The sequence below is a fragment of the Crassostrea angulata genome, chromosome 2, assembly GCF_025612915.1.
Source record: "Crassostrea angulata isolate pt1a10 chromosome 2, ASM2561291v2, whole genome shotgun sequence".
Lineage (NCBI taxonomy): Eukaryota > Metazoa > Mollusca > Bivalvia > Ostreida > Ostreidae > Magallana > Magallana angulata.
In genome coordinates, this window is record NC_069112.1 from 6,816,233 (window position 1) to 6,888,321 (window position 72,089).

At 36.2% G+C, this 72,089-nt stretch overlaps 5 protein-coding genes and 1 pseudogene across 6 annotated transcripts; 5 read left to right on the forward strand and 1 right to left on the reverse strand.

Annotated features, from left to right (window-relative positions):
- Positions 1 to 293: 293 nt before the first annotated feature.
- Positions 294 to 3,154, forward strand: LOC128174918 (eppin-like). Of its 2 annotated transcripts, XM_052840341.1 has the most exons (6): positions 736 to 768; positions 871 to 1,024; positions 1,255 to 1,399; positions 1,877 to 1,963; positions 2,486 to 2,677; positions 3,090 to 3,154. In XM_052840341.1, the coding sequence occupies exons 2-6, from the start codon at positions 917 to 919 to the stop codon at positions 3,116 to 3,118; spliced, it is 561 nt and encodes a 186-aa protein (XP_052696301.1). In that variant the 5' UTR covers positions 736 to 768; positions 871 to 916; the 3' UTR covers positions 3,119 to 3,154. The 2 variants fall into 2 exon arrangements, with proteins under 2 accessions (XP_052696302.1, XP_052696301.1); XM_052840342.1 differs by lacking the exon at positions 871 to 1,024 and having other exon boundaries at positions 294 to 768.
- Positions 3,155 to 21,008: 17,854 nt separating this feature from the next.
- LOC128174922 (eppin-like) lies at positions 21,009 to 27,966 on the forward strand. The gene is made up of 5 exons (XM_052840346.1): positions 21,009 to 21,082; positions 21,444 to 21,564; positions 26,549 to 26,632; positions 27,117 to 27,302; positions 27,874 to 27,966. Exons 1-5 carry the CDS (start codon positions 21,044 to 21,046, stop codon positions 27,906 to 27,908), a joined length of 465 nt encoding a protein of 154 aa, XP_052696306.1. The 5' UTR covers positions 21,009 to 21,043; the 3' UTR covers positions 27,909 to 27,966.
- Positions 27,967 to 39,487: 11,521 nt separating this feature from the next.
- Positions 39,488 to 42,033, forward strand: LOC128172059 (uncharacterized). The gene is made up of 3 exons (XM_052837831.1): positions 39,488 to 39,494; positions 40,459 to 40,545; positions 40,986 to 42,033. The coding sequence occupies exons 1-3, from the start codon at positions 39,488 to 39,490 to the stop codon at positions 41,630 to 41,632; spliced, it is 741 nt and encodes a 246-aa protein (XP_052693791.1). The 3' UTR covers positions 41,633 to 42,033.
- Positions 42,034 to 42,925: 892 nt separating this feature from the next.
- On the reverse strand, positions 42,926 to 44,605 carry LOC128174927 (putative nuclease HARBI1). The gene is made up of 2 exons (XM_052840351.1): positions 44,397 to 44,605; positions 42,926 to 43,940 (listed from the first exon to the last, which is right to left on the reverse strand). Exons 1-2 carry the CDS (start codon positions 44,513 to 44,515, stop codon positions 43,049 to 43,051), a joined length of 1,011 nt encoding a protein of 336 aa, XP_052696311.1. The 5' UTR covers positions 44,516 to 44,605; the 3' UTR covers positions 42,926 to 43,048.
- Positions 44,606 to 64,675: 20,070 nt separating this feature from the next.
- LOC128172061 (uncharacterized) lies at positions 64,676 to 67,378 on the forward strand. The gene has a single exon (XM_052837833.1). The coding sequence runs from the start codon at positions 64,676 to 64,678 to the stop codon at positions 67,376 to 67,378; it is 2,703 nt and encodes a 900-aa protein (XP_052693793.1).
- Positions 67,379 to 67,420: 42 nt separating this feature from the next.
- On the forward strand, positions 67,421 to 70,584 carry LOC128172062 (uncharacterized; annotated as a pseudogene).
- Positions 70,585 to 72,089: the final 1,505 nt, after the last annotated feature.

Below are 72,089 nucleotides of genomic sequence, written 5' to 3' on the forward strand. Positions count from 1 at the left end.
TTTTCAAAATTCAAAAAAAGTACAATAACACTATTTTTTGCAAATACGGATACAGCCAATCCTCGAATAAAACATGACTTCATTGTGAAATCACTAATAAGAACAGAAAAAGTGAGAGAAATACAGTTCGTAAATGTGAAAACCTTTTTTTTTTAAAGTAATAGTAAAGTGTAAACTTTTTCAGAAAAAAAATTAAAGCACACATGTTTTAGATCATGTTCAGACAAAGTAAGGCTGACAAATGGACCCGGCGAATATGATAAAAATTCAAAACTGCACATCGGGATATGAAAATGTTGCTAGCTTTTATACCTATATAGTTGCATACATTGCGATCTCTTTTGACAGGTATATTTAACATTTCTTGTATTGCAAATAGTCTTCCAATATATATATTATTACCCATGACTTATCTTGCTTAATACGCAAATTCTGAAAATTTTAAAATGGAAAAAAACCTAGTCATAAAACTAGGCTGTGAGCCCGTTTCATCGGTCACAATGTTCCAAAGATTAACTTCAATAATTTGTGTAGTAAAAAACAATCGTGACAGCTATACAGGTAAGGTTATGATTTTAATTGCTATTTTATGGTGTTGTGGTAAAGAACGTTTTGTATGCAGGTAAATAACGCAATGCCTCCGGCCAAAAAAAAAAATGTAAACAATGCGGTCATCACGTAAGGCGAGGAACGTCGATAAAAATCCTAAACGTAGTATATCCTCTACTACAGAACATAACGCTTCTACACACCTATATGTATGTCAACGTTAGTGCGTCATTTAAATATTATAATTCTGGAATCATGGGGGGATACCATTTTTGAAAAATTTGTGTTTATATTAATCGTGCGATACGCAAAATGTTTCAGAATAGGCGCTGTTATTAATTGCAGTTGAGACATGTTGGTATAAAGGATGGGAGTTAATATGTATATATATAGCACCGGGAGAAACAGACACTGTAGTCATAAAAAAGGTAGTAAGATGGACTTCAAACTATTAGTAGTGTTTTTCTTTGTCAATGTAAGTATTATTTTCTATCTTACAGATTTTAATAACATTTGTTTTGTGTTTTAAAGAATCGTACCGGTATATTTTTCTTCATGTTATTTGAGTTTCTCTTTCTAATGTAAAATAAAAAAACAATCACAATAATTATCCGTTTGCGCAAAAGCAACTTTTTAATAATATACAAATATTAAAAATAATATAATTAAGTAATTAGACGTTTAAACTAATCCTTGATTAAACAGGCGTGTGCTCAGTATGTTCCCCCGTCACGCCCTAATCGTCCCTGGAGACAGAAGCCAGGCACGTGTCCGGTGTCCACCATTATAACCACGTGTGAATGTAGACCGGAGTTTAACCAATGTAACAATGATAGAGAATGCCCCGGAAGTAAGTCTTTATTAATCATTTGAAATCATGCGCTTAAAAACACTTGTAAAAGATAATGATAATTCAAATGAAATGTTTTTCTTTTAATTTCAATAGATGTAACCGGCAGCTTGTAAAAGTCGCACTATTGAGGCAATCTGTAAAAAAAAATATCTATCAATGTTTGTAAACAATATTTATCAATGTTTACTTGTAAAGTTTTTTAGAAGTACATACAAATTATAACTTTAAAACCATTGATTTTTTGCTTTGTTAAATAATAAAGTTTATGAAAAAAATTCATCTTTGAAACGTTCCACTCTTGAAAATTTCCCATTCAGTTTAATTGTGAATGCTCAAAAAAGATTATAGCCAAAAATTCATCTCAAGTCATATTCATATGTATTGTAATTGACCTTAAAAATGAATGGGAAGATATTTATTAACATGAAAAAAGTTGGATATGCCTATTGACTTAAAGTTATCTGTTTTTTTTAGTCCAAAAGTGCTGTGACCGTGGATGCGGTTGTAGAAGATCTTGTGTAAATCCATTCAACAGTATCCCTGATATAATCCGACCACCAGGTAATCATGTAATACATCTTTGTAGTGTGCATCTTCACCAACAGATAATCTTAGACTGTATTTTACTTGGATATCTTTTGACGCACGGCTATAGCGCAGACAAGACACCCCTTCTCAAACAGAAATTGAACGTTACTAAACTAAACTAACACAGTTTATCAAGACACCCCTTCCCAAACAGAAATTGAAATAGAAAACTAACACAGTTAATTTGCCCATAACATGCATAAGAACCACCCCCTCACCATGTCAATATTAAACCTACACAAGCCCCAACACCCTCCCCCTTCAACTAATTTTTAGTCGTTTTGTGTAATGGCGACTTCTACCTGGCATAAAATATTCAATTTTAAATTACAGCATGCAAACCTGTAGGTAAAGGAACTTACCTTGAAAAAATTATACCACGTGTATTACTGCAATATTTCCTACTCATCACTGGAATACTTAATGATAAATATACACATTGCATCTAAATTATTTCTAAAAGATATATCAATTTACCTACATTTTCATCTACAGGAGGAGGTAGCAGAATCATTTGTAACCAACAAAAAAAGGTGGGACGTTGTAGAGCAGCATTCCGAAGATGGTGGTTCAACCGAAGAACGAATCAGTGCGAGACATTTATCTACGGTGGCTGTGGCGGAAATAAAAATAATTTCGAGACAAGAGATGAATGCGAAAGACAATGTCTACGACGACAAAATACTTGTAAGTTATTTTTCTTAAAAAAGGGGGAGGGGTATTCTAAGTGCAACTTCTAACCAAACAGGTAAAACCTGAGGGGCTAGATGTTTTTTTTCGATGTCTGTCATTCGTTTAGTCTTATTAATATATATCACTTTTTATTAGAGTTTGGTAAATTTATTTAAAAACTTCCAGGTACTTTTAAATTGAGAAAATTTGGATCTACGTGTTTATATCATTTAGAAATAAAGACTGTTCAGAAGTAGTAAAATCTTTTTAATTACTCTTTAATAGAATTTTTTTTAGAGCCAATCAGTACAGAAAGCGACTATTGTTAAAAATTAGGGGTGCCTAAAGGGGATATGCATTGCTTGTTTTATGTGACACTTGTTAAAAAACTTTTTAATGTGTATTGTTTATCTTGTATTTCTTTTAGATCTCCCTGATAGACGACCACGGATATAAATAAAGAAAGGCCCACGGATAAATATATTTATTTGTAAAATTTATCGTTAATATTGTTTATATTGTACCTGTTCATCTTTTCCTCTGATTTGGTCGATTTCTCAAAGCAACGGTGTAATTTTCCTTGAATTAAAACCTGCATGTTTGAAAGTAAAATTCATATCAGTTTAATGTATTCCTGTAAATCTTATTCTTCCAGTATCTGCTTGCATATATATTTTCTCACATTTTTTCTCGCAATTTGGAAAGCATGTCTTTTTTATCCAGAGAGTTATTTTTGTAAGTACAAAAAACGTATAAAATCTTTAGGTTAAATACATTTTGTATGAAAGCACTTGTTAGAAAATACTTTAAAACTTTAAAATAATTTGTCTATACTAAAAAATATTGTTCTAAATATACTACATGTATGATTACAACTCCGAAACATATCGAAGAATTACATCTGGTTTATAAAGTATTGTTACAATTTTCAGCCGCATACATGTAACTGAAAACAAAAAAATAAAGCTCTTAATATACTTCATTTATGATTTGAACTCCGAAACTTTTTGAAGAAGGACAGATGGTTTATAAAGTATGGTAACAATTTTTGGCCGATAACAGAAACAGTTTCTTTTCTATAAACAAGTAGACCATACCAAAGACAAGTGAAAAGCTGTCAGTTTGACAGCAAGCCGGGTTTTATTTTATGTGAACTGTACCCATATTCCATGTCAACCCTGAATTGATAAACACTACTTACCATATCCAGTGATCTTATCATATTCAGTGAAATAGAGTACCTTATATGTGATACTTTGCCAGCTCAAAAGCTGGTCATTTTCTCATAAATCAAAATCCTAGCAATATGCACAACTCTGATATATGTACCTTTGATCTGCAAAAGAACAACTTCCTATCTTGAAAACTGTACGAGGAGTTATCCATACAATAAGGGTACCCTATATGCAATATTTTGCCAAACAATGACAGAGTTCAAAAGCTGGCAATTTTTTCATAAATTAACAGAAATGAAAATCGTAGCAATATGCATACCTCTATAATATGATCTGCAAAAAAAAAAACCCAACTTCCTATCTTGAAACTGTAGGAGGAGTTATCTGTACGATAAGGGTACCCTATATGCAATAATACTTGCAATATGCCGCTTGAGATTATCACTTACCATAACAGCTCAATATTTTGGTAGATTATTCAATTATTTTATAAAATATAGTTAATTAGTTTAAAATATGTCACTTAATGACGTTGGATCAAAAGTCTTAAAGATTTTTTCTAAAGTATTTTTTAAAAATCTACACACATAGCTTTACCAAAATTCAAAACGAAATGTTTGGGTCTATATGCTTTATTTGGCGCTACGGTGTATTTAGAATGACCTTTCTGCACTGAAAGTGCAGATTGCACATAAGACGCTTTTCTCTCTATATTTTATCATCGGAATGAACCATAGCACCAAATACAAATTTACTCTATTTCAAAAAAATAAAATTAAAATGATCATAAAGAAAATGTTACAACTTTATCACCTAATTGATATTTTGACCTTTTTGCACTGATAAAACGCTATTTTTATCCATTACCAATCAACATGTAATGAAATTATTAAACAGGCTCAACATCTTTTTTCAATTTATGATTTAAGAATAATCATAAAATTTCTGAAAATAAAACAAAAGTATGGGTCTTATGTACAATTTGAGATATGGCATGAAATAAGCAGATTTTAGGCTAGAAATTGGGATTCATTTTCCCTTGCCTTTTATGAATAAAGGTTAAGTTTGCCAATATGTGTCGATAGAAATATTGAAAAATTTTAAAATTATGTTTTTCGTTTTAAAATGAAGATATCCTAATGCACAAACTATCTAGAAATTTTACTTGAACTGAAAATAAGAAGGCTACACTGGATGAAATATCTGGTTTCAGCGCTGCGGAAACCCGTTGGAAACTCTGCGGAAACTTAAGGTTACTTTAAGTTTCCGACAGGTTTCAGCACGGAAACTTCAAGTTTCGTTCAGTTTCCGCAGTGCTGAAACTTATGCTGTCCATGAATCCAAATGGTTTCCGCAACGGAAACTTACTGAAACTTAAAGTTTCTGCATAGTTTCAATCTCCATATACATTTGGGATACATATTGTTTACAAATGGTTTCCGTGACGGAAACTTACTGAAACTTGAAGTTTCTGCATAGTTTCAACCTCCATATACAATTGGGAAACATATTGTTTACAAAGGGTTTCCGCAACTGAAACTTATTAAAACTTTTTATATTTTTGCTTTAAAAAAAACTGAGCAAGGTTTCTACTTTATGTAAAAACAAAACAATTTCAAACAGTTCCAAATTTATTTTGTTAAAAAATCTGAAATTGTTTCCAATAATAAATAAAATACAGCCAAAATACAATAATGGAGAAACATCCATATGGCAATTCCCTTATTAGGGACTTTTATTCAAAAAATGATAAAATTGCACAAGAAAAAAAACTCCCATAGAAATCTTTACATTTGTATTTTTTTTTCATCTCGATTAAATGCCTATCAAATCTCCCTTTAAAAATGCAACAAAGATCTTACTTTTTTAAAAATATGAATGCAATTTACAAAATAACTGCACATACATGAATAAACAAAGAAAACTTCACTGTTACATGAACATGATACACTTGTCTCAATTTGTTTTGAACTACAATGAATATGTACACCATAAAATATTTTTGAAAAGTCTAAAGTATCCATCTTTAAAAAAAAAAATACACTACAAGATAGTAGTTGACTATAGAGGTATGACCAAGATTTGATTTGAATATGTATGTCATAAATTCCAAAATGAGGTCAAAGTGACCCACTTACAAGTTGGGATGAACCTTTTCTTTGTTAGTAATATATTCTAATGTTTTACAATAGAACAGGATTTGATATCATTTTTTTGATAATCCATTAAGTCCAAAGTGAACTTTTCATTTCCACCCATGATGTACCAACTGATCAGATTTTAATATCATAAGCCTGTCAGTATTTAATAGATGACCAAGAGGGAGATATGAAAAGCTTGTTGGCCAATAAAAAGCTAACAATGGAGCAGTCTTTCAAATCATGTGCAAAAATATGATGTACACATTTAATAAATTATGCTGGTTGCAACACACTTCATTCCTGATGAATATTCTTCTTTACACACGGTTTACCTTCCTACATTTCACTACTTTACCTACTTTAATATTTTTAAATCCAAGACATGAAGTAAAATATACATTGTTTATATATAACAAGAATTACTACATGTACATGTACTTGCTTTTTGTAGCACGAATGTATATAATACAAAGTATCACACAGATCATTCACCTTACAATTCTCATCAATACCAGCATTTTACTTATGATATAAAAGCTAATTCCAATTATATATTAGTTACATAACACAGATTAAAATAAAACCCACATGGAAACAACTTTCCATCCAAGTAATTTTGTTATATAAAAATTGTAATACATGGGGTATATGTTGTCTTTATATATTTTCATATACGACATAATTGAATATTGTTTGGTGTATTTTATCATTTCTATGACCCATGCATTCATCTCCTTATGCAGTGTTTTTACATTTAAGATTGTTTTTTTAATTTTTCATATATTGCTGCAAATAAAAACTAAGTTATCAATAAATGTTTAAACAAAGAAAATGGGAACAAAAGTTGTTAACACTTATCAACTTGGAGGTGAGAGGATATATGTTACATGGAGTCTAATATTTTATGCAATATTTGCAAAAATAACAAATTCTTTAAGAAAATGAAAGTTAATATCTGCAAGGTCTAATCAATCATTTAATAAGTCAAAACCATGTGATTTTCTAAGATTCTAGCTTACAGACAGACATTTTAATATACTGGTATTTGATCATATAAAAAAGTACTTTTATAGTTTATAGGTTTTTTGAAATGAGAATACTTTACAGTTAAAAAGTCTTGTTCTGCAGAGGTTTAGTCGGGTCGTAGAGATGTGTCCATTCGAATCAATAAGGAGTGTCCTTGGCTGTTGTTGATGTAACCCGAGTCGTAGTTTATGGAAATATGCCTTTTTGGGGGACTTTCGAGCATTGTCCAATACGGTGAAGCACTCATATGATCACATCATGGCTACAGCAGACTTAGTAGTTCTGGACAGTGGTAGCATTAACATTCTTGTTCTTGCGATGAACTTGTTCCTTTCACTGGGCTGTACTTTATGTCATTTAAGTTTCATTTAGATTTTTAAACAATTAACATATGTCATTCAGCCTAACATGTAATAAAAGCATTCTGAATAAAATTCTGAATACAGAGGCTACTATGCAGTTGCCAGTTGCTGTTTAAACTATGTCATATAATGACTACAGTAGTATCTGGTCTAAAATGTTTCATTTTATGTTTGAAGCTATGTTATTTTCATTTTGATTCAATTATTGTTTGTTGACCCCCCCCCCCCCCCCCCCAATCAACCTCTTTTTCAAGAACTTAGACCTGGATTTCCCAAAAATTACTACAGTAAATTATAAACATCCAACACATGTATAAGTTAATGGTGAAAATAATCAATTTCAAAGCAATACCTTGCGTTCACATCGTCCAGCTGGTCAAAACATTCACCCGAATCACCGAACAGAGGATACAACTAATCACCGGAAACATTGACTTTGTATGCTGTCAATGCTGAAAAAGAAAAACGTGAAAGATTTCATTTTCCGGATTTAATTAATAATTTTTTTTCGTTACATTTAGAGTTTGTAAATTGTATAATGTGCGAAAGATTCATTGTTCGTCTTGTTTACCAACCAAGCATTTATATTAGGGACGTTTATATAATTATATATGTGTATACCCTGGATAATCTTGATTATCATGCATATAAAATTGGTTAATGGTTAACCTGGTAAAAACGTATATTTAAAAGAGAAACGGTAATAAAAATTAAAACGCCGAACCAAGTTTTGAAAAAATTACGCCATCTTGATTTGATGGCGCGAGATCTCGTTTACAAATGAAAGATAAATTAGAGCCTTGAAAATGTTATTGGGAGTATCTATATTGTGAATTAAGTTACCTTGACATGAGGTCTTCGTTCCTGCATTATCTCCTTGCTGTAGAGGCTATTAATGCTTCTCAATTCTCCATTTTACAACAGCACCTTCTTGTCCATTTTAACCTTCGCTCGGAATCATAAAGTGCGCCAATACTGACCAATCAGAACCAGCTAAATCTTGGAAAAGTGCATGTTGGGATAGTTTAAAATGAATAATGTTTAATCAAAATTATCATTTTTTACCGAATAGTATACTTTTTACATGTATATTTATTTTAAATAAGAACTGTCGGAGTCAGTATTTCCTGGTTAAATACGACAAAGTATTGGCGTGTGTTTGTTACAATTGTATTTGTAACACGTGATTAACCCAAAATAAATGGCCGACCGTTTGTTTACAAATGTCTAATAAAATTAAACAAGTTTTAATGAGACATATGTATCAGATTTTGTCTTTAACTATATTTTATTTACATGAACTGATGATTTTGCCAAACTAAATATGATAGATCCATATATAGTTTAATTAGTCTTGACTTGTCCAATTTTCACCGCGATTCTAAGCACGGTCATATTCTTTAGTATTCAAAATATAGATGTGTGAAAATATTATGTTCATCACAGAGCAGGTTCTGCATGAACACACAGAAATCACAATTATAATTAGATGCTGATCAATGAACGGGGTCCGGTTAACAGCGTTCACCCGTACGGTGAATTTACAACTACGATGAATTAATGGCAATTATTTTACAGTTACACATGTGCACTGATTGGTCTTGCGATGAACAGTACGTTAAGAATACTTATGAAATTAAAATACAAACGCGTTAAACAAGCCGGGAAGTAAGACGTACACGTCGGACTGATATATAAACAAAATATAATTTTAATTATTTGGTATACTTTCTACATCAAATGTATACGAATGTATAATCAAATTTTGAAAATGGGATTTAAATCACGTGCACCACATGGCTAGTGCTGGATTTGAAACTGATTTTGTAATATAACGTATAACTTCAGTATAATTATAAATAATGCTTATTATATCTTATAACAGAAACATGTGCATGTTTCATAAACATGTATCAATATCTGTGTTTTCAGTACAGAAAGTAAATACAAAGTACAGAAAAGCACGAACGAACCGGGGGGGGGGGGGGGGGGGGGGGGCTTAGTGCAAAGTTAGAATAAACCAATAAGCATATCGCCCCCCCCCCCCACTTTTTCTCGCCGGAAATGTAATTGTTCCTAAATTTACCTTGAAAGATTGAGAAGTTGGAGTAAAAGGCATACTAGCCCCCCCCCCCCCCCCCCCCCCCCCCCCCCCCCCCCCCCCCCCCCCCGACATGGATTAGGAATTTCATGATTTTGGGAAAACAAATTTGGGTAGGGAAATTTATTTTCGGAAGTATATAGTATACGTATACACCCGCCCCCCCCCCCCCCCCCCCCCCCCCCCCCCAGGGATTTGGATTTTCATGATTTTGGGAATTAGGGTTTTTTCCTCAATATTTCTGAGGATTAGTCTAGCCCCCCCCCCCCCCCCCCCCCAATTTTCAATTTGCTTCCGACGCCAGTGAATCATGATACAGTCATACATGCAGTAAAGTCTGGAATGCATGTAAATAATTTAACAGTTATAATATTAGACTCAAACTCCAAGTGGGTTTTACTTGTTATTATCAATTGTAGAATTTAAAAAAAAAAATTCCTGTGTACATGTGTTGGCGTGGTATTAAAAAAGAAATTAATTAGCTCTAAACTTCAGGTTGTACGAATATTTGGTACGATTTGTAAAAATTTACAACGACTTTACCTTAATTTGTTTGCTTAATTAGTTACTGTACCTCAAGGTTCATTCAAATGATAACTAAATGATTTAAGAAGGAGTCTTACAAAATAGGTATATTAATTTATTTTACTAAATAATTATAATTCACTTATCAGTTTTACTAACTCAGGTACACACAAATTGAAAAAAAATTCCCGCCGGGCTCCAGTTATAACCTCACGCTTCGTACTGTGTATATGTTATGTAACAGTCTTTTGTTCACTCCTGACAGAAAAAATCCTGCAATCCACACAGAATATACAGGAAAATCACAGAGGAGGTCACCTGGACAAAGAATGTATACACATGTATACACGTGCCCGAGTACCTAAGATTAATGATTTCATCATATGCATTAAACAAGATCAGACATCAGTTTTTCTTTTCAAATTCAATTCATTACTTAGTAAGGCTCTTAATCGCCTTATTTGCCACATTTGAAGATAGTTACATGTATACATATAGTTTCAGTCACGCTGAAACCTTACGTACTATACATTTTAGATTCATTATCATTAGGCTAGAATTAAACTTAAACCTGTTGAAAATAAATGATATCACTATTAAACTCAAATCAATTTTAGTAATAGTTTCAGCAATGCGTGAATCATTTGGAATCTTAACTTAAAGTTTCAGCATACTGAAACCTAGCGGAAATGTTCTGAAACTGATTGATATTTCCATAATAATTTACACAACTTTTCACATGATTCAAATTTAGTTTCCGCATTGCGGAAACCATCAGGAATCTTAACTTTAAGTTTCAGCATACTGAAACCTAGCGGAAACGTTCTGAAACTGATTGATATTCCAATAATAATTTACACAACTATTCACACGATTCAAATTTAGTTTCCGCATTGCGGAAACCATCAGGAAGTTTCTGCTGACTGAAACCTAACGGATACTTGCTGAATCGATATAATGGTTTCCGCATTGCGGAAACTATACATGAAACTTTAACTTCGTTTTTCAACAATGTTTCCATATAGTTTCAGTTTTGCTGAAACTTGATTTTTCATCCAGTGCTAAAGTGAAGGTACTCAGAAACAACTGAGTTATGAAAAATATTAATTTTCTTCTTAAAAACCTTCCGCCACAAAATATGGTCCCATACTAAACTCTGTAAATACGTAATTTTTCCATTACTATTTTATCAAAAATAGTTTAATTGGTCGTATAAAATTTTTAATTTATGGGTAGGATCAATATTAGCTGCAGGTCTGTAGCTCTCGGTCTGAATAATTCGGGTGGACGACCTGGGAGCTACAGTGCCTCCGATAGTAAAAAACTGCAATTGACGGCGCACAAAAGAGTGTGCTAGTTTTGGACTCATCAGTATTATTTCCGAGCTTATTATGTACGAATATTTGATTCCAAAAAAAAATCTTCGGACATTTTACTACAGACATCGTCACTTTACTTGCCTCTGATATCTTTTAAACACCACCACCAGTTCCGTGAAGTGAAGAGTTAGAGTTGCAGTTTGTTTACATATAAAAATGGCGACTTTCGATCTCGACGTGAATTCAAAAACTTCATTTAAGTAAAAAGACGACATCAGTAGGAAATAATACTGATGAGTCCAAAACTAGCACACTCTTTTGTGCGCCGTAAATTGCAGTTTTTTACTATGGGAGGCACTGTAGCACCCAGGTCGTCCATCCGAATTTTTTAGACCGGAAGCTACAGACGTGCAGCTAAATCACAATATAAAGCATTATCTTCAGAATAGAGGTGACCAAAAATGGCTATTCAGAAACAGAAAAACGAACCTCTTTCAACTGATTATTCCGCGTTAACTATGGTTCTATAGTCGGTCATTAGAGCGGGATTTTATTTCAGTTCAATATAAACTGTCAACTCACACACCCGGTCCATCGGACACATGGAATACTGTCATATGATGTACACTGTAAAAGAATATCATTTGAACAAATAACAGTAAGTTATATATGTTTATAAATCACTGATTTATTTTAGTTTAAAAAATAGAATACCCAACCTTTAAAACTCCTATCAAATCACATGCATACAGTAAAGAGCGGACAAAGGCCATCAAATGATGAATATCTCCATTTAAGGAAGTAAAAGATTGCCACCAAAGTAGTTAAAAATTAAATACTTGGTTCAACAAACAGCGTTGTATTTTTCTAACAGGTATTAAAATTTTTTGATGGGTTAATGTTTGTTTCCATGGTAACGGTGTCCTATAATACCTCTTTTGTAATTACTTCCGGTCATTAAAATACACTACTTGCAACTAGCAATGCTACATACTTTGTAATCATTTGATTTCATGTTTCTTACATGTTGTTGACAATATGTTGAGAAGAAGAAAGATTTATTCCCTCAAAAAATCTGAATCTTAAAATGTGCGACCGAATTTTTTCTGCATGGTTTAGATATGTTGCTTTTTGTGTTGACCTTCAATGCAAAATGGCAACAAGAGGCCCAGTGGGCACATCGCTCACCTGAGTAACAATTGCCTTAATTCTGATCAAATTAGCATTACAGTTTCAAAATATCTTGACAACTGAGTAAAGTAGATCTTGCTAAAAAAAAATTGAAAATCTGCCAATTTTTATCCATCTCTTTTGTTGGTAAACACCAAGTTCCTTTTGTTGTTGTACCTGTAAGAAGATTTTTCTCTATTCCTATATACCCCCCCCCCATTTCGTGGCCCCCATTTTCTCCAGCGAATCATGGTTTCATCAAACTTAAATTTCCATAACCTGTGCTTTTACACTAAGTACTGAGTTTTGGACCGAAACAATTTCCCAGAATATTTTTAATGATTTTCTCTATACATTCCTATGTAAAAATTCAAACCGCCATCACGGCCCGCCCTACCACTAAGGACTGCAAACTTGAATTAACACTATCCGAGGATGCCTCTAATCAAGTTTATGCTTTTCTGGCCAAATAGTCTTTAAAAAAAAGAATCCCCCATTGTGGCCTCACCCTACCCCTGGACTATAATGTAAACAAACTTGAATCTACATTATCTAAGGATCGTTACACGCCAATTTGAGCTTTCTTTGCCAAATAGTTTTTAAAGGAAATTTTTTAAAAGATTTTCTCTTTATATTTCTGAATAAAAATTTATCCCCCAATTGTGGCCCACCCTACCTCGGGGACCATGATTTGAACAAACTTAAATCTACACTATCTGAGGATGCTTCCTCTCAAATTTGATTTTTCCTGGCCTAATAGTTTTGGAGAAGAAGATTTTTAAAGATTTTCTCGATATTTTCCTATGTAAAACTCGATCTCCCCATTGTGGCCCCACCCTACCCCCAGGGACTATGATTTGTACAAACTTGAGTCTACACCATCTGAGGATGTTTCCATTTTAATTTGAGCGTTTCTAGCCTAATAGTTTTTGAGAAGATTTTCTATACATATTCCTATGTAAAACTTGATCCCTCAATTGTGGCCCCATCCTACCCCTGGGGAGCATGATTTGAACAAACTTGAATCTACACTACCTGAGGATTCTTCCATTTTAATTTGAGATTTTCTGGCCTAATAGTTTTGAGAAGAAGATTTTTAAAGATTTTGAAAAATACCGACAAATTTTCAATTAATCTCAATTATCTCCCCTTTAAAGAGGGTGTGGCCCTTCATTTGAACAAACTTGAATGTTTTTCTCCTAGTGGTTCTTTGTGCCAAATTAAGTTGAAATATGCCCAGTGGTTCTTGAGAAGAAGATGAAAATGTGAAAAGTTTACAACAACGACAGACAACGGACAAATCGTGATCAGAAAAGCTCATTGATGTGGAGACGAATGCTGGCGTTTGCAAAAAATGTTACAGATCAGTGGAGTCTATTTTAAAGACGGAAGAAAAAAACCAGGCAAAGATTCCACGAAATTGCAGAAACCACTATGAAATCACACATGCTACAACTGGCTTCACGTAGGAGAAAATCCATAAATAAACGAGTGCTGAGAAGCCCGTCCATGTCATCTTAAAATAAAAACAGGCATTGGTGAACCTATCATATCGAAAACTCCTGCAAATAGCGCCATTTAAGGACCTGACGAATACAACAGAATGGCAGAAAAGTAAGGTAAGTATGCTGTCATACTGTTATTGGATATAGGAAATAATTCGAAATTCCTCTATATCATTTAACAGGTAAATATTGACTTTAAAATATGAAGATAGTGAAGATTTTACGGTTTTAATCTGACATTGGCGTCGGAAGCAAATTGAAAGTGAAGGGCTAGGCTTATCAGGAATGTTCACAAGCAAAAAAACTAAACAAAAAATAACCAGGAATATAGTTGTCCAAAGTGCCTCCTCCCCCTCCCCAGGTTCCGACGTCTCAGTCTGAAAATTATTAAATGTATTGTCACTATTTTAACTAAATACAGATATATCAACTGTGTTTTAATCGATAGGATTCGGTTTTTTATCCACTCTATTTGAAGTTGTATATGTATGACATGTATGATTGACGATTTTTTATGATTTACTTCATTATATTCACAGCTGTCTCTACCAGTCACCTGTCCACCGGAATATAGTGCATCAACCAATATCCCTATTGCACTAAAGGAGAAACAAGGTATGTTGGATTTGTCTAAAATGTAAAAAAAAAAATATGAGTGATCTGGTGTTATCATGTTTCTCATTTCGTTTGTAATAGAGGTATCTTTTCTAAACGTTTGGTGGCCCTGAAAAGGGCCGTTTGTTTGCACTGCTTCAACGTTGCCTATTCTGACAAAGAAGTTGAAGAAGTATGCCTTCAAACTTTGTTATCTCCTGGAGATGCTACTCAAACTGAGAAGTCCACTATTTCTTTCACCAAAAGTTTATTAATAAGCGTGATCGTATAGTTTAATTTACAACAATTAAAAGCAGCCCAAATCAAAGAGTCTGCTCAACCTCATTTCACATGGGTATATATAATATTTTACTTATGATGGACAGTTCTGACTAGTTCGGCCCATTTAAGACGATCATGAGTGAACATTTAGTGTTCAAAATTAAGATTGATATTTTATTTCTAAATAAAGTAACAAAACTGCCAATCAAAGAGTCTGGATGCAGGATTTGAGTCTCCGAGTCCTGGGTCTCAGAGTCCCCCACCTAGTATGAGCCATCACTTACTCATAATACGTTCATTCATACATGGCATAAAAGGTTACAAAGGTTAAAATTATCATTATTAATATCCCAAATTAAAGTTTCATGTTCTATTTTTTTTATTATTATGAGATTTATTTCTCATATTTTAAATAGTTTTAATATATAAATCAGAAACAAGCTGGAAAAATATAACTGTCCGCACAATGTACTGCCTTCAAATTTTCGTTACAATTAAAAATAATTTTATTATACATGTATAATCGCTCGCCCGCTCATACTTTTTTTCATTGGATGTCAGAAATTAAGCTGGTGTGGCCGAAAGTTCTGAAAGTTTTGAGGCTATGTATAACAGTCTACGTGTTACCAAACAGCTACATCTAAATGGAATAACAAAGAAGTACAGTTCTGTTACCAGTAACAAAATGATTGATTGGTAATCATTCGATCAACACAATGTGAAGTTATCACACTAAACCATGGCTCATTGCACACAAGTGTCATACAGTTACCGTAGTTGTTACCCAAACAATAGATTGAAATGCATATTTTGCTTAAAACTGCTCAAGATCAGCATGTTTTGACTGTTTTTGCTCTGTGTTGCTTTTTTAAAGCAACACGGTACATGTACAAATATTGGTTAACAGTTCCTTACAAGTATTTGTCTGTTAAACTAACTAAAAAGCAAAATCTCTAAAAGGTGGCTTAATAAACCCACAGCCTTTCAGGAAGGTAACCATGGTAAATGAAGCTATGTAAAGTTGCTAAATCTGGTGATTTACTGGACCTAATTAAAGCAGTTGTTGATCAAAATTCTAATCTTCTTTGATTAGTGAACAACTATAATTTACAAACTAACAAAAATACACAGGAATTTTTACATTAAAGTTTCATATACTGCAAACACACGTGTGCATTTCATAAATAAAAGAATTCGCACCTGCACACATTACAGGAATACTTGTATACATGTAACATCATATGAAATACCGGCGAACATTTACATACCCTCACGTTTTTCCTACTAATGAGCTGACATGTCCTATTTCCAGTTTTGGCTTGCCATCCTAGGTCTTTCCTCACTTTCGAGATAAGCGCAGGTGACACGTCTAAACCAACACTGTCCTTCAGTTTCTCTCGCATCTCACCACACGTCAGTTCATCGTTTTCCATTTGCCACATCTGAATAGGGTCTTTGTGAATTTCCTTCAGTTTCGTCTGGCCGATCCCGGGCACTCTTGTTTTCCTCACAAGTGTCTGATCGCGATCCCACTTCTTCAGAAACATGTAAATCCCCTGTCTACTCACTTTCACACCGTATCTCAAACAAAGAACACTTCGAATCTTCCCCAGACTTCTTTCTTCTTTCCTAATTGCTAAAATTCTTCTCTTTGTTTCCACTGACAATCGTGCACCTCTCTGTTCCGTCATTTTCAACTTTTTGTAAAATTTAGGATTGATTTCAACGAAACGAAAAACGATTTTTTGTAATTTTTCACGTGTATATGCATCAACAATATAAATGTGATGAATATGTAAATTTACTTTGCTATTTTAAACAAAAATAAAACGGTTTAAAATAAAAAAATATCTCATTTTTTAATTTTGTTTGCCTTTTTGATAAAACAAAAATTTGGAACTTTTCATACAAAGAAGGCGCGTTTCTTCAAATCTCATACCATACCATAGCATAGCATAGCATACCATACCATAGCTATCTCTTTAAAATTTCTCATTGCATAGCATCCAAATCTTATAGCATAGCATACAAATCTCATAGCATAGCATACACATCCCATACCATATCATAGCATAAAATTGTAAAAGATATGCATGAACTGACTGTATATAGAATATACATTACATGACTCAATATAGAGTACCAGAGCTATCGTTGTAGACACAGAATTGCCAAATATGACACTTGTTTTTAAACTCTCAATTTGGATATTATTATGCCCGTATTATTCACCTGGTTTCATAACATCATTTAGGAATAGTACGCAGTGCTACAAGAGTCACAGAGTTCATTCTGTTTGTTATCATTACCACAATTCATTGCGCAGTACCTAGTTATACATAAGTATCATAGTGACCAATATGTAATACTAGCAATTCAAGGTCATAGCATGGCTATCTGTTTACACTCTCCCTACTCCTCTGAACACAGCCCTCACTCGCACATGCCATGCTGAGTTGCAGAGTCCCTGACGTAATAAACAAAACCGTCCGGGTTGGAATACGGATTTCCGAAAAAGCGTGACAGCACAGTATCATTTGCAGGAACTATATTAAAAAAACAATTTAACGACAGAAAAATTGAAGTCATAATTTTTATCATATAGAGGATTAGGTTACCATTAATGTATTTTCCGGATGTTACAGCACACATTTATATACTGAAGGCGTAAAGCGTGCTCCTGCGTATCGAACCAAACCCTGTATGCAGGACATATATTAAGGTGGAAGGCTACATCGTCACAATATGTCTGACATAGGTTTGAAACGCCATTTTGTTCCTGATTGATAGCATTATGTTGTGGTACAAAATAGCTATACACCGTTCAATTGAACTCGTCTAACGAAAGAGATGAGATAAGAATGAAATCACCAAAACGCTTAGAAAATATGTCAATTCCCTTCGTGATTAAAGCTTTCAACTAACATTGATTATCAGCTGTTATGTACAAAAAACGTGAAATCGAAATAATATATTGTTTCCCTGCTAAAGGCAATTCATATTTGTCATGTCATCTGCAACAAACGATCATAAAAATGTGACGGATTATCGATAATGATGAGTAGATATAATATTTTGACTTGTACCCTATATGCATGATTAATATAAAACTAAAGTTTCGTAGTGCCATCTCTTATATTAATTGATCCCAACTTCCCAAATTTAAAGCATTTGCAGTATAAGACTTACATTGAACGTATGAAACTTAACTAATGTATTTTGATTAAAATAGATATAGCTAGGTAGGCTAGCAATAGCAGTGGAAGCCGGATTTGCAAGCAATATGAGGGAAAGACATAATCTTGAAAAAGAGCAATTTATTTACCATACGTACATGTGTATCACTATGGACATCTAATGTATGTATAAATATGCATATGATTGTTTATAATTTGTATTGTATATAACTGTAACTTCCAACATTTTGTTTTAAAGAGTTGAATAGAAAAATAATGCATTCATCAAAAATATAATTTTTCAGATTCAAACATTATCATAAGCACTACTAACCTTATTCCTAAATTTTAGCATATACTTTAACCTTTCTTAAATTTTTCTAAGTGTTTTTTTTTTTTGTAATTGGAAAATTGGTCCCAAGATATTTGAGACCAAGTAAAATCAAGAAAGACAACTCTTAAACAGGATCTTTCAAACCAAGATTTTTGAAATAATTCAATATTTCTTTTAATTTTTCAATTTCATTCAATTTCTTTTTTGTCATCTCATTAACCAACAAATATAGGTCTATTTTCAGATTGCCTTAATTTTTTTTAAAAATTCTAGTTTCATATTTATGTGGATTCCAATAAAAATCATACAAACTTCATTCATGATTATTTTGTTTTTCATTTTCAAACTTTATAACATTTCACTTTCATTGGAGTTTTAAAATAGAAATGTTTAAAAATTTGACATATAAGGGGTTATTTGAAAGCAGACCGATATTTTAATAGTTCTCTTAAAAATAAAGTATTGTACTATGATGTCTATTATTGTTGAATACCGTGCCTATTATTAGTAACAAACGCATGCAACTTATTTGGTGTAGACACCCCCCCCCCCATCAATACACGAGTTTACGATAGAATAATTTTAGTCATAACGTTTATCTTTGAGGTTTTTATTAGCTTACCATTAATGTATCTTCCGGATACAACCGCTACCTTTTATGTCGACAGGTGTCCAATACCACTGAGTAAAAACGCTTGAGCAAAATTAGGCGTACATTTTATTATCATTGATAGTATTTTTCCATTTTATCTGAAAATGTTGGAACTCTGATGTTAAAAAAATGTTTTTGCTCAAATCTCATTGAATACCATAGCCTAGCGTAGGATACCATATTATCAAACACTTCATTTAAATTTCTCATCATTCTATAACATACACATCTGCATTAATATTTCAAAGCATTGTATTAAAATCGCATTCTACAGGGTGGCACAAAATGGTCAAAAATAAGCATGAAATGATAGTAATACACGAATTACAAATATATAAATCTTGCTGTGATGTTTCATAAAGGAAACAGGTTAATTTTGTTTAAAAATATATAAATTAAGGATGTGAACTCTTTTTTACATATCAATCTTGCTGTGATGTTTCATAAAAAGACAAATGGACCTCTTTCTTATTTAAATATATTAATCATTAGTAAATTAGGTCAACAGACATCGTCAAATCAAGAAAGGAAACAGGTTAAGTTTGTGTTAAAAATATACAAGGGTTAATCCAAAAGTAATGTCATACTATGCACCGCGTTTAACACTGGCGCTGTATTTTATAAAATGATGCATCAAAATTTTCCTAATCAAAGTTGTAATTTGAAGTAAAATTTTGATTAAATTTCGTTGAACACTTAACAAGATATTGATGTTTATAGCCTGATATATACGTGACATCGCTGCGTCATGAATTTATGTTTTTTTAGGGTTTGTATTTGTGTGTAAATAACAATTTAAAAATTTGAAAAATATCCAAACAACACAATATTTTGAAACATATATACCATTGACGTTTTCTAACTGTTTGAAAAATTAAAGAACGTTGCCGTCCATTTCGGATATTTACGCAATGCCTTTTGTCTCTAGACCCGGGAATAAAAAGGTTTGACATGCGAATAGTGATACGAAGCATTCATTGCTTTGATGGATAGAAATCACTAGAAGATGGAATTGGTATATCAACCTAAAATTAAACAGGTTCCTATAAATGGTTCTAATATCTGATAAAAGCATATGTCATGATAATAAATAAATTGAATAGACAGAAAATATATGCTCTGAAGGAAACTTAAAACTAGGTTATTACGTCATCAGCTATATCATAAAGCTTCGATCATGACTTTTTGAAGAGGCTTCAAAAAACTGATCGCTAATTAAATAATATCCAATATACTACCCTATCGATAACAAAAAGAGAAATTATTTACTTTCTAAAAAAAAAATTAAAAAAAATGTAAAATAGAGCATCGTGCCCAGTTTTTATAGAGTACAAAATTAGGAAATTCTACCAGAACGCCAAAGATCTGGAGATGACGTCGCTAGCGTGCGACGACTATCCTTGCTCTACAAAATAAATTATCTTCAGAAATATTTATCATAATCCATTAACATTTTCAGATCTGAATTGAAATAGATATCGCAAAGAACAAGTTTTTGTCTCTTCGCGCGGATTTTACCGCATCTGTGACATTACTTTTGGATCAACCCTCGTATTAATTAAGAATGTGTAATCCTTTTTACATATAATCATTACGAATGTTCCAACTTCAAGATCAATGACTTAAAGGGCTTTTATATACCTTAAGTCAATCAGAAGTATTTAAGATTGATGAATCTACCAGTCACGGTCGGTCACTTTTTATATGTAGCTTGACAGTTTGCTGTTTAAAATCAAATTAACTCTTTGTCTGCATTTTTATTTTGTAGACCTTAAGTCTTAAATTGATTGATTTAAGTCTTAAATCAATCGAAAGACAAAAATACCATTTGTATGTAATGACAATAATATAAAGTTTTTTTTGTAATGTTAATTTAATTGATCTTTAAACAACAATCAGATGGTAAAAACCAAATTGCCATACAACATAAAAAATTGCAATGTCTTAATAGATGATAATATTGTGCATTTAAATTACAGTCACTTCAGAACGAAGTAAGAGCAGAACAAAACTGACGAAATGGACCACAGGTTTATCTTTGTGTGTCTCTTCGCTAGTGTAAGTCGGATTTAGTTGCCAATTCAAGGTCTCTTTTAACATTTTATGGACCAATTTTATAAGCTATTTTGAATAGTAAAACAAATTATTCGATTTTTATTAGTAAAAATGGTCAAATAGTCGTGACTTTATTTAGACTTAAAATAAAAATCTCTGTTTCAAAATACAAAGAAATATTCAACATTGCCAGCGTTAACATCTGGAACATTAGTATTTCTCTTCTTAATAATTGTTTATAGCTAAACTTTATATCTTTGAATTTAAAGTTTACAGAATAGCTTATGAATAACAATTTTTCAATTAAAGAAAGTGAAATAAAAATCACGGTGCAAATCATACTGAATAAAATAAACGATTTTAGACATGCGCTCAGTCTGATTCTGGAGAGAAACCAGGCACCTGTCCATCGGCATCTCTTGGAACGAATTGTTTTTGTAGTCCTGGGTATGATGGATGTAACGGTGATTACAGCTGCCCTGGAAGTAAGTACAGATGATTTTAAATTTTTTTCTCTTCAGAGATAATTTTTTTATAAAACATTCTTTACATACTTAAATCTATAACGGTAGAATATGTAGACAACTAACGAAAGGAGATTTTGTAGGTCATCTAAAGCGTTACTGATCAAATAAAATGATCCTGTTTCGATTAAATGATCGTTAAAATAGCGAGACGAAAAAACTATCAAACAGATTTTGCAGCTAAAACTCGTAACAAAGACAGTGAATGTTGGTCGTCGGTCAGGTTTTTGATATCAATAATGTTAATAAATTCTTCAATTAGTATACTGTTGATCACTAAATATTTAATGGGGATTAGGGTACATAATGGAAAAGTTTAATCTTTTCAGCTCGTCTTGCCACTGGAGCTGCAACATAAATTCTAATGTACTGTTGTGGACCAATCTTTATTTAACACGTTTTTTTATAAACACAAAATGCTGCGGTAATCAACACAACTAATTGAAGCTGAAAGCACTGGTTGTCTTAGATACATAAGGTATGTCCGTATGAACGAATCATTGATAGTTCAGTATACATGTTGTTATCATTAAGGGCGAATAACAAAATTATCGTATTAAACAATAACAAATTAATGACTCTGCCTTAGTAGCAATCTTGGTTGTCATTCTCAGAATATCTAAAATGTTTGATTTTATAAAACTATACACTACAAATATACTTTCATTGTAGTTGATGGATATTCTATTCACAGATTGTTTTACCAAATAAATCGTGGCATTTCTAGTAGTTTCTTTTTTAAAATACAAACGCATTTACGTCAAAATAATAGGCAGTTAATTAATGTCATTTTACGAAAATAACTTAATTGATCGAGATGTGGTATGCATGTTCTCTATGTTGTACAAAAAATAGGTTTTTTAACCCCTCTGATATTGACATCTTGATCTTACATTCTAAGAAGAAGAATGATCTTGTTAGGTATCATATTACGACGATAAAATGACAATAACAATCCGTCAACCATCTCAAAAATCCATAAAACAAAATACAAATTCAAAGCAGAGCAACATGGACCTAAAAAAAAAGATAGAGGTATGATCAAGTGTCTAGGAGGATGTAAGCATCCTCTGCTGACCTGTCACACCCGCCGTGTGCTCTTTGTTGTATTCGGAACCCCCCCCCCCCCAAAAAAAAAAGTCCGTACATAATAAGGTGATTAATTATGGTCTAACAATTAGTATGAAAAAGGTCAGTCAGCATGCGACCCAGTGGAAGATTGCATTTTCTGACAAGGTCGTTGTATCGACCATTGAACCTACAAAAAGATACATTGATACAATGTGTCAATATATTTTAAGTTGTGAAAATGGTCTTCCTCCGTCGTCGTGCGTTCAAAATTGTGACAATTTCTACTAACACTAAATAAATGTATAGTAAAAGCTGACATTAATTCATAAATAAGCATTATGTCCCTTTAATTTTTGACTAATGCCGTTTTAGATGCCGATTTCTATTGTTCTGCTCACCGATACACATGCCATGTATAAAGTCAATAATACTTTTCATGCTTCGCCGCGATCTGGTTTTTCATTCACTCGAACGCGTTACATTTGACGAAACGACTTGCAGAAACGCGTTTGAAAGAAAAAAAATATGACAACCACTGCACTGGTAAGGAACACCCAATGAACGATGAATTGAGACAGATTGAATTCTAGGCACATATATTCCAATAATCCGTGATCATTGTAGAACGTTATACTGTGTATTACTTCGTTTTTACCGTGTACGACTTTTTTTTTGTACATACTACATTTTATTTTGTTATTTCGACTTAGTATCCCAAACCGTTTATACGAGTGAGCATCTCGAATGTACGCCGTATTATCTCGTTGTAACGACTTAGTATCTCGTTTTTACGAAATGTTATCTCACACGTGTGACATTATTTCGTTCTAACGACTGAATATTTCGTTACTACAATGTACGACTTATTTCTTTGTATTTACGACATATTATTTCATTATTACAGTGTACGACTCATTATTTGTACGTATGACATGTTATTTTGTTATTACGACTACGTATCTCGTCTATAGTCTGCGATAGGCCCCTAAAACGCACGGCGTGCATGTACGTCTAAGAGGCATACCTCTGTCGAAAGTTGCTTATCGTACCCAAAATCAAACTTGACCTAGATATTATTATGATAAGACTGTTCACTTAATTTCATTTTAATATTTGCATCCTCTACAAAGATAATTAAAGGATACTGCGAATAATTGGAGTTTTTCAAATTCGCACTTTTGTGTTTGGCTAGCTGTGCTGAAACCCTGTACAAAACTGAAGATGTTGGTATAACTGTGTTGATTTCTGCACTTTGGTATCGATTTTATAAACAATATAACATCGGAATATTCGTTATGAAACCTCCGTACGTTATCGAGTTCTTGCTTCGGAATTCCGAAACTCGGTATACACTGAAATACTATGTGCCGGTTTTTATACACATCCTCTTGATTTTTTCATTTGTTTCAGAGTTTTTATTCATGGTTTACTTGAGCGAATAAAGCAAATTGTTTTGAATTCAACTTTTCAGTTCTATGAGTACTGATATTACAATCAACAATGCCAAATACTTTCGAGAATGTTGGGTGGTATTTCAATACAAAGCCGATATGCAGCCTACTGGGGTAACCTTAGCTTCACCCAAGCATAAACGTTAATTGTGAAACTTGTATTAGAACTTCATAGTGCCGCGAAAAAAATATGAACGCATGCATTCACAACAAGAAAATCAAGGGCAGGAACGGCCACAAAGGCGTCGAGTTGACATTTTCTTTTATATAGAATGATATTAATAATTTGAATTTCTGTACTAATATATATAGTCATTTATCAAATAATATTAGAATAAAAAAGGAAATAAATTACGTTTTGTGCTGTTTCAGAAACAATAATCAGTATATTTCGTTATAAATAGTGATACAATAACTCATCATGGTTACAAAAATCGAAGAAATTTCAAAGTTAAAAAAAATTTATTATTTTCTTTCTCCTTTAAAAAGTCTTTGCACATTTCACAGGCTCATAATTTGAATACATTAACAGTGTGTCCCTAATTATAATAATAAAACATACTTTTATTTATTTCAATTCCCGTTTGAAACAAGATTACCTATGCTATGGTTGTTTACAAACACATCCACAACACGTGCTATCTAAAATGCTCGACCAAACCAACTGCATTATCGTGTTTATTAATTGCAACAAAATATCTAAATAAGTTTATCGCTTACAATTATTTTGGAGACCATGCCCGATAACAAATACATTTATATATCAAATTTTATTTCTATCGGGCACAGTCTCTAATCAAAATGTAAGCGATAAACTTAAATAATATTTTAGTGAATGTTTACATTGCACCTTATTGTATTCATCCGCCATTTCTTGATTAAGCTAATTTATACTAATGCAATGAGTTGTCAATAACCACGGAGGCAAAGTTGGTTTTTTTGTACACAATTTAGTTGAATAAAAGGAATACAAATCTTGTAATACGTTTTATACTTCAAGGAACTTATTTTTTATGCGCATTAAAAAGGCGGTGCAGTGCATGAATTTTTGGACGATTGCCAATCCAGACGATCGCTAGAAGGCTGCCGAGCATTAGCTCGACGCCTTAAAAACACAAGCTTTCCAACCGCTCTTCAATACTCAAGGCACGTTACTTCAAATCTTTGCGTCCAATGTAATATGTTCGGGTGAATGAAATACCTAATTCTGGGTAGCATGAATACAACTCTCGGTCTTACAGAATTGGTGTGTAGCGATTAGCAGAACCATAGGCGTCGGAACCGGGGGTGGGGCTAGGGGGTGCTTATACCTAACCATTAGAAACATAGTATGATAGAGGGTTCAGCCACCCCACTTTTTAAGCAGGATAGATTATTGATTATTGTTCCTAAATTTACCTTGAAAGATTGAGAAGTTGGATTCAGAAGCACACTTGCCCCCCCCCCCCCCCCCCCCCCCCCACGGATAAAGAATTTCATGAAAAAATGTAAGTTTTTTTTTCTTTTGGAAGTATACGTATAGGTATACTCCCCCCCCCCCCCCCCTCGGGATCAGGATTTCCATGATTTTGGGAATTACTTTTTTCTCAATATTTCTAAGGATTAGTCTAGCCCCCCCCCCCCCCCCCCCACACACACACACACACACTTTCAATTTGCTTCCGACGCCAGTGAGCAGAACAATAGAAATCGACAGCTTATATAGCTGCAGACGAAGTTAAATTAAAAAAAAATATCCATTATGAATTCATTTCAGTTTAACAATTCTGCAATTTACAGAACTTATTTGTTTCTTTAAAAGGATCAGAGATATGATACAAGTAACGCCCGATATTATTAATGAGCACATACTAACCCCGTTTATTCAATATACAACGAACCTGATAAAGAACCCGACAATAAAAAAATGAATAAAAAAATTAATTTTCTCGAAAATATGTCAACTAGACGCTACAAGATTTAAACTTTAACTGTTGTTTGACATTTTATTACTCTTAAGCATTTTTTTATATTATTCCCCAAACGTATAAAAAGTGCGGAAAACGAAAGTGGGACATACAGACAGACGGACGCAGAGGAAATCTATAGTCCTCTCCGGTACAATTGGTTGGGGACTAAAACTTTCATTTTTTCGTTAAAAAAAACCCACGTGAATATGATTCCATGTATTGCAGTCTTTTATTAAGGACGATTTGTATTTAGATATTTTTCTGGAAAATAGTGGTAACTTAAAATCAACATTTTATATATATCGCTACAATGGTGTCTTTCCTCGTTTGGTATCGGTACGCCCTTCTGGCATAAGCCGATACCAACCTCTTAGACCAATATCAACACAACAGTTTAATACTCTACATACTACAAACTATTAGTTAAGCATTGGTGTTGGTCTTCAATGTATTGTAATGATCTCATTTACTCAGTTCAGAAATGCTTTGACCAGGGTTGTACATGTGGAGAAATGTGTGTATATCCCGTAGAGGCAGACATCTACACATATCGACCAGGTATATATATATATATATATATATTTTCAATTTTAAACTGTTTACATTAATCACACTATTGCTATTGTGTGACGTTTCTCGTGCCGAGCCCCTGCTTTTGGCAAACTTTACTGTTTGTGCACGCATTGCGTCTTGCACTATTTTATTTACTTTACAATAAGAATCTCATCTGTATCTTTTAATTTAAATCATTAATTATACGTAGATATCTTAGAGCGCTACTCTCATCCGTTTGCCTTGAAAATAAAATAATGATTCAAATCACGTTTTTCTTCACATTTATCGGAAGTATTATTCGCCTACTAAAAGTAGAGCTTATTCATGCCGTGCTATTTCGGACATCAACGAAACAGTGCTACATATTATACACATGTAGCGTAATGCTTAGCATTAGTATTGCATTAACGAGCTGACCAATAATATTGCATGCCGATCATTACTTTTAAAGGAATACTTGTTACAACATCGCACGTATATTTTGCAGGACACTCTGACTTTGTATGCTTCCTTCCAAAGGAAGGAGAACGCAGCCCTAATTGTTCCGGATATTTCCCAAGATGGTGGTACAATTGGCGGACTAAACAGTGTGAACAATTTATCTACGGTGGATGCCGCGGAAACGAAAACAACTTCGAGACAATACAAGAGTGTGAAAGACAATGTAAACCATGTAGGTGAAACAATATATATATATATATATATATATATATATATATATATATATATATATATATATATATATATATATATACACACACCCATCGAATGTAAGAAGTAGCATTTTAAAGTAGATATGTCGTTCCAAAATAATTTTTTTCATATGTATTTTATCAGTTACCCTTTAGGACTTAATATAATGAATGTATCAGAAATGGTTGTGATAAAGTGTTATTTATTTGAAACCCCACAAGCGAGCAAGAGCCCTATTGCAAGATGGATCATAATTGGTATTCACGTACTGGTTTACTGGAATTCTGTTTCGTAATACTTATACCTAGTGGATTACGTGACCACCTATAAAGGCCCTTTCATATATGGCCTGTTAGGGGTGTTTTGGTATTGATGGGCAAAGTTGTGATTTTAAAAAAACTGACCCGTCTGCGGAGATGCAATACTATCTCACGTAACCCCCTTAAGTATAAAAATGGTGAAACAGAATTCCAATTAAACTTCAACTTGCAGATAAGTCTCGTTTTATTTTGATTGCCGTCATTGATTAGATATTTTTTGGTATTCTTCAGCAGATATTCCCGACGATAATGAAGATCAAGAATGATGTTCCTCGCCTGTTGAATAAATTGCAATAGAAAATGTTTTGTGTTCTTAATTTTCAACAATTTTTATCCCCTCGCGCAACTAGTTGCGAGAGAGATATAGCATCGCTGCTGTGCGTGTGTGTATGTATATGTGTCTTCTTCGGCTTGGAAGCAAGATTTAAATTAAATCCTCTCATAGATATTTATCAAACTTTTTTTTTTACTTTTTTGTCGTTAAAATAACACAATTTTAAACAGAAATTTTACGTACGACTTGACAATAGCTACTTCCGCTTCACTGCTGTGAAGTTAAAGTGCTTAATCTCACCTAAATAAAACACATCAACACTCATGTTTGACAAACAGACATTATGAATAGATTGAAGCTACTTCCGCTTCACTGCTGTGAAGTTAAAGTAATAGTAGGCGGTTCAAATCAACAACTTGATATTTTTTGGATTGAGATCTAGTACAGCTAAAAAAATGTGGTAACGAAGGGTTAGTACAAATTGGTCTCCTCATTTACATTTACGTAACTTTTTATTCATAAATAATGCATTCCCACACACAATAATTCATTTTGCAAGGGGATGCTCCGCTTGGCGGTGCCCTTGTTATCTCCTCGCGCAACTTGTTGCGAGTGGGATATAGCAGCGCTGCTGTGCGTATGTATGTATGTACGTGTGTGAGTCCATTTCAGCCTTTTTAGCAAAATTTAAAGAAAACCCTCGCATGCATGTGTTTCAAACCCCGTACATTTCATAAGCATGGTTAAAGGACAAACCCTTTTTATTTTCAAGGAATTCCGGCCTATATTTTTTAAGATATCGTTAAAATTACAACACTTAGAAATTTTATGTACGACTTCCGGTTCGTGAAAGTAAACATTTCAAATCAGCAACTTGAAATTTTGTTCGATGTAAGCCCCGTTAAAGTAAGAAGCAAACATTTTTGAGCAATAAATTTCGGGCTATATTCATCGAATTACTTAGAGAAGAACAAGTTCATAATTCAGAAGAGACTTTGACAAATATCGTCAACATGATTAAACGGGAATTCATTTCAAGTTAATCGCTGAAGATATGTTACTCTTTTAAAAATATTGGGGTTTAAATTACAACATGTTTACTCGAATTTTCTCACAGAGCAGACAATATATTGCCATATCCTCGCTACGTTTCCTTTTCAATATAAAACTTAAATTTGCATACACTAATTGTCCACATGCGTAAGGTATGTCACTGGATAAAGAGAATTTATTAAGCTATATTACTACAGTTTAACACGTTTGTCGTGTGTTTTCCTTAGAAATGGGAGCCTTTGTACAACCACGTAAATGCACCCATTCCCCATAGATACACACAGAGCGTGCATGGGGATAGGAATAAACGAAATAATTAAATTGAAATGTTTTTTAACAAGTTAAATATTTGGTCTTTTAAATTACATGTTTATTTTTGAATAATGCATATCATCGCACAATATTTTCATTTTGCGAGGGGATGCTCCGCTTTGCGGTACCCTTGTTAAATTGGTACCGATTTTCTCAGATAAAAACTAGATGTTGACCATTGGTAGCAATACCCGCACCAAGTGCTTGTCCCTAAATAGCACTATCTTGTAACAGATTTTGGTAAAAAAGAAGGCCACACGCAATCTCTGGTAGTTTGTAAAAATCCCAGCAGAGATTTTTCGAGTATAAAAGTAGCTTAGAATGAGGCGAATATCGATAACCGGGTTTTATGAGACTTCCTTTCAGGGAGAAAGTATCAGCTAGTCTAGATTGGGCTATATCGAGATCTGGTGATTTGTAAGCCAATGGCTCACTTTCCTCCTCATCGCTCATGATATCACTTTCAGAGTCTGAACTCTGATCACACATACAGGACTCATTTTGATCATTGTCAGAATCATATTGATTCTCTGACGTTCCATTGCCATGTCGTTACTGTTGGTGATCCACACGTACTACAACCGTTTTGTTCGTTGCATCATGCCTAATATCATATGTAATATCCGAGAACTTTCGATTAACCCTGTAAGGTCCTGTCCTGTCCAACCCTGCGTTCAAAATTGTGACATAATCTCTACTTACACTAAATAAATGTATAGTAAAAGCTGACATTAATTCATAAATAAGCATTATGTCCCTTTAATTTTCGACTAATGCCGTATTAGATGCCGATTTCTATTGTTCTGCTCACCGATACACATGCCATGTATAAAGTCAATAATACTTTTCATGCTTCGCCGCCATCTGGTTTTTCATTCACTCGAACGCGTTACATTTGACGAAACGACTTGCAGAAACGCGTTTGAAAGAAAAAAATATGACAACCACTGCACTGGTAAGGAACACCCAATGAACGATGAATTGAGACAGATTGAATTCTAGGCACATATATTCCAATAATCATAGATCATTGTAGAACGTTATACTGTGTATAACTTCGTTTTTACCGTGTACGACTTTTTTTTTGTACATACTACATTTTATTTTGTTATTTCGACTTAGTATCCCAAACCGTTTATACGAGTGAGCATCTCGAATGTACGCCGTATTATCTCGTTGTAACGACTTAGTATCTCGTTTTTACGAAATGTTATCTCACACGTGTGACATTATTTCGTTATAACGACTGAATATTTCGTTACTACCATGTACGACTTATTTCTTTGTATTTACGACATATTATTTCATTATTACAGTGTACGACTCATTATTTGTACGTATGACATGTTATTTTGTTATTACGACTACGTATCTCGTCTATAGTCTGCGATAGGCCCCTAAAACGCACGGCGTGCATGTACGTCCAAGAGGCATACCTCTGTCGAAAGTTGCTTATCGTACCCAAAATCAAACTTGACCTAGATATTATTATGATAAGACTGTTCACTTAATTTCATTTTAATATTTGCATCCTGTACAAAGATAATAAAAGGATACTGCGAATAATTGGAGTTTTTCAAATTCGTCAAATAGACAATCCCTGCTATTCAATCCGTTTATTTGATGCCTTAAGATTTATTTTTTTTATTGGATTATTTGTTTTGTTAATGTGACATTTATTTTTCTGTCATGTCACCATGTGGCATTTTTTTCTATCGAAAAGATATGCTGTCTAAAAACTGATACATTAAGGGTTTAGGACCAGAAAGAGAACGGTAAGGCTAATTGCACTGGAACTCCGCACTTTTGTGTTTGGCTAGCTGTGCTGAAACCCTGTACAAAACTGAAGATGTTGGTATAACTGTGTTGATTTCTGCACTTTGGTATCGATTTTATAAACAATATAACATCGGAATATTCGTTATGAAACCTCCGTACGTTATCGAGTTGTTGCCTCAGAATTCCGAAACTCGGTATACACTGAAATACTATGTGCCGGTTTTTATACACATCCTCTTGATTTTTTCATTTGTTTCAGAGTTTTTATTCATGGTTTACTTGAGCGAATAAAGCAAATTGTTTTGAATTCAACTTTTCAGTTCTATGAGTACTGATATTACAATCAACAATGCCAAATACTTTCGAGAATGTTGGGTGGTATTTCAATACAAAGCCGATATGCAGCCTACTGGGGTAACCTTAGCTTCACCCAAGCATAAACGTTAATTGTGAAACTTGTATTAGAACTTTATAGTGCCGCGAAAAAAATATGAACGCATGCATTCACAACAAGAAAATCAAAGGCAGGAACGGCCACAAAGGCGTCGAGTTGACATTTTCTTTTATATAGAATGATATTAATAATTTGAATTTCTGTACTAATATATATAGTCATTTATTAAATAATATTAGAATAAAAAAGGAAATAAATTACGTTTTGTGCTGTTTCAAAAACAATAATCAGTATATTTCGTTATAAATAGTGATACAATAACTCATCATGGTTACAAAAATCGAAGAAATTTCAAAGTTAAAAAAATATTATTATTTTCTTTCTCCTTTAAAAAGTCTTTGCACATTTCAGAGGCTCATAATTTGAATACATTAACAGTGTGTCCCTAATTATAATAATAAAACATACTTTTATTTATTTCAATTCCCGTTTGAAACAAGATTACCTATGCTATGGTTGTTTACAAACACATCCACAACACGTGCTATCTAAAATGCTCGACCAAACCAACTGCATTATCGTGTTTATTAATTGCAACAAAATATCTAAATAAGTTTATCGCTTACAATTATTTTGGAGACCATGCCCGATAACAAATACATTTATATATCAAATTTTATTTCTCTCGGGCACAGTCTCTAATCAAAATGTAAGCGATAAACTTAAATAATATTTTAGTGAATGTTTACATTGCACCTTATTGTATTCATCCGCCATTTCTTGATTAAGCTAATTTATACTAATGCAATGAGTTGTCAATAACCACGGAGGCAAAGTTGGTTTTTGTGTACACAATTTAGTTGAATAAAAGGAATAGAAATCTTGTAATACGTTTTATACTTCAAGGAACTTATTTTTTATGCGCATTAAAAAGGCGGTGCAGTGCATGAATTTTTGGACGATTGCCAATCCAGACGATCGCTAGAAGGCTGCCGAGCATTAGTTCGACGCCTTAAAAACACAAGCTTTCCAACCGCTCTTCAATACTCAAGGCACGTTACTTCAAATCTTTTCGTCCAATGTAATATGTTCGGGTGAATGAAATACTTAATTCTGGGTAGCATGAATACAACTCTCGGTCTTACAGAATTGGTGTGTAGCGATTAGCAGAACCATAGACGTCGGAACCGGGGGTGGGGCTAGGGGGTGCTTATACCTTTTTTCGTTAAAAAAAACCCACGTGAATATGATTCCATGTATTGCAGTCTTTTATTAAGGACGATTTGTATTTAGATATTTTTCTGGAAAATAGTGGTAACTTAAAATCAACATTTAATATATATCGCTACAATGGTGTCTTTCCTCGTTTGGTATCGGTACGCCCTTCTGGCATAAGCCGATACCAACCTCTTAGACCAATATCAACACAACAGTTTAATACTCTACATACTACAAACTATTAGTTAAGCATTGGTGTTGGTCTTCAATGTATTGTAATGATCTCATTTACTCAGTTCAGAAATGCTGTGACCAGGGTTGTACATGTGGAGAAATGTGTGTATATCCCGTAGAGGCAGACATCGTCACATATCGACCAGGTATATATATATTTTTTTTTCAATTTTAAACTGTTTACATTAATCACACTATTGCTATTGTGTGACGTTTCTCGTGCCGATCCCCTGCTTTTGGCAAACTTTACTGTTTGTGCACGCATTGCGTCTTGCACTATTTTATTTACTTTACAATAAGAATCTCATCTGTATCTTTAAATTTAAATCATTAATTATACGTAGATATCTTAGAGCGCTACTCTCATCCGTTTGCCTTGAAAATAAAATAATGATTCAAATCACGTTTTTCTTCACATTTATCGGAAGTATTATTCGCCTACTAAAAGTAGAGCTTATTCATGCCGTGCTATTTCGGACATCAACGAAACAGTGCTACATATTATACACATGTAGCGTAATGCTTAGCATTAGCATTGCATTAACGAGCTGACCAATAATATTGCATGCCGATCATTACTTTTAAAGGAATACTTGTACCAACATCGCACGTATATTTTGCAGGACACTCTGACTTTGTATGCTTCCTTCCAAAGGAAGGAGAACGCAGCCCTAATTGTTCCGGATATTTCCCAAGATGGTGGTACAATTGGCGGACTAAACAGTGTGAACAATTTATCTACGGTGGATGCCGCGGAAACGAAAACAACTTCGAGACAATACAAGAGTGTGAAAGACAATGTAAACCATGTAGCTGAAACTATATATATATGTAAGAAGTAGCATTTTAAGGTAGATATGTCGTTCCAAGATAATTTTTTTCATATGTATTTTATCAGTTACCCTTTAGGACTTAATATAATGAATGTATCAGAAATGGTTGTGATAAAGTGTTATTTATTTGAAACCCCACAAGCGAGCAAGAGCCCTATTGCAAGATGGATCATAATTGGTATTCACGTACTGGTTTACTGGAATTCTGTTTCGTAATACTTATACCTAGTGGATTACGTGACCACCTATAAAGGCCCTTTCATATATGGCCTGTTAGGGTGTTTTGATATTGATGGGCAAAGTTGTGATTTTAAAAGAACTGACCCGTCTGCGGAGATACAATACTATCTCACGTAACCCCCTTAAGTATAAAAATGGTGAAACAGAATTCCAATTAAACTTCAACTTGCAGATAAGTCTCGTTTTATTTTGATTGCCGTCATTGATTAGATATTTTTTGGTATTCTTCAGCAGATATTCCCGACGATAATGAAGATCAAGAATGATGTTCCTCGCCTGTTGAATAAATTGCAATAGAAAATGTTTTGTGTTCTTAATTTTCAACAATTTTTATCCCCTCGCGCAACTAGTTGCGAGAGAGATATAGCATCGCTGCTGTGCGTGTGTGTATGTATATGTGTCTTCTTCGGCTTGGAAGCAAGATTTAAATTAAATCCTCTCATAGATATTTATCAAACTTTTTTTTTTACTTTTTTGTCGTTAAAATAACACAATTTTAAACAGAAATTTTACGTACGACTTGACAATAGCTACTTCCGCTTCACTGCTGTGAAGTTAAAGTGCTTAATCTCACCTAAATAAAACACATCAACACTCATGTTTGACAAACAGACATTATGAATAGATTGAAGCTACTTCCGCTTCACTGCTGTGAAGTTAAAGTAATAGTAGGCGGTTCAAATCAACAACTTGATATTTTTTGGATTGAGATCTAGTACAGCTAAAAAAATGTGGTAACGAAGGGTTAGTACAAATTGGTCTCCTCATTTACATTTACGTAACTTTTTATTCATAAATAATGCATTCCCACACACAATAATTCATTTTGCAAGGGGATGCTCCGCTTGGCGGTGCCCTTGTTATCTCCTCGCGCAACTTGTTGCGAGGGGGATATAGCAGCGCTGCTGTGCGTATGTATGTATGTACGTGTGTGAGTCCATTTCAGCCTTTTTAGCAAAATTTAAAGAAAACCCTCGCATGCATGTGTTTCAAACCCCGTACATTTCATAAGCATGGTTAAAGGACAAACCCTTTTTATTTTCAAGGAATTCCGGCCTATATTTTTTAAGATATCGTTAAAATTACAACACTTAGAAATTTTATGTACGACTTCCGGTTCGTGAAAGTAAACATTTCGAATCAACAACTTGAAATTTTGTTCGATGTAAGCCCTGTTAAAGTAAGAAGCAAACATTTTTGAGCAATAAATTTCGGGCTATATTCATCGAATTACTTAGAGAAGAACAGGTTCATAATTCAGAAGAGATTTTGACAAATATCGTCAACATGATTAAACGGGAATTCATTTCAAGTTAATCGCTGAAGATATGTTACTCTTTTTTAAATATTGGGGTAAAAATTACAACATGTTTACTCGAATTTTCTCACAGAGCAGACAATATATTGCCATATCCTCGCTACGTTTCCTTTTCAATATAAAACTTAAATTTGCATACACTAATTGTCCACATGCGTAAGGTATGTCACTGAATAAAGAGAATTTATTAAGCTATATTACTACAGTTTAACACGTTTGTCGTGTGTTTTCCTTAGAAATGGGAGCCTTTGTACAACCACGTAAATGCACCCATTCCCCATAGATACACACAGAGCGTGCATGGGGATAGGAATAAACGAAATAATTAAATTGAAATGTTTTTTAACAAGTTAAATATTTGGTCTTTTAAATTACATGTTTAATTTTGAATAATGCATATCATCGCACAATATTTTCATTTTGCGAGGGGATGCTCCGCTTTGCGGTACCCTTGTTAAATTGGTACCGATTTTCTCAGATAAAAACTAGATGTTGACCATTGGTAGCAATACCCGCACCAAGTGTTTGTCCCTAAAAAGCACTATCTTGTAACAGATTTTGGTAAAAAAGAAGGCCACACGCAATCTCTGGTAGTTTGTAAAAATCCCAGCAGAGATTTTTCGAGTATAAAAGTAGCTTAGAATGAGGCGAATATCGATAACCGGGTTTTATGAGACTTCCTTTCAGGGAGAAAGTATCAGCTAGTCTAGATTGGGCTATATCGAGATCTGGTGATTTGTAAGCCAATGGCTCACTTTCCTCCTCATCGCTCATGATATCACTTTCAGAGTCTGAACTCTGATCACACATACAGGACTCATTTTGATCATTGTCAGAATCATATTGATTCTCTGACGTTCCATTGCCATGTCGTTACTGTTGGTGATCCACATTTGTTCGTTGCATCATGCCTAATATCATATGTAATATCCGAGAACTTTCGATTAACCCTGTAAGGTCCTGTCCTGTCCAACCCTGCGTTCAAAATTGTGACATAATCTCTACTTACACTAAATAAATGTATAGTAAAAGCTGACATTAATTCATAAATAAGCATTATGTCCCTTTAATTTTCGACTAATGCCGTATTAGATGCCAATTTCTATTGTTCTGCTCACCGATACACATGCCATGTATAAAGTCAATAATACTTTTCATGCTTCGCCGCCATCTGGTTTTTCATTCACTCGAACGCGTTACATTTGACGAAACGACTTGCAGAAACGCGTTTGAAAGAAAAAAATATGACAACCACTGCACTGGTAAGGAACACCCAATGAACGATGAATTGAGACAGATTGAATTCTAGGCACATATATTCCAATAATCATAGATCATTGTAGAACGTTATACTGTGTATAACTTCGTTTTTACCGTGTACGACTTATTTTTTTTGTACATACTACATTTTATTTTGTTATTGCGACTTAGTATCCCAGACCGTTTATACGAGTGAGCATCTCAAATGTACGCCATATTATCTCGTTAAAACGACTTAGTATCTCGTTTTTACGAAATGTTATCTCACACGTATGACATTATTTCGTTATAACGACTGAATATTTCGTTACTACAATGTACGACCTATTTCTTTGTATTTACGACTTATTATTTCATTATTACAGTGTATGACTCATTATTTGTACGTATGACATGTAATTTTGTTATTACGACTACGTATCTCGTCTATAGTCTGCGATAGGCCCCTAAAATGGACGGCGTGCATGTACGTCTAAAAGGCATACCTCTGGCGTAAGTTGCTTATCGTACCCAAAATCAACCTTGACCTAGATATTATTATGATAAGACTCTTCACTTAATTAAGGTTTTTCCGTCTTCAGCGGAAGACCTTACTGTTTTTCTACGCGTTCTCATTCTTCTATATTATTATTTTTCTTCTTGGTAGTCACCCTTAATTTCTCAGCCATTTCTCAATCGATTTTAATGATTTTTACAGGGATGATGTCTTAGGTGAATATCTCTTTGCATCTTACTTCCTGTTTGAAAATTCTTTTCCGCTTCTGAATTATCTCCCTTTTTCTTGAATTTTGGAACATGATATTGTTCACGCATCTCCTCAAAAACTGTTATAGTTAGGGACTTGAAATTTATATGCAAGATAGAGTGGTTATGGTAGATTTGCTTGCTTGTTTTAGATTTGACCAGAAGTCATCATCCTTGAAGCACGCCCGGAACTGAAAATGTTGATGTTAATTTTTTTTGACAATTTTTACGAAATTTGAGATTTGATCACGAATATCTTTCTTCTAATCAATATTTTGCTAACACATGTAGAGCATCAAAAATTAATCTATAAAATATCTTTCAACTGACACCAAGCAAAAGGGGCTGACCCCTCATATAATGGGCCAAGAGGGGTCTAAAGTCTCTTATCTCTATCTCTTTAATGAAAATTATTTTGTAATGTATTATAGAAGCAAAAATGTGTATCTTCCAGTTATCTACCTATATTTGTTAAGAGTTTTCTGATATGTTACATAATTTGGATTTAAAAGGGGCTAGAAGTCCAATATTTTGATCATTTATTTCTTAAAAAGGAGAAATATTTTGAAATGCATTATAATATAAAGAGTCGGCCCCTAAAACAATCTTTCCCTAATATCTCATAAACAGTAACAAATTTCTAAACACTTGTTGAGCAAAATGTGTTTAATATTAAGGGACCTTTCATTGATATCAAGAAAAAGGGGCTAGCCCCTCAAATTACATGATAAGAGGGATCTAAATGTTTCAATCAAAGCTCTTATACATATATCAGAAAAAAAAAGGGCGAGAAGTCCAATACATTTAGGATTTATTTGTAAAAGAAAAAGAGGATATAGAAATTGAAGAAAAGAGTCTGTTTAAAATCAAAGGATTTTTCATTCTATTTCCAAATCATGTTTAGCTGGTAAATAGCAAAATAAAGGTCAAGCATGTATCTCAAACTCTAGTGATATTGGGAATTTAGTATTTTCCGTTTAATATAGAAGTCACCGACCACCGCCCCCCCCCCCCCACCCTTCATAAAATCATTTAGTTTTTCTGGCCCGATTTTACTTGATCTTTGATCTCAGACCTTTAATTTCAACTTAGTACCATTCTAGATTACCGCACTAATTACCAGACCAATTCGTTCATTATTAACAGAGTTATGAACTTTTTAGCATTTGAGTTTTAATTTTCGTGTTTGACATGTACTGTAGAAAAAAATTCTAACTCCCGAGCCCTTCACTCAATCCTCATGAAATTTTGTGTAAATGTACCTCGGACCTCATTCTGTTTTTCTGCCAAATTTGCAGCGGGTTGAACAATTAAGAAGAAATTTCCGATATCAAGCCGCGAGTATAGCCTGTGCGGGGACTTAAAATTTACACAGTGCAAGGGATGCAAGCAGCTGCGTAATATTTCTGTTGCATGTATATTTCTTGTTTTCCGTTTAGTCTGTATCTACGATAGCGTGTGAACTACTTATGAATGTTAGAACTGTGGAAATTACTGTCATCAATTTTTTTATGAATAAACTTACGTGTCACTGATTTCGTTATTTCTACATTTATAAGAATTTTATCAATCCTGTTGATATAAAACAGTCAAACATAATAGTAAACGACACAAAAAAATCTCTACTCTGAAATACATGTGTAAAATGCATCAGTCATTGTTTTAGGACTTCCCCTAATTGTCGTTAACCGAATTTGAGATCCACACCTCGAAATTCTACTTTCGATTTATTTACGACGAAAATCAAGCTCGGTCCTTTTCACCCCCCTCCAGACACAAACACGCATCAATATTTCAAATGACCTCGCACTGTTACCAAACCTGAGTAGTGAGACATCTTACACGTTGTTTGTCATCTCATACAAAAATTCAGCTCCTGTCCCGGGCGGAAACGCCCCAAATTCAAAGAGAAAATCTGGAATTATTTCGCGTCAGCCATGTTTTGACGTGAACCTTCGATGATGAAATATAGACTGGCAATGCCTGTCTGATATGTGCGATATATATTTCGTACGATAGAGACAGAGGACCAGTCTACGATGAAATACTAGGCCGGTTCGATTTGCTCTTCTAAATACCGAAGAAGAGTCTTCCGCTTTAAGAAAACGTGTTCGTTTTATCTAAAACTACTTCCGGTAGATCTTCTGCCTCTTCCATCCCGCGAGCAGAAGAGACTGGAAAACAATATGGCGGGTAAGTAAAATTATGGAAAGATTTTCAAAAATGTTTATTATTAGTAGTAGTTAATCGGATAAAATTATCAACAATATGTATAAAATATGCATTAGTAATGTCAAAAAGATAATTAACAGATTAATAAAGTATTTTAAGGTAGCAGTTAACCAGTTAACGTGGTTTATAAAAAGAGTTTCAAGTTATGGCATGAGTGGAAAGTACAGCGAATGCGTGTATCGTTTAAATTATTGCTATGTTAATGCATTTGATTTAATGATTTTATTTTTTATAGATTCACGAATGTCAACGTTACTTTGGGTAACGGAAAACTTGTATCTGTCCAAGTATCGCCAGAGTTGTTTGGGCACTTTACCTCATCAGATTTTTATTCTTTAGCACACAATTAACGTGAACACATTTTTAAACATTACACATGCATGTTTATTATAATACCTTATACCTATAATACTTGTATCTACAGGCACGTAGCATCGTTTTTGAAAGTGGTGGGGGGGGGGGCAGACTCATCCAAAAAATCATGACAAGCAAAAAAAAGGGAATTTTTTAAGTTTCCCAAAATCTTCAAATTCCTAATCCGGGGGGGGGGGGGGGGGGGGGGGGGGGGGGGAGGGCTGGTGTAGTATAGCCTATAACTTCAATTTTACTACTCATTTCCTTATTTTCAAATCAATTTTTTAAATACTCCTAAAAAAGTGGGGGGGGGGGGGGGCAACTCCATGATAATTCAATTCTTTAGTTTATATGTTAATTTTAAAAAAAATTGTTCCTGCGAGAAAAAGTGGAGGGGGGGGGGGCCTGGCCCCCCCTGATGCTACGTGCCTGATCTATTATAGATGTAACGTTAATAAACAATTCTCACACTTAGAACTAATTCTACAAATTAAATAATAATTTAATATTTATTTTTTTATTAAGTTAATTTGCATTCATTTGTTATATAGAATATATATTTTTATAACAGATCCTGCTTTAAAACAGTTGGCTAAACAACTCATCATACAAGCAGCTATGGAGAAAGATAGTGAAGCAGAATGTGAAAAATTGCCAGGTATTTTTTCAGACATTATTTCTCCTTAAGTTTATAAAAAGGCATACTATCCTAATGTCTGTCTCAAGATATTTTTGCCACACATTTTCTAAAATTATTCTATATCAAAATTCTTTAATTTTAATTTTATTTAATATTTTATTTTTAAATACCTTTGGAATCATTCAATAGCATGAAAAATCCAAAGATTTTCCCTTTAAATGCCCCCTCTACCTTGTCAGATTTCAATACACAGCTTCATGTACAAATTAAAGGTCTACAGGGATTTTGAATTGCAAAAGAGATAAAAATACCCTGATCATATATCATTGAAAAATTGTGCAAGGTAGTCCGAGTTAAACTTCCAAATTGAGAAAAGGTGTCAACATTTCCCATTATAAATCTCTGTAACAAATCTGTTTTCAGTTTTTTAACTGATTTTTCTCTTGTCATTTTTGTAGACATTCCAACTGTTCCACAGACCCCAGAGAATTCACCGAAGCCTACACCATCAGGCATTTTTACATATGAACAAACTATCTTTTTAATTTCTGCCTACAAGGAGAGAAAAGAAAAGTTCTTATCACCTACTCACAAGAAAAAAGCACTGTGGCTAGAAATCACAGAAGAGTTAAACAAATGTTTTAAAACTGAGTTCACTGTGGCCCAAGTTGAAGGCAGATGGAAAACACAACTTAGTGCGTACAAGAGGCATCAAACCGACCAGGCTAAGTCAGGGAATGAAAGGAAAGAATTTCTGTATGAAGAGGAATTCCAGGATATCTTCAGTGATCGACATGATATAAATCCAAAGTTTGTGGTTTCATCTTTATCCTCAAGCTCAGATAGTGGAAGTTTCACTCAAGATGAGCCCTGCACAAGCTCAAGTTCTGGTGAGCCAGCAGGTATCACAGATCCCCAGCCCAAAAAGAAAAGGAAAATTTCTTCCAGATCTAATTCTTCTCAAGTTATCCATTTTTTGGAAGATAATGTTGAAAATCAAAATAAAAAAAATGAAGAAAATATGAAAAAAATTGAGAAAATGCATGAGGAGAAAATGAAAATATTTAGTGGTTTCCTCTCAGTTTTTAAGAGTATGAAAGATTAAAATATTCATGTCTTCAAATCTCTGTTTAGCATTGAAATGTAGGTCTATGAATTCTGATGTAATGTTTTGATTTGTTTCTGCTTTATATGGTCTTTTTCCATCATGCTGTTTTCAAATATGGTTTTTTATATTGATTTTCCAAACTTGTTGTAATTTTTAATTGATATTTAGTTATTCACCAGTAACTGACTTTCCATTTCAAGATTTGAAAATTATCTGTAATTTATAGAACTGCTACGTTGGGTGCAACAATTTGATGTGTTTACTATTTTCTTTTACAGGATATGCATATTTATGCCACTTGCCAGAAATAATATGCAAAATATTGACATACATTCCAATTCCAGAGTTGTACCATTCTGTATCTAAAGTTTGCAGTTCCATGAAATGTCTTTTTAAGAGTGGCCTTGTATGGAATTCAATAACTGACTTGAATTTTTTCAATGAAGGAATGAAAGATATATTCACTGTAGAATTTTTGAAACTTTTTGAAAATTGTGTTAACCTTACCATTGATGCAACACTTCTGCAAGATTGTGATTTTTTGGGTAGTTTCAAAAATTTGAAATGTTTGGATATCAGGGGTTCCAAAAACGAAAATATTTGCAATGAAAACATTGTTAAAAATTTATCTAAGTGCAGATCTATGGAGAAACTCTTCATTAGCAGTTTGCCAAACTTGAGTGATGATGGTCTGTTGTCATTATCTAAGGAGATGGGGGGAACACTGAAGTATTTACAAATTCGTAACTCTGCAGAGATCAGGCCAGAAACTTTTCAGGTTTTGATGAAAAATATAAAGTGTATTAAGGCCATCAGTGTGACTCCTTCTGGAGATTATGAAAAGTGGGCAAAAGTTCTAAATGAAAATGCTGTAAGGTGCAGTTTTGGGCATGAAATTCTTGATTTTGGTCCAAAGCGATATCTTGTATATGACAGAATGTTTTACTCTCTGTTGCCCTAAATGATTGTTAAAGATTGTCTGTGGAAGTTGAAGTGTGATTTAACATGCCCTTAAGTGGGCTTTTTCAGTCGCTGTATGTGAATATGTATGCGATATTCTTTATTTTTTAAATGCTAATTAAGCCAATATGTGATTTGTTTTTCCATAATATTGATCTCAGGTGGTTTTTAAAAAATATATTTATGTTTATAAGCATCAAGAAGATGATTGTTTCGAATAATACACTTATTATATGTTTTTTATATAATAAAACAGTTTTTTACATGAATAAGATATGCAGTGCTTTATTTTAAAAGAATACGTACACTTCGGTTTGTTCCATTAATTAATCCAATGGGCGAAAATGATTCAGAAACAATTTCTAACACAACGTTTCTATACCAAAATTTCATTGCCAAACTGATTTCTTTGACATATATATGGTTAATTTTAAGTACCGGTACATGCAGATTTTAGGTGATAGCCAACTGTCGTGTAAGTAATTGTCTCTTTAACTGTCCTTCTGCATCATTTTCAAACATTGGAATAATTAAAGGAACCTGCTGAGGGTCATTGTCAAAATGCTCATCAAGTTCGTCTTGGTTCAGGATACAAATGTTATGTAGGATGCAAGCTGTTATAATAGCCTTGACAACATAAGAAATGTCATTCATTTCAACAAATTGGAGACGCCGAAATCTGCCTTTTAATATGCCGAATGAATTTTCGATGATTACTCTGGTACTTGATAAAATCTGGTTGAACTTAATTTGATCCCTAGTAAGGTTTCCTCTATTTCTGTATGGAGTAATCAGCCACCGCTTGCACGGATATGCCCTATCACCTAACAAATGGCACTGACCACAAAGAATTGGGCCTCTTTGCCTCAATGGAGAATTTTGAAAAACACGAGCATCATGCACTCGTCCTGGCCATCCACAGAAAATGTCTGTAATTCTTTTATCTCCTCTGCACACTGCTTGAAGAATGACAGAGTGAAATTTTTTCCTATTAAAATAATCATTTGAATGTCCACTATGGGGTTTTATGCGTATATGTGTAGAGTCGATTGCTCCAATCACACCAGGGAATTCAGATACATTAAATCGATCTGCAATTGACCGAATTGTTTCTTGTGATCCTATGTACCACAGCATCATCAGTAAATCTTTTTCATGTGAAATTTGAGGTCGTCCAGCAGCTGGTTCTCTTAGTAGTAGTTCTGGAATATGCTGAATATTTTCCAATATAGCTTCGATTGTAGTTTTTGAAACACGAAAGAAGGTCTTGAATGTGTCTAAGGAATATCTTGAAACAACATCTTGCACAAAGCGTTCCACTTTATATCGTTTTCTTTGCTCCTGTCTGAAAACAAAGTTATTAATTAATTAAATTTTAATAAATTCTTGCATATTGATAGATTGTTGAATATCTTCAAATAATATTTGTAGGAATTAGCAGAAATGTAATTTAACATTAGGTGCTAAGATGACAAGCCTTAATAAAGTTATGACATAGAAGTACAGGCATGTAGCATCAGGGGAAATCAGTGAAATTTAAGTTATAGGTAAACTTGCCCCCCCCCCCCCCTCGGATTAGGATTTTAAGATTTTTGGATGACGATGCCCCCCCCCCCGACTTTCAAAAACGATGTACGTGCCTGAATTATTTATAATTCAAATCAGATAAAGATAAGGTGATTCATAATATTGTGTATGTTATCTTATTCCTTGTATTTTTTAAATGTAGACTACCTATGAAAGCATTAGCAATCGCTATAATGTGTGAATAAAAAGCATATAACATTACTAAGTCCCTTACATATCACTGCATGCTGCAAATAGTGTAACAAATGAAAATTCTTCATCTGGCAAGTCAAAGTCTTCATCCTCAGTCAGTATAATTATTGCAGCGCTAACTAAACATCGTTTCGACGCCATATTGAATCAGAAGATCACTGTTCGATTTAGCAAGAGAAACCGGAAGTTGAAAGATGACATTTTCCTCTTCTAGGAGGTGCAAATCGAACCGGCCTACTGTTATGACACATGCAAAGGCTGTGTGTTCGAATCTCGCCGGAGCCAAGATTTGTTCTTTCTCTCTATTTCCTTCTCTCCATTTTTTTTTTGACTTTCTAACTAAGATATTCAAAATAAAGGGGTTGTTGGACTGAAGTACAAGTTGAAAACACTCGTACATTAAGATTTTGACAAAAACATTCTTTAATTATTAGGGTCTTCCGTCTTCAGCGGATGACTCTTCTATTATTCTATTGTTTCTTTTTCACTTTTCTATTATTAAGGTCTTCCGTTTCCAACGGAAGACCTTATTGTCTTTTTTCCCTATTCTTCTATATTATTATTTTTTTTTCTTACAAATTTTGTGCACGCAAGATCTCGAAAACTACTCAATTGATTTTTATGAAACTTGTCGATCTAATAGATGACGATGTGAACCGTATTGCAAATTTTTTTTATTGATGACGTCACTTCAGGTTTTAGATATAGTCGTTTTGTCGATTTTCAGACAGGTATTTTTTTGGCAGTACTCCTTTTAAACTATAGCAGACATATACTTAAAATTTTCAGAGATGGTAGACGGAAGATTGAAATTGTGCATAAAGGTTTAAAATCATTTCGATCGCAAAAAGCGCCGAAGCTCGCCTGGACCCAAAAATTGAGATTAAACAAATATCATAATTTTTTTCTGGTTTTCTTTGTTTATCTCTTTTCTGAATAATATTTTTTTAAAACATATAATGTTAATTTTTTTTTATATTTATAAGACCTTTTATTTGATATCAAGACAAAGGGGCTGGCCCCTCAAATTAGGGGACCAAAGGGCTCTCAAGTCTTTCATCTATAGCCCCTTTACTGAGATATATTTTGTGAAAGATTATAGAAGCAAATATGTTTATCTTACAGTTATGTATCCAAGCAGTGTCATGATTTTATAATGTGTTATGTAATTAAGGTTTTTAAGGGGTCAAAAATCCAAAACTTTGATCACCGATATCTCAGAAAGGAAAAATATATTTTGAAATGCAGTATAGAAGAAAAGATACTCAAAATGATCTACTAAACAATATGGATTCTTCAAAATTTCGTTAAACGACCCCAATAAGGAGATAAGGGATCGGCCCCTAAAACGCTCTATCTGAGATATCTCAAGAATGGTAACAAATTTCTATACACTTGTTGAACAAAATATCTTTAAAAGTAAATGACTTTTCATTTGATACGAGGAAAAAGAGGCTGCCCCTCGAATTAGAGATCTAAATGTTTTCAACCAAAGCTCATACATCTAAAACAAAATAGTATCTGGCCCTTAGAATGTAGACTTTTGTCTTATATGTTAAATCACGTTTAGCCGTTAAATAGCAAAACCAAGGTCGTACATGTATTTCATGTTCTAAAACACACGGAAGACCTCCTCGTTGCTCGCAGCGAGATCGTGTCTAGTTTCATTTTAATATTTGCATCCTCTACAAAGATAATAAAAGGATACTGCGAATAATTGTATTTCAAATTCGTCAAATAGACAATCCATGCTATTCAATCCGTTTATTTGATGCCTTAAGATTTATTTTTTTTATTGGATTAATTGTTTTGTTAATGTGACATTTTTTTTTCTGTCATGTCACCATGTGGCGTTTTTTCCTATCGAAAAGATATGCTGTCTAAAAACTGATACATAAAAGGTTAAGGACCAGAAAGAGAACGGTAAGGCTAATTGCACTGGAACTCCGCACTTTTGTGTTTGGCTAGCTTTGCTGTAACCCTGTACAAAAGTGAAGATGTTGGTAAAACAGTGTTGATTTCTGCACTTTGGTATCGATTTTATAAACAATATAACATCGGAATATTCGTCATGAAACCTCAGTACGTTATCGAGTTGTTGCCTCGGAATTCCGAAACTCGGTATACACTGAAATACTATGTGCTGGTGTTTATACACATCCTCTTGATTTTTTCATTTGTTTCAGAGTTTTTATTCATGGTTTACTTGAGCGAATAAAACAAATTGTTCTGAATTCAACTTTTCAGTTCTATGAGTATTGATATTACAATTAACAATGCCAAATACTTTCGAGAATGTTGGGTGGTATTTCAATACAAAGCCGATATGCAGCCTACTGGGGTAACCTTAGCTTCACCCAAGCATAAACGTTAATTGTGAAACTTGTATTAGAACTTTATAGTGCCCAGAAAAAAAATATGAACGCATGCATTCACAACAAGAACAAAACAAGCTTTCCAACCGCTCTTCAATACTCAAGGCACGTTACTTCAAATCTTTTCGTCCAATGTAATATCTTCGGGTGAATGAAATACCTAATTCTGGGTAGCATGAATACAACTCTCGGTCTTATAGAATTGGTGTGCAGCGATTAGAAGAATAATAGAAGAACAATAGAAATTGACAGCTTATATAGCTGTAGACGAAGTTAAATTAAAAAAATATTCATTATGAATTCATTTCAGTTTAACAATTGTTTCTGCAACATACAGAACTTATTTGTTTCTTAAACATAGGTAATCACAGATTACAAAGCTCATCGAGACGAGACATCACCCTTTTGAGACCACCTTTATCATATTAAATGAATATCATACTTTATGATCTTGGATATTCATGGATTCTGTTTTGACACAATATCGTATATCATCTGTTAAAAAATTGTATGATTAACATATGTTCAATACAATAATATAAAATTAAATATTGCATCCTATCATATCTACAACATGTATCATATAATATAATAAAATACCATAATAAACAATGATGAGATATAATATTGTAACGTATGCTATGATATTGTATTGTGTTATATGTTATTGTATTATATCACATAATACAATATCATAATATATAAAACGATATAGTATTATATTACAATATCATATTACATCATAACATGAAAACATATAATATTATATTGTATTATATAGTATGAGATTGTATGATATTGTATCATTTTTGATACATAATATGATTTTGTAGCATATGATACAATATTATGTGATAAAGTAAAATATTATATAACACAATATTATATTATACATATTGTATCATATAATACAATAATATATTTTAAAATATCATACAATACAATTTCATGTGATGTGATAATATATCATATTATAAACCAAAAGCATATTATACAATATCGTATGATACGATATTATATAATATTACAGTATCATATTATACAATTTCATGTCATATAATTCTTTATTACAGAAACTAATATCATATTATACAATATCGTATGATACAATATTATAGAAAATACAATATTGTATCATAGGATACAATGTTATATTTTGCAATATCTTATGTAATAGTATCATGTGATAAAATAATAAATTAATAATACAATATAATATCATACAATATTGTATCATAATATACAATACTATACATAACAATATCATGATACAATATCATAACATAAAATATAAAAAAAAATGATACAATATCATATCGTATCATATAACTTTTTATAACATTACATATGATATTGTATTGTATCATATAAAACCAATATTGTTTCATACCATACAATACTATATCATAGGAATCATGTTGTTTCATTTATCAACAAACACATCCACATCTATCTATCGAGCAGGTTTGAGTGAGGAGATTTCCTTAGCATCCTTGATAATGGAGATCAGGCTCTGCATCTTAAGCAACCTCTGTGTTTCATTCATAATATAGTTCAATCAACTATGCAAGCTATCATCTATAAAAAGTTGACCTGTTCCAAAAAAACTAAATCCAGCATCCGAAACCTATGGCTCAGATTCAGCATTCAAGCCTGTCAGGTGCATCAGTATACATAAGACGCATCTCCATGCAAGTTTGGTGAAGTTCAGACTAGTAATAACAAAGAAATCATCATCAGAGGACACTAGCAATTAAAAACTTAACCTGCTCCAGCATCCGCAACCTTTGGCTCAGATTCAACATCCATGCCGGTCAGGTGCATCTGTATCATAAGATACACCATCCATTCAAGTTTGGTGAAGTTAGGACCTGCATGTAATAACTAAGATATATTTTTTAGCATCCTTGATAATGGAGATCAAGCTCTGCATCTGAAGCTTCCTCTGTGATTCATTCATATTACAGTTTAATCAACTATGCAAGTTTGAAATAGTACTATTATCTATTAAACATGTGACCTGATCCAAAAAACCATATCCAGCATCTGAAACCTATGGCTTAGACTCAGCATTCAAGCCTGTCAGGTGCATCAGTATCATAAGACGCACCATCCATGGAAGTCTGGTGAAGTTAGGACAAGTAATAACTAAGATATAATCATCAGAGGGCACCTGTTTCAAAAACTTTAACCAGCTCTAAAAACCTTAACCTCCTCCAGCATCCGATACCTATGGCTCAGATTCAGCATTCAAGCCTGTCTGGTGCATCAGTATCATAAGGCGCACCATCCATGGAAGTCTGGTGAAGTAAGTACAAGTTGTAACTAAGATATAATCATCAGAGGGCACCTGCAACAAAACCTTTAACCAGCTCCAAAAACCTTAACCTCCTCCAACATCCGAAACCTATAGCTCAGATTCAGCACCCAAGCCTGTCTGGTGCATCAGTATCCTAAGACACACCATCAATGCAAGTTTGGTGAAGTGCGGACCTGCAGTAACTTATATATTGCTATCAAAGGGCACCTGCAACAAAAACTTTAACCTGCTCCAAAAACCTTAACCTCCTCCAGCATCCGAAACCTATAGCTCAGATTCAGCACTCAAGATTGTCTGGTGCATCAATATCATAAGACACACCATCCATGCAAGTTTGGTGAAGTACGGACCTGTAGTAACTTAGATATTGATATCAAAGGGCACCTGCAACAAAAACTTTAACCTGCTCCAAAAACCTTAACCTCTTTCAGCATCCGAAACCTATAGCTCAGATTCAGCACTCAAGCCTGTCTGGTGCATCAGTATCATAAGACACACCATCCATGCAAGTTTGGTGAAGTACGGACCTGCAGTAACCTAGATATTGCTATCAAAGGGCACCTGCAACAAAAACTTTAACCTGGTCCAACAACCTTAATCTCCTCCAGCATCTGAAATTTAGGACTCATATTCAGCATCCAAGTCTTTCAAGTCCATAAGTAGGTCCAGATGCATCATCCATGCAAGTTTGGTGAAGATAGGACAAGTAATAGCTTAGATACAGGACCTGCAACAAAAACGTTAACCAGGTCCGGACGCTGAGGGTATAGCATAAGCTCCCCCCTGACTTCGTCTCGGTGAGCTAAAAAGGAGATGTGATACAGGTAACGCACGATATTATTAATGAGCACATACTAACCCCGTTTATTCAATACACAACGAACCTGATAACGAACCCGACAATAAATCAAAGTACTGAATTACTGAAAGCCGGGCTCTTTTGGTGTGTCTTTATGCATATTGTGTAGTAAAGACTGAAATCTCTCTCTCTCTCTCTCATGCTTTTAATGTCGGCAAAGCATCAGAGAGCGACCAAATTTTTTAAGCGGCTATAAACAAAAAATAAGTCTGTCTAGTAGAAGTTAAAAAGTTCAACAGTTGCTGCCTTGAATTTGGCAATAAGCACTATATATTCAATCCCCGTTTCTTCATCGTGCAGCAAAGTAGTTCATGGAAATTCATGCGCATTGTATGTGTTCAAAATGCATAGTAATGTTTTAAAAATACGTTTCATTCGAAATTTTAAAAAAGAAACAAAATGCCAACACTTTTGACAAACATGTAAAAGGATCTGCTGATAAAATCAAACGACCCAAAAAATGCTAAAAATCTCGTGTGCACAAAAATCAATGAATTGATATGGAATAGGTTACACGTTTCGACTACCTCGATTGTTTTTCTAACGTCCAATACATTAATGATGTGTATTTGCAAGGTGTTATCAATATGATTGTTAAAATAATGATAAAAATACTGTCAACAAATTGCAAAGCTTTGGTTTCATTTTGAATATTGGTTAATCAGACATCATTTCTAAACAAGATGCAACAGTCATTAAGAAATGGACTAGTTTTTTGTGATAAAAAGTGTATTTATATTTCTTCAACAAACTGAAAATGATGTTTTAGAAGTCGTTTTAAAAACTGTTTAGGCGAAATCTAAGTTGCAGTTGAATAAATACTTCCAGGTCGGCATTATCATGTTTTGAACAGATCAGTGGCGCTGATGTGGGAAACACCCATTAGTTTCATGAAAGGTGTTTTTAAGTTAAGGCCTAAAATATAGCGATACAATGAGAGAGTTGGGATGGGAAAGTTTTTTATTACAGAGGGAGTATGAACTGCAATTGAAGGCTCACACTGAAAACTGCTTCATTACTTGCACTTATTTCATTCTAAAGAGTACAATCTATTTATAATTTCTGTTCGTCAAACAAGAGTTGATGTGTTTTATTTAGGTGAGATTAAGCGATTTAAACTTACTTATAAATATTTTCACACGAGTTAGGAAGGTTTCCTGAAGAGAAAAATTTGTGCAATTTTAAATAGTTGAAAGAACAGAAAGTATCAGAAATAGTGTGATAAAGTGTTATTTATTTGAAACCCCACAAGAGCAAGAGATTATTGTAGGATGGATCATAATTGGTATTCATGTACTGGTTTACTGGAATTCTGTTTCGTAATATTTATACATAGTGGATTACGTGACCACCTTTAAAGGCCCCTTCATATATGGCCTGTTGGGGGTGTATTGGTATTGATGGGCAAAGTTGTGATTTAAAAAAACTGACCCATCTGCGGAGATGCAATGCTATCTCACGTAATCCCCTTAAGTATAAAAATTATGAAAGAGAATTCCAATTAAACTTCAACTTGCAGATAAGTCTCGTTTTATTTTAATTGCCATCAATGATTAAATATTTTTTTTGTTTTCTTCGGCAGATGTTCCCGACGATAATGAAGTTCAAGAATGATGTTCCTCGCCTATTGAATAAATTGCAATAGAAAATGTTTTTGTTCTTAATTTTAAACAATTTTCATCCCCTCGCGCAACTAGTTGCGAAGGAGATATAGCATCGCTGCTGTGCGTGTGTGTGTATGTATGTGTGTCTTCTTCGGCTTGGAAGCAAGATTTCAATTAAATCCTCTCATAGATATTTATCAAACTTCTTTTTTTTTTTTTACTTTTTTGTCGTTAAAATAACACAAATTTAAACAGAAATTTTACGTACGACTTGACAATCGCTACTTCCGTTTCCCTGCTGTGAAGTTAAAGTGCTTAATCTCACCTAAACTAGAGGTACTGTGAGCACGCTCACAATTGATACCCCTCGCTAAGAAAAAAATCATAACGCGTGTATTTTTGCTTTTATAGAAAATATTAGATGAATCTATTTCTCTGACCATTTTCTATAAATAACTGCTCTATCTTTTAAAACTGTTAATGTTAATAAGAGTAAACAAATCAATTTCTATCCTTTAATTCCATTTTATTTTAAGTTAACTGTTAATGCATGAGGACATTTGCATCCTTCCTTTAACAACCATGACTCAAATCAAACTCGAATCAAACGAAATCCACATGTCAAGCAGCCATTTAATATTTAAACATTTTGAATTATTGGTATACTGAGCCCGTTTTTTCCGAAAAAAATTTTCCACGCATTTTTTTTTCCAAACAAAATTTCATCGGGGCAGGCCAATTTCAGAGAAACGGGGATGACAATCGAAAAATAATTTTATGTTGCCTGAGAAAAGCAAGCTTTGTGTCAAATTTTAGCTTTAATATTTCCATTAATACAAGAAATGACAACAGACAAAATTTAGCATTTTCGAAACAATTACCTTGAACTTCCTCATTTGACCTTGGGTCAAGGCCATGACACACCCTTACGTCATCAGCAATCATTGTGTGAAGTAAGAACTTCCAATATTTCTCCATAAGAAAGATATGGACCGGACACGAATTTTGCATTTTTTCTGCAAGCGACCTTGCACGAATGACCTTGGGTCAAGGTCATGACACACCCTTAGGTCATAAGCAATCTTTGTATGAAGGAAGACATCCAATGTTTCTCCATAAGAAAGATATGGACCGGACACGAATTTTGCATTTTTTTCTGCCAGTGACCTTGACCTTGCCCGAATGACCTTGGGTCAAGGTCATGACACACCCTTAGGTCATAAGCATTCTTTGTGTGAAGTAAGAACTTCCAATGTTTCTCCATGAGAAAGATATGGACCGGACACGACAGACGGACGGACGGACAAGGTGATTCCTATATACCCCCCCCCCCCCAAACTTTGTTTGCGGGGGGTATAATAAAACACACCAACACTCATGTTTGACAAACAGACATTATGAATAGATTGTAGCTACTTCCACTTCACTGTTGTGAAGTTAAACTAACAGTAAGCGGTTCAAATCAACAATTTGATATTTTTTGGATTGAGATCTAGTACAGCTAAAAAAAAATGTGGTAACGAAGGGTTAGTACAAATTGGTCTCCTCATTTACGTTTATGTAACTTTTTATTCATAAATAATGCATCCCCACACACAATAATTCATTTTGCAAGGGGATGCTCCGCTTGGCGATGCCCTTGTTATCTCCTCGCGCAACTTGTTGCGAGGGGGATATAGCATCGCTGCTGTGCGTGTGTATGTATGTACGTGTGTGTGTCAATTTCAGCCTTTTTAGCAAAATTTTAAGAAAACCGCATGCATGTGTATCAAACCCCGTACATTTCATAAGCATGGTTAAAGGCAAACCCTATTTATTTTCAAGGAATTCCGTCCTATAAGGTATCGTTAAAATTACAACACTTAGAAATTTTATGCACAACTTCCGGTTCGTGAAAGTAAACATTTCAAATCAACAACTTGAAATTTTGTTCGATGTAAGCCCTTTTAAGGTAAGAAGCAAACATTTTTGAGCAATGTGGAGTTGAATGGATGTCCAAAGTGAAAAACTGAAGCAAGCAGATTAAGTTCACCCTAATTTAATCGAAACAAGCAGCCGTCTGAGCCGAATTTTGGGCTATATTTAACGAATTACTTAGAGAAGAACAGGTTCATAATTCAGAAGAGACTTTGACAAATCGCGTCAACATGATTAAACAGGAATTCATTTCAAGTTAATCGCTGAAGATATGTTACTCTTTTTAAAATATTGGGGTAAAAAATTACAACATGTTAACTCGAATTTTCTCATAGAGAAGACAATAAATCGCCATATCCTCGCTACGTTTCCTTTTCAGTATAAAACTTAAATTTGCTTACACTAATTGTCCACATGCGTAAGGTATGTCACTGGATAAAGAGAATTTATTAAGCTATATTACTAAAGTTAAACACGTTTGTGGTGTGTTTTCCTTAGAAATGGGAGCCTTTGTACAACCACGTAAATGCACCCATCCCCCCATGGATACACACAGAGCGTGCATGGGGATAGGAATAAAAGAAATATTTAAATTCAAATGTTTTTTAAACAAGTTAAATATTTGGTCTCTTCAATTACATGTTTATTTTTGAATAATGCATTTCATCGCACAATATTTGCATTTTGCGAGGGGATGCTCCGCTTTGCGGTGCCCTTGTAAATTGGTAACGATTTTCTCAAATAAAAACTAGATGTTAACCATTGGTAGCAATACCTGCACCAAGTGTTTGTCCCTAAATAACACTATCTTGTAACAGATTTTGGTAAAAAAAAAAAAAAAAGGCCACACCAATCCCTGGTAGTTTGTAAAAATCCCAGCAGAGATTTTTCGAGTATACAAGTAGCTTAGAATGAGGCGAATATCGATAAACAGGTTTTATGAGCCTTCCTTTCAGGGAGAAAGTATCAGCTAAGCTTTCCTCCTCATCGCTCATGATATCACCTTCAGAGTCTGAACTCTGATCACACAGACAGGACTCATTTTGATCATTGTCAGAATCATATTGATTCTCTGACGTTCCATTGCCTGTCGTTACTTTTGGTGATCCACACGTACTACATCCATTTTGTTCGTTGCATCATTCCTAATCTCATATGTAATATCCAAGAACTTTCGAATAACCCTGTAAGGTCCTGTCCAACCCGATCCTAATTTTTGGTTTGCTTTTGGTGGTTACCATCTCCATTCAAGATCATCTATCGCAAACTCCCGAGGCTTCAGCCGAACATCATGATACCGCTTCTGCCTCTTAAAACTGGATTGCAAGTTCTCATCTCCATAGTATTGTGAATCCATTCTACATAAGAATGATAAATCTGAACCTCTCCAACATACCGTCAGATTGAGTGTGATTTGGCGTGGTACGGGATTTTATTATCTCCATTAGAGAGCACAACTCAGTGAACAGTGCCGATTCGAATTTACGGCCTTGGTCGGTATGAATTCAAAATGGTATGCCTAAGCGGCACATGACTTCTGTTACGAGCTTATCGGTAACTGTCTGTGCTATAATAATCTCCAACAACCATAATATATTGTTTTCCATCTCTAGTCAACGGTAGGAGAGCTATGATGTCAATAGCAAGAAATTTAATTGGACCAAATACTTCATGGTGTTGCATTGGAGACTTTCCTTTTCCAGGGCCTGGCTTTTTCTTGGAACAGGATTGGCAACTTTGACACCAGCCCTTTTAGAAAAGTAAATTATATCAGCATCATGACATTTGTCAAACTTATGTACGAAAGCAATAAAAAAATTTCTAAATATTTTTGCAGAATGATGAATATTTGCAATTTTCCACCATTTTTTTTTAGTTGGCCCTCTACATAGGCTATAAAAATTATATATTGGTAAAAGTAAATATTAACTAAACATTCAATATGACTTGATTCTTACATTTCAGTGTTTTTATCTTGGTGTTTTAAGGCCATACCAACACAATTTTGTTCATAGCAACACCTTTTAGACATATCAAAAGTCATTAATTTATTTAAGTTTATTTAACTGCATGTATGTAGTTTATTAACGTCTTCTGTTTCCAACGGAAGACTTTTATTGTTTTCGTACTGTTTCTTATTATTGTTAAGGTCTTCCGATTCCTACGGAAGACCTTATTGTTTTCGTACTGTTTATTTTTTTTTCCAAATTATTGTGCACGCAATTTTTCGAAAACTATTTGACCGATTTCGACCATTTTTTCACAGATGATGAGACATTGTTGTAATTTTATATAATTTAAAAAGGGATTTTTTTGTCGTCACTTCCGGTACGGATTTACGGCCGATTTTGTAATTTTTATACGACCAAGTTTGTGCACGCTTAAAATCAGACTATCAGAGATCTCGTCAAAAATTTGGGAAACCCAAAAAATTGGGGACCAATTTTTATTATTTTTCTTTTAAACAAATTTTGTGCACACGATTTCTCGAAAACAATTCGACCAATTTCCACAATTATTTTTTTAACAGATGATTGGACTTGATATAACCTTCATAGATTTTTAATAATTTTTGTCGTCACTTTCGGTGCCGATTTATGGGCCATTTTGTTCTTTTTTCGACCTATTTTGTGCACAGAAAAACTCTGAAACTATCAGAGATATGAATATGTAATTTTCTGAATAGGTAGACAATAATCCGAAGTTGAGCCTATTGTTTTTGTTTTACGCCAGAGGTGCCATTCTTTAGATTGGTTACAAGTTTTGTTCCATTTTTTGCCGATTCTCAGAGGTGGCTCAATCTCTGAGAATTGGCAAAAATGACAATAATAAATGGAACAGAATTTCTGATCAGCAAACCACTATGACAGGGGTTGTAGAGGCAGCAAACTGTGATGAGTATGTAAATTGAACGTGGTTACTGAAATTTGTTCAATTTCTACCATTTTTAATATTCAGCTGCAGGACTGTAGCTCACGGTCTGAAAAAATTTGGATGGATGACCTTGGGGCTACAGTACCGCCGATAGTAAAAAAAACTGAGATACATAGCACACAAAAAATTGTGCTAGTTTTGGACTGATTAACCCTATTTCTGAACACATTCTGAGGAATAAAATAAAACCATTAAATTCTTCATTTAATTTACTGCTGCTATTGGAATTTTACTTGCCTCAAACTTTCTCTGAAACATCAAGCTCAAGAGTCGCCCTTTTTATATGTTAACAAACTGCATCACTTCACTTTCCGGGGCTGGTGATGGAGTTTATAAGTAAAGTGATGTTGTTTGTTGTAAAATGTAAGAGGAATTATTTAGAATCAAATGTTTGTATAGAATGTATTCGGAGATAAGTTTTATCGGTTCAATCTGCTCAACTTTTTGTGCTCCGTAAATTGCAGTTCTCTTAGACCGGGAGCTACATATCTGCAGATACTTAGATATCAAGATTATGGGGAAAAAACTACCAATTGTGATTGTTTTCATTTAATCTACAATTTATACATACAGAGAACATGTAAAACTTGATAATATAATCCCATAATCTAAAAGAATTAATATTTATTTAAGAATTCTCTTTCCAACACCATATCAGACATTAGCTAATAGTTACCACATCATTTTTTTCATACCATAACACATTTCAATTTTTTTAAGTAGGAAAAATGTTTTTTATAGCTTTCATATTTTTAAATTATGAATATCATTATTCTATATATACTCATTGTATGTAAATAATAATCAAAGTACTGTAAAATATTTTTAAAAAAACCATATATGGTTATTTCAGTGATGAATTGTCTGTACTCATCAGTGACCAACTATTCACCATTCCTCAAACTTTGATGGACAGAATATTTCCCCTTGGGGATTTTACTTCCGATGTCACAGTCAGTGCTGTTCTAAGAGGGAAAACTATCATCATGCATGTATGCATTTATTGATGTGATTACACATTATTCCATAATGTAGTAGTGACTATTTTTGAAAGTTGCACATTTACTTAAACCTCATTAAGTGATTTGATAATTGATATTTCTTCTTCCTTCTTAATAGCATTCACATCTAGGGAGAGGATCAAGGAACCAAAGAAAATGATGAAAGATTTATCTTTAACAGTGTTTAATAACAAAGTAAAAAGGATCTGTGGTATTTACGTCGGGCTCGGTGCCACATATCAATAGAGCTCAATTACAGTGAACACTCATCAGCGTCTTTATTCCCTTGCCCTTAGACGTGCAGACGTGTTTCTTAGGACTGAGGACCTGGGCCATCTACCGCTGACCTTTTGGTAAGCTTTAGGGTAGATTTATATTCACAAATATAACACTGGCGACGAGGATAAACATTAGGTCACTGTTTTCAATATTTACTTTAGTTACGTATTTTCCCGTTCTTTCCCATTTGGACGCTAAATTCAAAAATACAACTTAAAAATCGTTTTCTTTCCTTTTGTTCTTTATTAGGATTTTTCGTTTATCAAAAATAGTTTGACGGTTGTTTACACAACAAGTTAAACTTATTGTTCTGTTTTTTTCTTTTTGGATCCGTTTCCTCTTTGCTCTTTTGCCCGTTTATGTATAGGCTTATTAATTAAACAGTACAATCAAGCAATGGGCACAATAAATTTGCAATCTGCTTTGGAATTCGAAATTTCAGAATTACGAATAACCCGTTACGACGTTAAGGACATTATAAATGTCAGAAAAAATGTCCCGCAATTATATAATTATGTTGTTCTCCATTGACCTAGACTTAAGGTCGATAATTTGGGCACTGTGTGTGTTCGTTTTGGACTCTAGGCGGATTACATAATCCCGTCGCCGCTGAATTACTCTCTCCATTTTCTTCTAATTGTTTTCAAGTTCTGTTACATTGTACAGTATATCATTGGCCTGCTCTTGTACATGTTCTAATCGTTCCTGTTTACCATGTTTGCGTCTTATTTCTTTAGTACGTTCGTCTATGTGCTTGCCCTGACCGTCAAGGCGGATCATAAAGTTTGCTAATTTTGTTTGAATGCGTGCGATTCCTTGCATTATATCTCTTAATTGAAAGTTTTCAATTCTACTTTCACCATGATATTCGAAAGAGCTCTCACTTGAGTCCGACCTATTCAGCTCATCTAATCCGCGTTTTTGCGTTTTCTGAGGACATGTTCAATCGGGTCAAAAACGTACACAATAGGTTCTGCGACACAGATATCTACACTGGAGTCACAACACAGTTACAGTATAGAATCACAACACAGGTAGCAGGTAACGGTACAAGAATCACAAACACAGACACGTAGAAAAAGGACAGTGAGTGAGTTCTTCTCAGGAGGATCAGATTGTTCATACAAAATTAGCAGATCTTATATACTAGTGTCAATTTTTGTAATATGAGAACCACATACGCACCTTATTAACTTTCTGCAAACATTTTCAATAACATTTTTCTTTCGATGTCTTTATAATTCTCATTTTTCGGTTAATTTCTTTGTGAGTGAAAAGAAAAGCGTCCTACATGTTGAGCATGCGCAGGAGATCGCATCAAAATTATAGGTTTCATAGTTCCTTTTAAAAGATTTCAGGCAGGGAAGTGGTCGTCATTACATTACACTATGTAGGAAAGGGCGTTAAAAATTTAAATACCTGAATTTCTCGTGAGATACACTTCACTGTGTAATTATATTCTCGATAAAATAAAACTCTGAACATAAAAATAAATATTAAAATTTTTAAGAAAAAAATAGTTTGATTTGTTTTAACTTAATAGTTGTTTAATGGAATCACTTTTTATTTTTATATTCAAATTTTAAGGTATATCTGATTCGCGAATTGTTGACCATTTACCTCGAAATATTGGAGACTGAAGAGGCTTTTTCTTGATTGGCAGTATTAACTGATTTATGAAGACAATCATGTCAAACTTTACATACACTCAAAACTGTTAATTGTATTGTATTTAACTCCCTTGATGTACAGGAGTACACGTGTTACAGCCATATCTGGCGGGAAACTTTCTTCAACCTTAGAAAACCGTCCATCATACTCACATCATTTTCGATAATCATAAACAAAGAAATCACCAAAGAATCATAGACTTTCATTTTTTGTGTAGAATCTGATATCTTTCCATAGATATTGTATTTCTACTGTTAAATGTCATTTTTAGGTTATACTTCCATATTAAGAAATTCATGAAATTTTTACACAGTCAAACAAATCATAAAACCAAATGATTGTATCAGTTTAATAAAATGAAGTTATCTGCAGTCATGTAGACATCTGTTTAAGATGTTAAGTTTCTATTCTTCAATGCAATGATAGAAATATTAGAATGTCTATCAGCTCATACTATTAAATTGAATTAGATTTTTAAATAAGAATTGATGTTGCTTTACCAGCCTTTCCTCTAATTTTCTGAAATTTTGAAGATATTTTGATTATTTTTTTTTACGCTTCCAATAATAAATATTTTTACACATTATGATTTTTACACATTATGAACACTTTATGTAACGATATAAATTGACAGAAAAGCTATTATTTTAACTTTTTAATAAGAGAGAAAATCCGATTTCAGTTATTTTTTTTTTACACAAATCTATTTCTAGAATGAGCACTTGAAAAGCCAATAAAACTGTAATTTGATAGGCAAACTATATTTTAAAAACTTATTCTGAAACCCAAGTATCTCATCATAAGTTCACATTAGTTGTTAAAATCCAACATTATTCTTATTGTTTAAAAAATGATTAAATAACCAATGAATCTACAGCAATTCTGAAATGCAAAAATGTGATATTTTTCTACGCCAATCTTCTGCCAAAAATAAAGTCCTTGTTAGATTCTAAACTTTGAATACTATTTCTAAGCCAAGATGTACACAGGCAAAAGTGGCTCGCATGAATTTCATATGAAATTCACATAAAGTTCATGCGAATTCTTCGCATGAGAAAGAGACGAAAAGTAATACGCATGAATTTCATGCAAAAACTTCATGCGATTTTGACAAAATTTTCATGCGAATATCATATAATTAAAATTTCGCACAATATTCATGCGAAAATGTTTATCTTATGTTTCATGCGAATATCATGCAAATATCATGCAATTTTTGATACAAAATACCATGTGCATCTTAATTTAATAATTTTGAAATCTTAAAATTTTGAAATATTCTCAAATTTAGATAAAAAGAGATGATAGACGGTTTTCTAAGGTTGAAGAAAGTTTCCCGCCAGATATGGCTGTAACACGTGTACTCCTGTACATCAAGGGAGTTAAATACAATACAATTAACAGTTTTGAGTGTATGTAAAGTATGACATGATTGTCTTCATAAATCAGTTAATACTGCCAATCAAGAAAAAGCCTCTTCAGTCTCCAATATTTCGAGAGGTAAATGGTCAACAATTCGCATATCAGATATACCTTAAAATTTAAATAGAAAAATATATAGTAATTGCATTAAACAACTTTTAAGTTAAACAAATCAAAATATTTTTTTCTTAAAAATTTTAGTATTTATTTTTAAGTTCAGAGTTTTTTTGATCGAGAATATAATTACACGGTGAAGTGTACCTCACGAGAAATTCAGGTATTTAAATTTTTAACGCCCTTTCCTACATACTGTAACGTAATGACAATCACCTTCCTGCCTGAAATCTTTCAAAAAGAACTATGAAACCTATAATTGTGGCGAAAACTTAAAGATCTGGTCTACAAAATCATGATTTCAGTTTTCCTTTTAGCTGTGAGGGAGTTAAGAAGATAATTTTTAAACATTATATGGACTAACACCTATACATCTATTTTGGCCCTGTCCTAGAGTCAAAACCCATACTCCAGGGGACATGAAATTTAAAATTTTAGTAGAGGACTTCCTGGTTAACATAATTATGAAGTCAGTTTTCATACAGATAAGATTTTAAAACATTATTTGCATTAACACTATATTGCCATATTGACCCCCCCCCCCTTATCTTGAACCCCTGACCCAGGGGCGATGAATTTCACAATTTACGTAGAGGAGTTAGTGGACATCATAACCATGTATTCAGTATTTTGCCCACATGTTTGGGAGTAAAGTAGAAGATTTTTTAAGACATAAGATTTAATACATTTTTACGATATGGCCATATTGGCCCAGCCCTAGAGCCAGAACCCCTGACCCAGGGGTCATGAATTTCACAATTTTGGTAGAGGGCTTCATGGACATCATAACCATGCATTTAGTTTTCAACAAATATATATGGTAGTAGAGAAAAAGATTTTCTAAGATTTATTACATTTTTAACATATGGCCATATTGGCCTTACCCTAGAGCCAGAACCCCTGACCCAGGGGCCATGCATTTCACAATTGTGGTAGAGCTTAATGGACATCATAATTGTGCATTCAGTTTTTTCCTCAGAGAAGATTTTTGAAAATTTGTTTTTTTTTTGGCATATTTGACCCCACTTGCGGTGCCCCGGGGATGTTAGTGCCACGGATTTTACAATTTATTCCTCTTACTATAGAGATGTCTCACACCAAAATTGGTAGCAATTAGCCTTGTAGTTTTTAAGAAGAAGTTAAAAATGTAAAATTGTTAACACACGACGACGGACGAAAACGGATCGCAATAGGTCACCTGAGTTTTTAGGTGACCAAAAAAAAACATATTGAGAATTTTTTCATTATGATTTTGTCAGATGCATGCCAATGACTGCATATTCTATAGCACTACACGGCTCTTTAAGTATTATCCTGGGATAGGGGTACAAAGGGGTTAAATTATGTTTTGCCAGGGGCCAGGGACCGATGCATTTTACGATGTGAATTGTGAAATAAATTATAATTTTCCAGGGGGACTACAGATCTGCCCATGACCTTTTCCCTTCCCCCATAAGCAATCAACATTATGCACCTTTGTATTACACTTTTATTTTTTACACTCATTTATTTTGTAGTGGTTGTCGACTACTCCAAGGACGAGTTACCTATGATGACGGGCTGTGACGTCACCTGGCGGGAGCCCGTGGCGAGGACCCCGATCACTCTTTGGACTGCTGCCTGAACGAGAACAAGCCGTATTCCAATACAGACCAAATCAGCTATGTATCGGTAAGTTCGGGGCAACCCACATATGATATAGGTGTAAAAGCACTATATTGGCGCCCAACTCGAGGCCCGAACTCCGATTTAGCGAAAGGAAAATTTTTTTCCCGTAGTCTGTCAGAATTTTTTCTTCTTGAGTCAAATTTTTCAAAATAAACGTGTGTAGCCGCCATTTTTGGGGGCTCCGCGTGGTAAAACTTATTGAACATTTAGCATTCTATGATAGTATTGTTAGCTTAGAGTAGGATTCTTTTATTTGTTTAGGCAACGTTGTTTTTGCATCATACTTTTATATTTTGCATTTATCTTTGCACTATTTTTTCTGTCTTGGCCACGTGCTCCGGTGTGCGCCATCAAGGGAGGGGTGTGCACCGTCAGGGGAGGGGGGTTGGTAGTACCCAGGGTGCCAGTTATATTAGGCCAGCACAGTTTCAGGTCCCTAGTGAAGTACATTCAGGTGTTAGTCAGGGGTCTGTGATAAGATGCAGTTCGCCGGTGGGGGATTATGACTTTGTCCCACCCAGTGCTATATATGGGGACCCCATTTCACGCGGTTCTTATGTGGCCCCTACCCCTGGGAAATCCCCGCCAGGCCATAGTGCTAAGGCTACACTTGAGTCCAGGGATCCTGTTATTTTGCCTCAGCCGGTATCTTCAGCCAGTCCTGTACTGGCACCCCAGGCCTTGGTCTTTGATTCCCCACCCACCCCTGGTCAGCAGCCCCACCCCTCTCCTGCTGGGGCCACAGGCCCCGCACCCCAGCCCTTGGGGGGTCAGCATGCCAGTCACCTGGGGGCCTCCTCAGTCCTGACGAATCCGTTTCCGGGGAACAATTATGTAGCTCCTAGTTCGGCCCAGCTCACTGATTTGCAAGTGCAGGGCTCTACAACGCAGACCTCTACGACCCAGGGACAGATTGTAGTGACATCTAGTGGGGGGACTTCCACCTCGGGGCAATTACACCAGTCACATGTCGACCCTGGCTATGCACATACCACGCCCTACCCCTTCCCGGGCTATCAAACTGTAGTTAACCCTGATGGAACCCCCTGGGGCCTGTTCGTACCTCAATCTAGGAGCCTTGGTTACCCTGCCCCTGCACCTGTGGTGCCGCCCCAGCCTTATTATTTTAGACAGGAGGGGGGAGGTAGAGTAGCTCTGGTTTACCCACAAATGTACGAGTCCTCTCCCAGGGAGACCGGGGTACACTTTCTTAATCCTAGCATACATGCTCATGCCCCACAGCAACCCAATGGCCCCCCACCCAGGGACCTTTCACCTGATTACGGGAGAACCCAGGCCCCCGCTGGGCCGCCCAGTTTGCTGACCCGGCAACATCGTCCAACCTTTGCATTACCTACCCAGCCCTTGCCCCACCCTGTTACCACTACCTCGCGCCGCACATTACGCAGTCACGGCGATAGGCCACCTGCGCCCCGTAGCAAGCCGAAGTACAAGGACCTGCGGTATGATGGCAAATCCAGCTGGAAGGCGTTCCTTCATAAGTTCGTGAGGCTCTCGCGCAGCCAGCAATGGACCAAGGCCGAGCAACATGACCAGTTCTGCTTTTTCCTGGAGGGCGCAGCCAGCGAGTATTATACTCTCCTACTGGAAGTCTGTCCCCGTCCACGGTTTAAGGACATCCTCAAGAAGTTTGACAAGCGCTTTGGTACCTCGGCTCCGGATCTCACCCACCAACTCAATTTCCAGTCTGCAACGCAGAACAGCGGTGAGTCCCTGAGAGAATGGGCAGATCGTGTGCTCACATTAGCCACACGAGCTTTCCCCCAGTTGCCAGACATTCACACCCAGGCCATCCCCCGCCTATGCTATGGGCGGAAGATGTTGACGCTGGCCTGCATGCGCTGGATGGCAGCCCTAAGACGGTCGAGGAGGCATTGGACAGAATGCAGTATTACCAACACTCGCGCCGCAGCAAGCCTCACCGGCATAAGACAGTGAGGGAGTTGACAGAGGAGGCCGCTTGGTCAGAGGGAGTGGAGGCAGACAGGAAGTCTAATGATGAGATTGCGAGCCGTGTATCTAAGCTAGAAGGAGCCCTGAGGGAGAAGAGAGACACCCCGCCTTGTCAGAGAGTAAAGAGGTGCAGGACTTGAGAGGACGGGTGTATCAACTGTAGATGGCCCTGAGGGCGGCCGGAGGGAAGCTTGAGGCCACCCCATCACCTATGAGTAAGAGTGGGGGTCCCAGGGAAAGTTTGTGCTACGGGTGCGGTGAAAGAGGACACTTCCGTCGGGAGTGCCCTTTGGATAATAGGCGTAGGTCAGATGGAGGGGTAGGTGGGGCAGAGAGACACCCCCCACCCAATCGAGGTGCCAATCCAGCAGAGGGGAACCGCGGAGGACCTAGGTTCAGGAATAGATCCTCCAGTGAGAATCGGCCTTCAGGAGCCGTGCGCATGCTGACCCCGGATAGAAGTACGGAGGCAGGAAGGCACCCAGTAGATGATAGAGTTCAGGGACAACCTACGGAGAAGTCAAGTTGTGACCAGCAAGCAGCTGAGGCCCGCTCTTGCATGAAGAGCGGGAAGGCACGTAGTGGGCTGAAGGTGAGATTTGAGCGGTCCAAGTCACCCGATCTGTTTTCTGATGATGAACCTGTGGTTCCGGGGAGGGGATTCTCAACTCCAACCGACCAGAGTCCTGAGCGTGTGCCGGATTTCAGTGTAGAGATTGCCGAGTTTAGGGAGACTGAGGTTGAGGTCATGGAGGACATTGAAGAGGACTGGATGCCCCAGTCCAGTGAGACGGCCGGGGAGGTAGAGGACCTGTGTGTAATGGTGGGGCAGGTACGCCCACAGACCAGTTACTCGGTTCCATTGAGGATCCAAGGGTTATCTATAGAGGCCGTGGCGGACACTGGGGCAGAGGTTAGTGTCCTAGGGAAGATGTTTTATGACCAGCTAGAACAAAAGCCCCCTATTAAAAGGCATGTTACCTTGCTGCAGGCAGGACACGGAGCGAGACTTAAGGGTTTTGTAGCAGGACCATTTGATTTTCGTGTGGGCCAGCGCACACTTAAGGTTGACCTGTATGTTGCTCCTCTCAAGGACCAGATGCTACTGGGGATGGACATCATGAGAGACCACGGTGCTCAGCTTGACCTGAGGCATGGGATACTGATTCTCGGCGGTGAGACAATTCAGATGACCTATGGACGGGGGAATGCTCGGACGGAAGCCAATGTGACTTTGGTGAGGAAGGTTCGAGTTCCTGCAGGCTCTGTAGTCATGTGCCCTTTTAGGCTAGAGAGAAGACTGTCAGATTACCTGGTTGTGCCAAGGATTGAGGACTTGTCGGATGCCTTACTCATGCCACATACGTATCACGCTGCGGGAGAGGCGTCCCTGGCTTGCTTAGTTAATGCGTCTGGAAAGGATGTGTCCTTGGAGGAGGGCAGTGTTATCGGAGAGGCAGTCGAGGCGGAGCCATACGTGCCGGTGCCCTATTTGATGAGGGAGGTGCGTAGCATGGCTGAGAGTGGGCCCGAGGGCACACCACCGGAAGTACCCACCCATTTGCAGGACCTGCTAGAACGATCCTCTGCGGAGTTGAGTGATGAGGAGCGGTCCCAACTTGCTAGCCTGCTGTCTGAGTTCCAAGATGTGTTTGCCCGGAGTGAGTTTGATTTTGGAAACTTCACTGCCCTTGAGCATGAGCTTGACACTGCAGATGCACCGCCAGTCAAGGAGAGGATGCGGCGTACTCCTGTGTTCTTTGCGGGTGAAGAAGAGGCGCACCTCAAAAAGATGCTTGACGCTGGAGTGATCCAGCCCTCCATGTCCGAGTGGGCTTCAGCGCCAGTCCTCATCCGTAAGAAGGACGGACAAGTCAGGTGGTGTCTCGACTACCGCCGGTTGAACAATGTCACCCGGAAGGATGTTTTTCCCCTTCCCCTCATTGATGAGTGCCTTGATACCCTCTCGGGAAATGTGTGGTTCTCGAAGCTAGACGCTAACTCCGCATTTCATCAAATTATGATCAGCCCCAAGGACAGAAAGAAAACTGCCTTCATTACCCGGTATGGCCTATTTGAGTTCCGGAGAATGGGGTTTGGTCTCTGTAATGCCCCTGCTACCTTCTCCCGGGCAATGAATTTAGTGTTACGCGGGCTGACCTGGAGTATCGTTCTGGCCTTCTTGGATGACGCCCTGGTGCTGGGGAGTGATTTTGATGACCACCTGGCTAACTTGCGACAGGTGTTCCAGCGATTCCGAGATTATGACTTGAAGTTCAAGCCCAAGAAGTGTGAGCTGTTCCGGCGCCGAGTGGAGTTTCTGGGAAGGCAGGTCAGTGGAACGGGAGTAGAGATGGGGGATGAATACATAGAGGCCGTGAAGCATTGGGAGACTCCCACTAATGTTAAGGAGGTGAAGCGGTTCCTAGGCTTCGCCAATTACCATAGAGGGTTTATTGCTGGCTTTGCTCAGATGGCACATCCCCTGTATAACATCACTGGCAAGAAACCCTTTGTTTGGGGACCTGAGCAGCAGACAGCCTTTGAGAACCTCCGGAGAGCCCTCACTTCACCCCCGGTACTGGCTCTGCCTACAGCCAATGATCAGTTTGTGCTGGACACAGATGCGTCTGCAGAAGCCATAGGAGCTGAGCTGTGCCAAGTTCAAGAGGGGCAGGAGCGAACCATAGCCTACGGGAGCCTCACCTTGTCCGCGGAGCAGAAAAAATACTGTACTACTCGGAAAGAGCTCCTGGCCGTCATCCGGTTCACACGCATGTATCGCCATTATCTACTAGGCCGGAGATTTATTGTAAATACGGACCACCATAGTCTCATCTGGTTGCTGAACTTTAGGTACCCCTAGGATCAACTAGCTCGTTGGTTGGAGGAGCTCAGCCAGTACAATATGGTCATCCAACATCGGCCCGGTAAGCGTCACGTGAATGCTGACGCGCTTTCTCGACCAACCATGTCTTCCAGATGTCAGGGGGTGGACTTCACTGTGAATCTTAGTGACTTGCCCTGCGGTGGATGTCGTAAGTGCACCAGAGCCCATCAATTGTGGAATGTATTTACTGATGAGGTAGACGATGTAGCCCCGCTTGCTAGGCCAGGAAGTTGGATTTACTCTCCTTTGCCGGAGGACGAGCTCGAGGGGACAGTAGATGGCCGTGCATCAGGAGAAGCCCAGCCATCGGTCAGTGAGATAGCCCTCGGATATGTATCTGGAGGACTTCTGGGACGGACTGGCGGTTTTCCCTATCCTGAGATTGACTCTGAGGGCGAGAGTAGCCCGGATGGACCTTGTAGGACCCATATCCGGATCAGCAGGTACCCTCAGTTCGCTTGCGTGATGGGAGTCTCTCCGGCGGACCTCGAAGGCCCGACGTCACTTTTAGGCCTCACCCCTAAGGAGATGAGTCTTAGCCAGTCTAATGACCCAGAGTTAGGCTTGATCTTGGATTGGTTGGAGGGAGAACTGGGACCAGATGAGGGCGAATTGTTTCTGACCAGCCCGGCTGTGAAACACTACTACATCAACAGGAATCTGTTATATCTGGATAGTGACAAAGTCCTTTGGAAAGAGATAGAGGAGGGGGGAGAGAAGAAAAGAGTTTTGATTGTGCCCCGTGACCTGAGACGAGAGGTACTGCGCCTTTGCCACGAGGTGCCGGCAGCTGGACACCAGGGAATCGAACGAACTAAAGCCAGGCTGAGGGAGCACTTCTTTTGGTACAGAATGATGAGAGAGGCTGAGAACTTTGTCAGTACTTGCGGCCCTTGTAGTAGAAACAAACGTCCCCAGCGCCACGCCAGGGCGGAGATGATTAAGTACCATGCTGGGGCACCCATGGAGAGGGTGCACCTGGACTTCTTAGGACCACTTCCACGGACTCCGAGGGGAAATGAGTATGTCTTGGTCATGGTAGACCAGTTCACAAAATGGGTGGAATGCATTCCCCTCCCTTCACAGACGGCCGAGGTTACAGCTACAGCCGCGGTAAATGAGTTCTTCGTTAGGTTTGGGTGCCCATTCCAGATCTTCACAGACCAAGGGCGTAATTTTGAGAGCAAGCTGTTCACGGCGGTGTGTGAACTCTTGGAGATCCACAAGGCCCGTACCACCCCTTATCGCCCGTCGGCTAACGGACAGGTTGAACGTTATAATCGGACTCTCATGGATGCTGTCAGATGCTATATTGACAAGGCCCAGGATTGTTGGGATGAGCATCTTGCACAGATAGCCGGGGCTCTGCGCTCTGCAGTGAACCGTAACTCTGGTTTCACCGCCAATAAACTGATGTTGGGCAGGGAAGTTAACACACCAGCCAGCTTAATGTACAGGCCTCCCCTTCAAGAGGATCCGGTGAATGTTGGTACTTATGTGACAGATCTAGAGGAGAGGATACAGTCGGCGCATGAGACCGCCCGCAGACGCTTGAACACCTCGGAAGAGCGGATGAAGAGGGATTTTGACATTAAGGCAGCCACCCGCCCCTTTGAGGAGGGTGACTTGGTATACCTGCTAGATACGGCGACTGTTAAGGGCAAGTGCCGGAAGTTGAGCCCATCCTGGAAGGGCCCAGGAATCATCCTCAAGAGGCTGTCACCTTACCTTTACCGTGTGAAGACTAAGACAGCTGTGATGGTGGCAAACCACGACCGCCTTAAGAAGTGTAACGACAGGGATATTCCCTTGTGGCTGGCCCGATATCGGGAGAAGTTCGTGAGTGGTTCACCATGTGATGTAAGATCTGATGAAGATTCCGAGGCGCAAGGTTCGACTTCTCAGGGAAAAAGAGCCATCGAGGGCCCAGTTGAAGGTGATAACTGTCGGCCTCAACCCGCTCGCCGCAGAGGACGTCCTCGGAAGCGGGGTAAGACTCCTGAGGAACCCTATTGAGGAGGAGACCGACCCCCGAGGCCCAGCCAGTCATCCTCTGATACCACAGAAAAGTCACCAGAAACATCCACAGATACCGAGCTCTATTGCCTCTGTCATCGTCCTGATGACGGAAAACTAATGGTCCAGTGTGACCAGTGCGACCGCTGGTACCACGGCTTGTGTGTGGGTGTCTCGCCGGAGGACGCCACCACTATGGACCAGTTCGTGTGTCCGACGTGTATGGGGGGAATATCTATTAATAGGGTCTTTTTGTTTTACAGAGATGACGATGATTACGATGAAGAAGAGGCCCCGCAGGCCCCCCCACCACCGGGGGCCGCGAGGAGGAGAGGTTCGAGAGGGCCAAGTTCGACTTGCCCGTTCCTGGGGTGCCTGGTGCGGACCCCACCATGAGAACTCATGTGACAGTGGCCCACCTACATCCAGTGTTCCGGAGGTCTGTGCCCCCTGAGGCGGGGGCCAGCCTCCGGTACCGCGTGCTTATGTGGATGGCTCACCACCTGCTGGGGGAAGGAGCCACTCCAGAGGACCTGGCGAGGGACGTCCCAACAGGTGAAGTGTTCCAGGAGCCCGCCGCCGGTGTTCCCAGCGATTTGAATCGGGCCATGGAGGCACTGTGCCGGTTCGTGGGGGAGGACCCCCCTCACCGATTTGCCCTGTTCGGTCGGCTACATCCCGCTCTCCTGTTACATTGGAGGGTACAGGCACATCTAGTTTCCCGGTTGGGCCCGGACCTAAGGAGGGCCTACCGGGAGCTGTGGAGCAACGAGACAGTCAGCGGACACCCATTGTCGCAGTACGGGATGTTTAGGCTCTTGCCACCCCCGCCCCCGGCTCCTTGCCATGAGGACTGGGATGCCCCTGATCCCCCAGTCCTGGGGAGCATCTGCCTGGAGGAGTCCGAGGACGAGGACGCCACTACCCCTCCAGAGAGCTTCAGACAGGAGGAGTCCGAGGACGATGAAGCGACTACCCCTCGAGAGAGCTTCAGACGGGAGGAGACCGAAGTAGATGAGGCAGCGACCCCGCCCGAGGAGGAGCCGGAGGACTATGGCCCAGACCCGACCTCGTCCGAGGATGAGCTGGTGGGCGCCTTGGAGCCCTGGGACCCCTGGGTTGCAGGAAGAGCGAGGGGAGTAGAGTTCTCTCCGGAGGGTACATAGCAGTAGACTACCCTCGCGGGTATGCTGGAGCCCGCCGGGTCCACATCTTGATCCTGGAGAGGGGTAGGTACGCGCCCTCCTATGTTCCCCCCAGACCCTGTTTCCTGGACGGTTAGTTGGCGTTTTCTATTGGGCGGAGGCCATCATGTCTTGTATGGCCCCATCTGCCCATATTCTGAACTCGTAAAAGTGAGGGCTGTTGATCCCAGTATAGATTGGGATGTTGATCCCAGTATTGATTGGGATGGGCGTTACGCGCCCCCTGGTGATGTGTTGGTTGTAAGTCCAGCTTAGTGGAGTGGACGGAGCCGGCCCACTGGTAGTGTGGGCCGAGTCCCTTCGAAGAAAACGGGGGGGAGTGTAGTGGTTGTCGACTACTCCAAGGACGAGTTACCTATGATGACGGGCTGTGACGTCACCTGGCGGGAGCCCGTGGCGAGGACCCCGATCACTCTTTGGACTGCTGCCTGAACGAGAACAAGCCGTATTCCAATACAGACCAAATCAGCTATGTATCGGTAAGTTCGGGGCAACCCACATATGATATAGGTGTAAAAACACTATAATTTTTATTCAACACATGCACACGCAGAATGATTAAGATTAAGGAGGGGAGGTTGGCATATAATTATTCATTCACGAAATAAAAATCTAACTGCATATTTTTCATTACCGAGAAAGAAAAATTGGTGTGTGAATCATGCAACAAGCTGATCAAAACTCATTTCACATCAATATTTAGAATTTAAATAATTAAGAACTCTCCTATGTGAGGGTATGAAGACTCTCTCTCCCACCTCTTTACATTCTTAATACATGCAGCATATAGAAATTTAATATAGCTAACTTAACTAAATGTCCCTCCCATTCCAATTCTCAAAAAATTATGATATAAAAACTTTTTAACTTGGTTCATTTGTTTTATTAATTCAAGAAAGATAAAATGACCTTCTGAAGAAAAAATTCTTTGACAACATATAAACCTGACATATGCATGTACACTCAAAATTGCAATTTCTTCACATGATGTCAATATTTTAATTGTATGACTTCTTACAATGACATTTCCTCTTCTCTCTCCAAAAACACAGTCTTCTGTTCTTAAAGTTCATGTTTATCTTTTCATTCATTTCCATCTTTTATATCTCCAGGATAAGTGTGTGGGTAAATTGTCACCAATAAGAATATCGTTTATGTGAATCCAGAAACAAAGAAGGTACCAGCTAAAATGAAAATGATATTTCAGTGAGTTTACCTTGTAATAAAAATGACTGAATGATGGAAAAATATTTTTGTTTGTACAATTTGACAGACAATGGGAGTTATTAATTCTAATAAACATTTCATTATGTTTCGATATGCATTTAGATTTTGCACAAATTCAAATACAGCTTTGAAACAGCATTTTGGTTTGATTTAAAATTATTAGCATCATCACCCCTGATATATAATTTCTTACTTGCACCTCTTCATTTTACCCGACCTGACCTTAAAAATGCACCCCT

Bases quoted from the DNA above. Each gene is read 5' to 3' on its own strand.
- LOC128172061 (XM_052837833.1), top strand. From the start codon at position 64,676: ATGGCCCTGAGGGCGGCCGGAGGGAAGCTTGAGGCCACCCCATCACCT.
- LOC128174922 (XM_052840346.1), top strand. From the start codon at position 21,044: ATGGACCACAGGTTTATCTTTGTGTGTCTCTTCGCTAGT. The intron at 21,565-26,548 runs GTAAGTACAGAT...TCATTTACTCAG, and splicing joins TGATTACAGCTGCCCTGGAA to TTCAGAAATGCTTTGACCAG. The intron at 26,633-27,116 runs GTATATATATAT...TATATTTTGCAG, and splicing joins CATCTACACATATCGACCAG to GACACTCTGACTTTGTATGC.
- LOC128174918 (XM_052840341.1), top strand. From the start codon at position 917: ATGGGAGTTAATATGTATATATATAGCACCGGGAGAAACAGACACTGT. The intron at 1,025-1,254 runs GTAAGTATTATT...TTGATTAAACAG, and splicing joins TAGTGTTTTTCTTTGTCAAT to GCGTGTGCTCAGTATGTTCC. The intron at 1,964-2,485 runs GTAATCATGTAA...TTTCATCTACAG, and splicing joins TGATATAATCCGACCACCAG to GAGGAGGTAGCAGAATCATT.
- LOC128172059 (XM_052837831.1), top strand. The intron at 40,546-40,985 runs GTATTTTTTCAG...TCATTTTTGTAG, and splicing joins AGAATGTGAAAAATTGCCAG to ACATTCCAACTGTTCCACAG.
- LOC128174927 (XM_052840351.1), bottom strand. From the start codon at position 44,515: ATGGCGTCGAAACGATGTTTAGTTAGCGCTGCAATAATTATACTGACT. The intron at 43,941-44,396 runs GTAAGGGACTTA...CTTTGTTTTCAG, and splicing joins TTTGCAGCATGCAGTGATAT to ACAGGAGCAAAGAAAACGAT.